Below are 72,089 nucleotides of genomic sequence, written 5' to 3' on the forward strand. Positions count from 1 at the left end.
TTCAACGCAGTTTTCCACAGCTAACTACTTTTACTTTGAAACTGGCATTAGTAAATATGCTGAGAAATCAGAGAATGTGTTTCTACATGTCACTCTGCCTTTTATGCTAGGTGAAATAAGGCCTCTCCATATGCTCTATTTTCAAATCTGTATATGTATGGAAGCCGTTCTTCAACTAGCTCGTTGGGAACCAACAATTTCTGGACTAGGGAAATAACGCTGCTTTCGTATATATGCGGACGAAATAGCACCAACTCGCATTTCCACTGCAAAATGTTTTTACTTGAAACGGATTTCAGAAACATGCTAAGAAATCAGAGTGTTTCAGTATATCACTTAACCTTCAATGGTGGAAGAAGGAACGCCTCCCAACATGCTCACTTCTGGCATCTAAACGTGAGTTGGAGCCATTCTTCACATAACTTCTTCGAAAACAAGGGTTTCTGGTCTAGGGGAACTACGCTGCTTACATATCTATGCAGAGGCTCTCGCTCCAAAGCGGTTTTCCACAGCAAACCGCTCTTCCTTAGAAACTGGCATTAGGAAACCTGCTGAGAATTCAGAGTAAGTATTTCTGTATGTCACTTAACCTTCAATGCTGGATGAAAGAACGCCTCTCCACAAGATCACTTCTGACATTTGAATTTGTGTTGGAGACGTCCTTCTAACATGTTGGAAAACCAGAGTTTCTGGAATACGGTAACTACCCAATTTACATATCAAGCGGAGGAACTCGATTCAAAGCAGTTTACCAAAGCAAAGTGATTTTTCTTTGAAACCAGCATTTTACAGTTAACATAAAAGGCAGAGTGAGATGTACAAACACGTTCTCTGATTTCTCAATATGTTTCTTAAACCCGGTTTCAAGTAAAAGCGGTTTGCAGTGAAAAACTGAGTTCGTGCTAGGACGTCTCCATATATATGAAAGCAGCAAAGTTTACCTTGGACTGAACATCTGGGTTTCCACACTCCTACATTCCTGAGAATTGAGCATGTGGAGAGACGTTCCTTCATCCAGTATAAAAGGCAGAGGGACTTCTAGACACATATTCTCTGATTTCTGAGCATGTTTCTTACGCCGGTTTCAATGTAAAAGCGGTTTGATCTGGAAAACGAAGTTGGAGCAAGTGCCCCACCTTACATATGGAAGTAGTGCAGTTCCACTATACCAGAAACTCTGGTTTTCCAACAAGTTAGGTGAAGGACGTCTCCAAAACAAATCCAGATGTCAGAAGTAAGCCTGTGGATAGGCGTTTTTTCATCCAGCATTGAAGGTTAAGTGATAAACAGAAACACTTTCTCTGAGTTGTCAGCATGTTTCTCAAAGTTGGTTTCAAATAAAAGCGGTTTGCAGTGTAAAACCGAGTCCGTGCTTGTAAGTCCCTACATATATGAAAGGAGCGTAGTTTCCACTGGACTGAAACTCTGGGTTTCCAACAAGGTAGGTGAAGGATGGCTTCAGCACTCATTCAGTTCTGAATATTGAGAATGTGGAGAGACATTCATTTGTCTAGCATAAAGGGAATGATTTGTAGTAGAAACACCTACACAGGATTCTCGGTATGCTTCCTAGTGCTGATTTGAAGTTCATGCAGTTTTCATTGTAAATCCGAGTTGGAACTAGTACCTCCACATTTATACAAATGTAGTGAATTTACCGACTCATAAGAAACTGTGTGTTCCCAACAAGCTAGCTGATTGAAGACTTTCACACACACTTAACTCTCAGAATTGTGCAAGTGGAGAGACTTTCTTTCATCTAGCATGAAGGGTATGGGTTGCAGTAGAAACGCATGCTCTGGTTTCTCAGTATGTTTTCCTAGTGCCGGTTGAAGATTCATGCAGTTCTCACAGAAAAAATGAGTTGTAGCTCATACCTCCCAAAATATATTTATTTAGCGTAGTTTCCCACACAAAAGAAACTGTGCGTTCCCAACAAGCTACATGATTGACGGCTTTCATACTCATTTAAATGTCAGAATTGGGAATGTTAAGAGACATTCGATCATCTAGCGTAAAAGAATGGGTTTGTAGAAACACATACTCGGGGTTCTCAGTAAGTTTTCTACTGTTGGTTTGAAGTTCATGCAGTCTTCACTCAACAATCGAGTTTGAGCTAGTACATCCATATATATATATGTAAGTAGTGTAGTGCCCAAGTAAAAGAAACTGTGTTACCAACAAGCTAGGAGACAGATGGCTTCACAATTAAATCTCATAAATAAGGTTGGGGAGAGACGTTCGTTCAACTAGCATAAATGGAATGGTTTCTAATAGAAAGACTTCTATTGGGTTTTCAGGAAGTTTTCCTCGTGCCAGAATGAAGTTCATGAAGTTTTCACTGTAACACCGAATTGGAGGTAGTACCTCCCATTATATATGTAAGTAGAGAAATTCCTGACTCTAAAGGAACCGTGTGATCACAAGTTAGGTGATGGAAGGTTTACCACACACTTAACTCACAGAATTGAGCAAGTGGAGAGACATTCGCTCATCTACAATAAAGAAAAGTTTTGAAATAGAAACACTTACCGGGGACTCACAGTTTGTTTCCTAGTGCCGCTTTGAAGTACATGTAGTTTTCACCGTAAAACAGAGTTGGAGTTATTACCTCCCCATATATATGTATGTAGTGTAGATACACACTGAAAACAAACTGTGTTCCCAACAAGTTAGGTTTTTGATGGCTTGCACAAACATTTATCTCTCAGAATAGAGCATATGGTGTGACGTTAGTTCATCTAGCATAAATGGAAAGGATTTACTAGAAAAAAATAATCTGGATTCTCAGTACCTATTCCTAGTGCCGGTTAGAATTCCATGAAGTTTTCCCTGTAAAGCCGAGTTGGAGCTAATAACTCCACATAAATATGTATGTAGTGAAGTTACCTACTGAAAATAAAATGTGTTTCCAACAACCTACATGACTGAACACTTCGCACACACTTAAAAATCAGTATTCAACACACAGAGACACGTACGTTCATCTACCTTAAAGGGAGTGGTTTCTAGTAGAAAGACTTATTCTGGTTTCTCAATCTGTTTCCAAGTGCCAGTTAGAAATTCGTGCACTTATCACTGAAAAACCGTGTTGAAGCTAGTACTTCCCCTTATATATGTATATAGTGGAGTTCCCATCTGATAAGGAACTTAGAATTCCCAACAAGCTAGGTGAAGTACGGATTTCAAACACACTTAAATCTCAGATCTGAGCATGTGGAGAGACGTTCGTTCATCCAGCACAAAGGGAACGGGTTGCAGGAGAAACACTTACTCTGGTTTCCCAGTCTGTTTCTTTGTGCCGGTTTAAAGTTCCTGCAATTTTCTCTGAAAAACCCCGTTGGAGTTTGCACCTCCCCATATGTATATATGTAGTGGAGTTTGCAACTGAAAAGAAACTTTGTGTTCCCAACAAGGTAGGTGAAGGACGGCTTTCACTCACACTTAACTCTCAGAAGTTAGTATGTGGAGAGACTTTTGATCATCTAGCACAAATGGAATGGGTTGCAGGAGAGACAATTACTCTGGTTTCTCAGTCTATTTCCTAGTCCCTGTTTGAAGTCCCTGCAGTTTTCACTGTAAATCCGAGTTGGAGGTTGTATCTCCCCATATATATGTATGTACTGGTGTATTCAACTGAAAAGAACTTTGTGTTCCCAACAAGCTAGGTGAAGGACGGCTTACACACACACATAGCTCTCAGAACTGAGCATGTGGTGAGACGCTTATTCGTCTAACACAACACGAACTGTTTGCAAGAGAATCACGTACTCTGGTTTCTCAGTCAATTTCCTAGTGCTGGTTTGAAGTTCCTGCCGTTTTCACTGTAAATCCGAGCTGGAGCTTGTACCTCCCCATATATATGTATGCAGTGGGGTTTCCAACTGAAAAGAAACTTTGTGTTGTCAACAAGATAAGTGAAGCTCGGCTTTCACACACACTTATCTCTCAGAAATGAGCATATGTAAAGACGTTCGTTAATCCTTCACAAATGGAATGTATAGTAGGAGAAACATTTACTCCGGTTTCTCTATTTCTTAATGCCGGTTTGAATTTCTTGCAATTTTCACTGTGAAACAAATTTGGAGTTTGTAACTGCCCATATATATGTATGTAGTTGAGTTTCCAACTGAAAAGAAACTATGTGTTCCCAACAAGCCAAATGAAGGACGGCTTTCACACTTACATTTCAGATCTGACCATGTGGTGAGACGTTCATTCATCAAGCACAGAGGGAACGGGTTGCAGGAGAAACACTTACTCTGTTATCTCAGTCTGTTTCCTATTTCCGGTGTGATATTCCAGCAGGTTTCACCGTAAAACCGAGTTGGAGCTATTACCTACCAAAATATATGTATGTATTACAGTTTCCAACTTAAAGAAACGTTGTGCTCCCAACAAGTTAAGTGAAGCACTGCTTTCACACACACTTATCTCTCTGAACAGGGCATGTGGAGAGACGTTCGTTCATCTGGCACAAAGGGAACGAGTTGCAGGAGAAACACTTTTGTTTCTCATTCTGTTTCCTAGTTCCGTTTTGAAGTTCCTGTAGTTTTTTCTGTTAAGAATATTTGGAGCAAGTACCTCCCCTAAATATGAATGTATTGTTGTTTCCCACTGAAAGGAAACTTTGTATTCCCATCAAGCTAGGTGATGGACGGCTTTAACGCACAATTATCTCTCAGAATTTAGCATTTTGAGAGACTTTCGTTCATCTAGCACAAAGGGAACTTGTTGCAGGGGAAGCACTATATCTTTTTTCTCACTCTGTTTCTTTGTTCTGGTTTGAAGTTCCTGAAATTTTAACTTTTAAACCCAGTTGGAGCTAGTAACACCCTATAAGTATTTATTTAGTGCAGTTTCCAACTGAAAAGAAATTTTTTGTTACCAACAAGCTAGGTGAAGGAAGGCTTTCACACAGATTTATCTCTCAGAATTCAAAATGTGGATAGATATTCTTTCATATAGTACAAAGGGAACTCGTTGCAGGAGAAACACGTACTCTAGTTTCTCAGTCTGTTTCCTAGTGCCGGTTAGAAGTTCCTGCAGTTTTCACTGTAAATTTACTTTGAAATAATACCTCCGCATATAATTGCATATAGTGTAGTATCCCACTGAGAAGAATTTTGTGTTCCCAACAAGCTAGGTGATTGACAGCTTTCACACACATTCAACCCTCCGAAGTGTGCGTGTGTTGAGTCATTCATTCATGTAGTATAAAGAGAATGGGTAGCAGTAGAAACATTTACTGTGATTTCTCAATATGTTTCCTAGTGCCAGGTTGCAGTTCATGCAGTTTTCACTGTAGAACCTATTTGTAGTTAGTACCACCGCATATATATTTATGATCTGTATTCCTTCACCTAAAAGAAACTGTTTTTTCCCGACAAGCTACGTGATTGACGGGTATCACACACGTTCACGTTTCTGAACTAGGAATATTCAGAAGAGTTCCTTCATCTGGCATACAGTGCATGGTTAACAGTGGAAAGAATTACTGTGATTTCTCAGTATGTTTCCTGGTGAGGGTATGAAATCATGCAGTTTTCTCTGTAAAACCGTTTGTAGCTAGTATCTCCACATATAAATGTATGTATTGTATTTTTCCACAGAAAAGAGACTGTGTGTTCCCAACAAGTTCTTCACCCCATGAAGCCTTTCTACTCACATTGGTCCACCACAGCAGGAATTGCTGTTCCTTGCATGGTGGGCTGCCATGCTGTGATGTCCTGGGCTTTTTCTGGCACCATGCGTCTATACAGGGTAGTCAAGTTTCCACATACCCACTCTGATTTGCAATATATTGTTCTCCAGAGCCAACAGAGGGGCCACTAGAAAGAGGCCACAAATAAGGTGGTGAACCCAAACTGAATACCTGTTGAAGGAATGGACACACAATATGGAGTGCTGGATGGATGGAAGGACAACATAAATTCCTTTACTCCTGTAAAGAGAGAGGCACAAATGGTGAACTAAATCCCAAAGAGATAAGACATTCATGGTAATAATAATGTTCAACAGTGAAAGAATCCAAACAAAAGGCAAATATAAAATCTCTGGGAAGAAGACTAATTATAACCTGTTTATTTCACGTGTATACTCTTATTAGGAATAACATACTTAAAAATCCTTAACCAACCATAGTTATTTGCTGATAATAAACTTGGGAATCTTGAAGCATATTATTCACTCTCAGTGTTGAAATAATACAATCTTAGATGATGATTTTTAATTCAGGATTAAAAAAAGAATATTGTGGATGTATCTAACAATTTAAATAGAAATAAGAAATGTACTTTTGGGAAAGCTATGCGTAGAGGATGTTGGAAGGAATACACTGAAAACAGGCAAGTGAGCAGGCTCCCTTGAGTCTGGGAAGGTGAGTGAAGCACATTCAGAGAGTCTATGAAGTTATTACAAGTCAAAGAAAGGTATGCAATTAAGGTGTCTTCATAAGCAAAATATCCTTCTTCTGGAATTTTTATCTTGATATTTCTATGGTCTGTGTGGTCACAGGAAGTCAAAGTTATGGTGGTGGCTTAGAATTTCTTTTCTCTCTGTAATTTACAGGGCATTGCTACAGACGGGGCAGCAGAGATCTGCAGTAAGCTGTTCCATGGGGTGGGGGAGCAGTTAGAAATGATAAGGCCAGAGATCTAAAAGACTTTTAGACCCTCCCCTCCTAACTGGCAGACCTTTAAAGTAAACTAGCAAAGGTATGTAACTAAGACATTGGATGAGAGGCAAATTTATAGTTCCTTTAGTGTTACTGCTCAGTCAAGGTGTAGGGACCACTCTGGCCAGGAATTCCAAGACCGTAGATGGGGTGGATGGGTAGGAGGAGCTGACATTTGCTTCTGACCTGAGAGGCAGGGGTGTGTTGCAGAAAAGCCAACAGTGCTGGAAAGATGCAGCAGGTCCACAGCCCAAAAGGAGCTGTCATATTCAGGGAAGTTAGAGAGCAAGAACCAAAGTTAGTGACACCACAGAGTCAGCAGCGTGGCTGCAGTGATGTCAGTATCTGTGTCCATAACCCACCTAACCCTACATGAACTCATCTGCCTACAGGGGGCAGGTAAGTAGCAGAAATGTGTGGAGTGGGTGCAGCCACTGGCAAATTGGCAAGTGGACATCCTAAGGAAACACACTGCTCACAGTCACCATATTGGAAATAGGGCCTCACACTGTCAGATCTCCTTCTTATTCAAGAGAAGCCAGAAATTAAGAGTTTATTAGCAATCAACCCAGCTCAAAACCCAGAAAAGATATTATTTATAATGACAAAAAAGGCACAGACTACCCAGAAATAAATTAGTGAAAAATATTAAGATGATTCTGATAAATGACTTAAAAAAAGAAAAATAAATGATGATTGAATGACAGTTGAATGCACCATCCTCTTCAGTGGGCAGACTCAAATTTGGGTGACATAGAACATTTTTTCTCCAAAATAAATTTAATATCTGAATGCAAATTTAGTTAATAATCCCAAATGGATTTAAGAAAAAAATCTGAAAGGTGATCCTAAATTTATTACAGAAATATACCCATATATACAAATAAAATAATGTGGAGGGATATTTGAATTTGTAGTATTAGGGACATTCTGGAAAAGATAAAATAGGACCAACTCTAGGAGGTATTAATCTATAGTCATTGAAACAGTATAGAAATAGTGCACTGAGAGTATGAATGAAATAGATTACATTTAAATAATACATGTGGATATTTATGAGATTCTTGTAATATTATAAAACTGACACTTCAAATTAGTGGATTCAAGTAGTGGAGTAATTAGCTACATCATTATAAGACCTGGTACAGTGTCCTCATTTTTAACATTAAAATAAATTCCAGATAATTTTTTAATTAAAAAATAAAACACCAGAAATAACCCAACATGATTTAATCTGTTCAGATTTTCAAGCGAGAAGAACTTTCTAAAAAGCTTCTGGAATAAAGACCAAAACAGCAGAGGCCTAGCAACTCAGCAAGGCCAGAAACGCCCACTGTAAACAAAACTAACCTTCACCCAACCCTCTCTCACGGCCCTGTGTTGCTCTCTGATACGTTCTACACTTTCTTATTCCCTTTAAATTCCAGTTTCTTGGAGAAGTACCTGCGCTGATGGCTCCTCCAGAGCTCAGATTCCTGCATCCCCCACGGCCCTCACCGCGGCACTGAGACAGGTGTTGCACTGCCGGTGGCTGCGTGTTTCAAACCAGTCGGCATTTTCAGCTCCTGTTTATTTGATTACCAGTTAGCTTTTGCCGTGGACAAATATTTTCCTCTCAGTGGAATGTTTTCTCCCCGTAATATTTGTTTTACTTAAATAAATTTAAATGCCCAGGCAGAAAAATGTGTGTGGACATGGGCACACACACAGATACACAGAGATCTGTTTTTTAAAGTCTACCTAAGTATAGTCCTCCTCCTCCTTTTCCCCAGTCTTGTCAATTTAAAGTGGGCTTTAGCCCTTGCTTTTATGCCCCACACACCCCCCTTTCTCACTATGCTCCTTTTAGTCATTGTTCAAATCCCTCTTAAGCCAGGTTACAGCCTCTCTGTGTTGCCGCAACTAGTTTCTCCCAACTGCTCTGCTATTCTTCTTTCTCTTGGTGGATTTCCCGTCTCCCATTTGCCATGTACGTGGCCCTTTTACCCAGGGCCTTGTCTTCAATCCTCCGCCTGTCAGGACTGAATCGCCCCCACGGCCTCACCCACAGCCCCTCTGAGCTCTTGACTGGTGAATCCAGCTTAACAACGGACATCACCCCTCAGATGTCCCATAGACACTTCGCACTCAAAATGCCACACACAGAACCATCTCCTCGAAACCAGCTCCTCCCCTTACACTCCCCCTGCAGATCCGTTCTCCGGATGGGTCACTGGAAAGTCACCTCAGCAGCTCTGTAGCCCGCCGCCCCAGCCCTGCTGTCCCCTCTGCAGCAGTCACCAATTCTGCCGCCCATGTCTCTCTCCCTCTGCCCAGGGCCTCTCTGCAGGCGTGTGCCACTTGTCTGGGTTACCTGGGGTGGTCCCTGAAATATCCTTTCCCCCCAAAATATGGGTCTCCCCCCAAAATATGGGTCTCCCCCCAAAAATAGTATCTTCCATTCTGCTGCCAGAATAACCAGATCTTCTTCAAGATAATCATTATGCAATTCTCTTGCTTACATATATTCCAATATATCCCTGTTTCTTTAAGGATATATTCAAGTCTAAGCACACAAGACCCATCGTGACAGAGGCCTTGTGCACCTGATATTCCCACCTATGTATCCTTTGTTCTAGCCCTACTTGTTGTTCTTCAGTCTGTCCAAGACGCTTCATGCCGTGTACTCTTATATGTCTCTACCTCTCTGCATGAAGTGTCCACTCCCTCTACAACATATTAGACAGCTAACTTCCTTTCACCTTTCAAAATTCAGTTCAAATATTTCCAGCTCTAGGAAGTCCAATTTGTGTTCACCTGCTTAGCATTCCATCAACTACTCACCAAGTCTCGCCTGGCCTAGGGAGTGCAGACACCAAGTCTTACCTGTCTTGGTCTCCCCAGCAGTTGATACAGTGTTTGGCACAGCAGGTGCTCAATGTTTTTTGGATAGATAAACGAACGAATCGGTAAAGAGATGAGAGATCTACAATCCCCCCCCCCAGTTACTCAGCTGCCATTTTGGTAAGTTCATTCTGCGGAGTTGAGGAAATGTCAGTGCAGGTGGTGGGCAGACAGAACAGAGGTGAGGGCGTGGAGCAGACTGGCCTCGTCCTGGAGAGCGCAGGAGAGGCGTGGGGGGGGGACAGCACTGGAGAGAGAGCAAATGGAGGGTGCGGGTGCAAGGAGATGTTGAAGAACAACTGATATTAACTGCAGCAAATTAAATGGAGAACGTAATATATGAAGAGAAGATCAAGCTAACACAGCAAGGGTGGAAAAGGAAGTTCCAGAGACAAGGAGCTCTCACTTCATCACTCACTGGATTTCACTTATGGCACCCGCCCTCTGGGAAGGCAGCGCCACATTCTTGAGAGACTGGTGTTTGTGCTGTGTGTGCTCTAAGTACTAAACGGTACCTTATGGCTTCCAGATTTTAAGACGGATAGATTATTTCTCTTATGTCCCATGTCTGAGTTCCCAGACAGCAGGATCTTTGGCTGGTGGGGGGAGAGCTATTGTGGTTAACAACTGAGGGTTACTCTAATAATCTCAAAGGACAGTGGGCAATTCACTGAAACAAATAAAAGAGAAATTTCACTCAGAAAAAAACATATGCCATATAGAATCTTGTGGGGGCCTTGGGGGAGATGTTACCGCCAACTCATCTAATAGTTGTATGTGAGTGTGTTGAAACTACAAGCTCAAGTCACTTAAACACGTATGAGAACCAGGGTCCAGGCTATGGTGCTCCAGACATGGACGGGAAGATGAAAAGCCTGACTACTGCCTCCGAAAGGATCAGTCCAGCCACGGAGCACAATAGTCATGGACACGGTCACGCACCATTAAGACAAGAATCAAGTGCAATTCATACCTAGAGAGGAGAGCAGAAAATCTCTAAAAAGTGGAGGGTTTCCTGCCAAGGCTTGGCAAGATTCCTTCCAGGCAGAAAAGCAGAGAAATGTACTTCAGGCGAAGGAGACTAGTGTTGGTGGCTGGGTGTGATGCCTAACGAACCACGGTTGGAGGGCTCCAGGGTCATCTGTCAGAAGTTGTTCCCCTTCAGCAGCTAAGAGGCATAACTAAAAAGGCAGGTGGGGTGTCATGAATGATCATGGGGAAAACTGGGAGGAGGAAACTGAGGTCAGGACATCACCACCAAAGGCACTTTATTTTAGAGGAACAAAAATAATTCAAAAAGCACTTGGAAATTCTATCTCCCATGAACGAAAAGAACACAAAATAAGTTTCACTCCAGCGTTGAATACAGAATAACAGACTGCTTACTCTCAGAAATGGATTGAATTTTCTAATTCGTTAGGGATTATTTAGATAATAGGAAAACGAATAAATCTGAAAAATCTCTCTAGAATAGCTGTTACTCCATCCTGTTATGTAGGGTAGAGTTAGGCTGAATTATTTAATTGATATTTTAATGAGACTATAAAGTTCTAAAAGTCCTATCAATTTCTCGCAAAAGAGTACAACTTTTCCTTTCAATGACCTTCATTTGACTTAATTAGAACAATAACTTTTTTCCAAGGCTTTTTTCATGTGTGTTAAAATACCAAATGATATGCTGCCCTCAGAATGTTGTTGTTATTATTAATGCTGATAATAGCCCCAATAAGACATATTTACAATTATGACTTATTTTGGAATAACAGGTCATTGGCTTAAATTCCTTTTGAAAATAAGCAGAATAAACGAACATAATTTCTACACCAGGGACAGCAGCTGCACCCTTAATGGAACCTGGTCACTAAACACAACACAATCAAAGATGAAACTCAAATCAGACACCAGGCCACAAAGCATAGCTGAATGAAGATGCCAAATGATGAGCTTTCACTCACCGAGGGAACCAGATGTGTTCCCATATATAATCCATATTTGTAAAACCAATTATTTTATATATAGAATGTAGTTTAGGAAAAAGAAAACTCCCTCTTTCTGGAGACTTATAAACAGGAAGCACAAAGGTGTGCCTTTGCAGACATGAACCCGCATGCATAAATGCAAATCCTATTGACCAAAATACTTTCCTGTCTCCTAAGCTTAAAAAAAAAATAAATAAAACTAATTCAAGGCAGTGGTGAGCTGAAAGGGCTCAGATACAAAACATGCACATCATCAGCCTTCTAGTAGATAAAAGTGCGCCATGCATAATAGAAAAGATGACGTTTCCTATGGAAATCTATTTTGAGATGCAACAATTTAAAGGCAACTGAGAGCTCAAAACCAAGTTCAACCAAAGAGAAACAGAGCCCAAGCAAATGTACAGAAATGGACAAAGTCATTGGAGAAGGAGGGGATCTGTGTTCTACCGATACTCCAGATCAGCAAATTCATCCTGAATTCAAGACAGTGATGTGCCATGAGGTCACTCAAGGAACCAGGCAGAAACCATCGGCCAGAAGAAATAGGAACAATGTGAAAAGCAGGTGTGAGATGTGGAAGGGTGACACTGTGAACCTTGCTGCCATGAGGCAGGATGCTCTTGCAGGCTTTCTGCACAGGCTGGCTGGCTCACATGACTGTTTAGAAGGATATCAGCCAACAGCTGTGCCACACGGGCTACAGCCTGAGCTGAGTCACATCTAGTAACGGTTCTGAGTTCATCCTTAGACGACATGACGAGAAGGATCTGAGAATCAATGGTGGAGATGTACCTGAATGAATATTCCATTTCATTCCTTGGCAGTAAATCTTCAGCTTTCTACAACATAAATATTGACAAAGATACACACAGGCACCCTATTTGAAAGCCTGACTGCATAATTGCATCTAATGGAGAAAAGCGGGCTCCGTTTCGGTATGCTAGGTCATTGTTTGGCTCGGTAACCGATGCTTCTGAGACCCAAAACATACTCTAGTATAACCAACAACACCGAAATCTCCACTGATGACTTGCTCATTTCAAGGTATTCATAAAATAACCCCAGTGTGCCCATGGGATACAGATGGTTATCCCGTTCCCATCGTGGGGTGGTCTGTTCTGCTCCCGACACTGTGGCACCATTAGATTCATGACCCAGCTGCCAAACAGATCAAATTATAAAGCAGGATATTATCAGACCAAGGTCATAAAAGTATTACTGACATTTCAAGCTGAACACATAATCATCCCAAGAATTTAATTTCTTGTTTTCAGGATAAATTTCTTTTTTGCTGCCTCCCTACCCTCAAATATTGTGAAAACTAGTCCTGACTACGTACCTTGGGTTTACCAAAATTGTAACGACTACTATTAGTTTATCTCCTACCTCCTTTTCAGGTGGGCATTTTAGCTTTTAGAAGATGCCTTCCCTCATTTGTCTTTTTTACAGTCATTTCTCTGCTATTATCCACCATGGCCTTTCCAGTCTGAAAATCGTCAGAGAAAATAAGTAAAAGAAAGAAATACAGGGTCTGTGAGTTGGTGATAAGTGCTGCGGGGAAAATAAAGGAGGGTGAGGAATGTGTGGTAGGGAGGAGTGGGGCTGGGGCAGTGACCTTTGGATAAGGCAAAGACAGAGGCAAAGGGGCGGGCAGAGGAGGGGCAGAGGGAACAGTGATCACAGGCCTGGAGGTCCCTCACGTTGGACAGACAGCATGGAGACTGGTGTGGGCCACAGTGAATAGGAAATAAGTGGTGGTTTTGGGGGTGGAGCCTTAGAGGCTGCCGTGAATCGGATGTGGGCATTTTTCCCTCTAAAGGAATTGAGGAGCCATGGAGGGTCACCGAGCAAAAAAGTGATACTCTAACGTTGGATAGAACAGGTCCAACAACCTAATTTAAGCTGAACAAATCAAGGGCCAAAGAAGTGACATGCCACCTCAAATTCAGTGCAGAGCTTGAAAGAAACACAGCCTCGACTCGTAGCCCAGGGCTCTACGCCCTCCTGGATGCTGTCCAACAGAGCTGTCTCTAAGGTTATGTTTTTTCCTCACTCAGAGGCTTGTGGGCCAACTAAATGCTTCCCCCTTTTGCAAATGGCAATTTGTCCTGAAAGGAAATCAGAGTTGGCCGTGAAACAAGGCATGGACCTGTAGCCTACGGAGCTGTTGTCCCTGAAAGCAACAGCTGGCGCGTTTACTCATGGAGTTCAGCAGAAGAGACAGAGCAACAACAGACAACTTAGCGTCTGGCTGAGCTTCGGCTGACTGCACTGCACGTTTGGATGGATTTCAAATTTGGACAGTGAGGCGGCTTCACACGAAAAGCAGGGGTATACATCATACATGCCCACACGTCTGTATGCACACACACATGGACACACACAGAGTATATGATGTGACTTGTAAAGAGCTGCCCCTGCTTTGTTTCCCATGGCCTCTAATCTCAGCGTTAACCTTTCACTGGCCATGCTCCCAGGTTTGCTACGAGATTTCTTTGCAATGGAACATGCCCTTCGCTTCACAAACTTTCCCCACCTCTTTCAATGACATAAGGGGAAGAGCAGGGAGCTCTGGGAAGTGGTGGGGATATGGACTCGAGATACTCCTGAATCAGAATCCACACTTCATGACTTATTTGTTATTTAACTTTATTTACATTCAAATTGCAATTGTTGCAGATCTCAGAAGGTGATTTACACTCACTGCTATGGCAGAATGTTGCAGTTAAAACACCCACCACTGGATCCTCTTATTCAACATGTTCTTCCAATAATTCAGATATGACTGTATCACAAATGCCCATTTCTATATTTTGATATCTGCTTTTCAGTATAATTATCTTCCTTCTTTATTCTCTAAATCTTATGATTTTAAAACTTTTTTCTGAGAAGTATTCCACAGGCACTTTACATATGATAAATTGATAAAGAAATCCTGGAGATCAAAACCACATTTAAATCCTGAGATAAACTTAACTGTGTCATATACATGGCTAGGTTTAGTCTGCTTACTTTGTTACTTTGTTTAGTAATTTTTGTTTCAAACAACAGGATCCTACTGTATAGCACAGGGAACTACATTCAATAACTTTTAATAGCCTATAGTGGAAAAGTATATGACAAGGAATATATATATATGTATGTATCAGTGAATCACTATGCTGTACACCAAGAATTAACACAATATTGTAAACCAACTATACTTTCAACAAAATAGGTTGAAATAAAATTGGGAGATGAAATTTCCATCGCCCAGGCTGCTGTCAGGATTAAACGATTCAAAGCAGGCCAAGTATTAGCAACCCCCCTGACACATCAAAACCCCATGGGGGATCTTTCTTTTGAGCAGCACAGGCTAACCGGCTGTGGTCACCTGTAAATAGGGTTGAAGTCACTTAGACCCTTGTCTTGGGAAAACCGTGGCCACAGGGGTGGAGGTCACTGCAGCACCTACGAGAATGACGGGGCAAGCCTGCTGCTGAAGCCGCTCCCCAGGCCGCAGCCCGGAGCGCTGCAGGCAGGTCTGAGGTCCGGCCGGGGCCGCGCAGCTCCACAGCCCCTCAGAGCCCTGCTGTGCGGGTGGGGCTGGGACCGCGCTCGGCCATCACCCTTCCTGGCACCCAGACTCGGGAGTCTCCTGGGGGAATTTTTATCTGCCTCATACTTCCTGTCTCAGCCTCTTGTGGAATCCGGTCCATGCCCCAGGGAAGCAAGGCTTTTACCCCCCTGGACCCAAATCCATCACGGTATGGATCCAGGATGAAACTTCTATGTTAACTCATCTGGCGCTCCCTTCTTGTGCTGAACTGCCCTCCCCCGTCGGTGGCATTAGGTCATATTAGAAGTCCCGACTTGCTTGTCTTTAGCTAAGACTCTGAGCCTCTTGCTCAGTCTTCCTGAATGGAACCACTCATCTGCGGCAGAAAAGCTTGGGCTGTCGTCTACCCATCACTGTCCTCGGGCTTTTGGGTTTTCTGTTGGTTTAAGGTTCTCGTGAAGTGATATCAATTTGCACATGAGAAGCACCTGTAGACATTTTAAAAAATACCGACACTGGATCCGCCCCCCTTTCCAGCCAAGGCTGGAAGCTTTCTCCCTCTAGCAGGGGTTACACAATCACTTGCTTGGGAATTGACCACACATTGGCGTAATCATAGTAAATTGCCCTTTACTCTGTGCTTGCCATGTGGCATTTTCTACTTCATGTTGTCTTTGTACCTTCATTATCACATTTAATCCCTGAATTATAGATTATCACCATTTCAGTTGAGGCCACTCCTACTTGCTAATCTTGAATACAAGTATCTTTGATTCTCTTAATCTATTTCATTCCTGAGTTTCCTGTTCCTGAATTTAAAGAGTGAATTATGGACACATGTATTTAAGATTCTCTTATTATATGTATCTGACTCACCCTCTAACCAAATCATATCTGGAGAAGAGAGATTTTTCTCTTTTAAAAATTTGCTTTTTCTTATTATATAGTAGTGCATACACACAGTGGAAAATGTAGAAAACATATAAAGTAAGAAAATTACAGCCATACATTCTCTAAACACCAAAGGACAATGCTATGTCATTTTGGGCATTTAATTTTTTTTCTTAATATTTTATCATAAAATTTCCATAGGGCGAGTTACTTAACCCTGGAATTGTACTAGCCTTTTGTCAATACAGAATAACTTTCCCAGAAATGACCCCATATTCAAAATAGTATGTGAGGCTGAGAAGGCCAGAGGGCACTCAGCTTATTCTCTGAGTCCTACAAAGAATGCTGTTAATTCACTGATGTTACACATTCAATGCCTGTGAGCCACTCACTCACTCAGCTGGCTCGGATTGAGACCTACTTTATACCAGGTGCCGATCCAAGTGCTGGGGAGACCCCAGAGGGAGCCTAGATTACGGCATCAATATCCTTCTTCATTTGCTCCCAGAATCCTACTCAAGAAACCCACATGGAATTGGGGGGGTGGAGGCAGGTGAGATATGGTGAAATTCATTTCATTATGTTCCTTTAGACATATTTAAATAGCATGAAAATAGTCGCTATCTTTGATAAGTTTTCTTTTCCCTTCCTGTGTATTTTTGAGGATGGGTATAGTTTTGGTGCAGCAAGTGTAATTGATAGATCTTTGGTATGTTAGGATTTTATATGAAAAATTAAGAAGGAAACTGCACCTTATACAAAGAGAAGAGGCAGTGAGGAAAACACAAGCCACCCTCGATCTTGGCTACAATTCAGAATTCCTGGTTATCAAAGAAAGGAAACATAATTCAAAATAAATTCCCTAAATATTTTAGCCCATAGTAGAAATATATGGAGGCAAAGTTCAGCTCACTGGAACCTACAAAAATTTGCTTACTTAAGTGAAGGTATAAACAGACCACAAATACTATAATGCATCCTTTACTTTAAACTAGCTCATGTGAGCAAGTTTGATTTCACATGAATTGCTCAGTAACAATTTAGGAAATATATCCTTCTCCATGATTGGTAAAAATAGCTCACTGATAACCAGATTCAACAAAATTTAGTGTTAAATAATTTACCTATTTCCTTCAGGAAATGCTTTTGAGTAATCTGAGTTAAGTATTTCCTCTATCTGATCTATTCCTTTTCACAGAGAAAAGTAGTATTATTTGCACATGAGCTACTTTTACTCGTCTGGAAATATCTGACTGTGAGCTCAGGGTAAGAGTTATCTACTGCACAGTATGGAAAAAAAAAGATTCATTTCACAGCAAAGATCAGAATCTTGTTTTTTTTTGAGGGGCGTGGTGAGCTGGGGGACAAGGGAAAAGCTTTGTTTAGAGACAGACCCCAGGAATCCATACTGAAGCTGAAAGATGAAGCCCTTGTGAAGAAATGTGGAAGGACACACTGACACGCAAAGGTGTTCACTCGGCAAAAACAGAAAGAAAGAAAGAAAAAATAATTTAAATGCCCTATAAAGAGAATGTACAAAAACTTGGTAAGAAGGGAGAGAGAAGGAAGGTTAAGGAATGGAGGAGAAACAATGAAAGGGAACTTGGATGCGGTGGGCAGAATAGCAGGTTTCTGGAGCCTACAATGAAGGATGATAAGAAAAAAAGTAAAGTTTAAAAAAGTAACAAAGTTTAAAATAGTTTAAAAATTAAAAGTGATGTTAAAAAATAAATTTTTTTATAGTGGCATGGAAGATTTTAAAATGATGGGTGTTTCTTATTTCAAAGTTCAAGTTGCTTGAGTTTCTCCTCCATGCTCCAAAAAACAGAATGGCCTGCTTGTGTAAGTGGTTTTGGGGGACACCACAGAGAGGGGTGAGCTCTGCAGTTAGGTTGGCCAGGAGTAGAATGCTGGTGTGGAAGGCAACACAGAAGAGAGATCAAGAGTTTCATGAGAACAGAAACTCAAAGCCAGAAATTATCTTAAAAACGTTATTGTGGTAGGCAGAAAAATGTTCCCACCCAATATGTCTATGTCCTTATCCCCAGAACATAGGAAAAGGTCAGATTCCCTGGCAAAGGGGGCCTATGGTTGCAGATGTGGTTAAGGTTGCTAACCAGCTGACTGTAAGAAAGACGAGCTGGATTATAGTTGTGGGCTCAGTGTAATCACCAGGGTCATTAAAGGAGGAAGAGGGAGGCAGAAGAGGGGAGAGAGGAGCAGAAGTGGGGAGAGAGGAGAGGAGATGTGACCACAGGATCAGAGTCAGAGGCACACAACCATGCTGACCTTGAGAGAGAGAAAAGAGGTCACAGGCCAAGAGATGCAGGTGGCCTCTGGAAGCCAGAAAAGTCAAAGACACAGGTTCCCCTGAGGCCTTCAGAAACAGCCCTGCCAATACTTTGACTTCAGCAGGCTTCTGCGTTCAAGAACCCTACGAGGTTAAATTTGTGTTGTTTAGTGGAGACTTTTTCTTTTTTCTTCTTACTACCATGACGTTTGGGGATACTTGTTACAACAGCAACATAAAGCGAATACAGTAAGCTCCTCGAAATGTTCAGAAATTGCAGATAACACTGGACTGTCCACTTTGATATGGGATCGGGCCTATGTGAAAATCAAAAGGACAGTGTGACCTTTGCTAACATCTGCTTTTCTCATTTTTAGGAAGAGAACAGCAAGTCAAAACCTCTGTAGTTATTATTTTAGACAAGTATCTCTTAAAACATTATGTAACCCTGTGCCTTATGAACCTAATAGAGTCTCTGTTCTTTGAAGAACATGGATTCCGTGAGATAGGGTCTTACATCTGAGTCCCACAGTGGTCTCTTATTGGCAATGAGAGCTTGGGCAAATCATTTACCCTCTTTAAGCCACAAGATCTTCATTTGCAAAAGGAAGATAAGAATAAGGATTGTTTGGGTGATTAAACTGTACACACACACACACGCACACACACACATATATGCACAAAATTTACTACAGTGACTAGCACATACTAGGCACTCAACAAATTCCTGTTATGGATTTTTAAATGCATGTATAAAAGGAGGAGAATTTTGCGGGAAGTTGTGGGAAAACTTAGTTCACGGCCCCAAAAAGGGCCATCTCTCAAAGGGCTCTGATCAGTCAGTCCCCAGTGATGGGCTAATAAGCAGAGACTATAGCACTTGAGGATTTAAGTTAAACATGAAAAGGAAGGTATTTAAACATAATTATTAAACAGCAGGTACATTTACACTGTTGGCTGGATCATCTTATCTGGAGAGCTTTAATAAGCAGAGAGTCTCTCCTGTTCTAGAGATGGGCACGCAGGAAAATGACGTGGATGGGTGGGCTGTTCTCACCCCAAGATCACATGACTGAGTACTCACGGAAGTAACACCTCTTGTATGTTATTCCAGATTGACTGTCCTCCCATGATTATTGTCAGCTGTGTCTTCAGTTCAAGGAGACAGCCACCTGGGTCACACTGGAATATTAGAAAGAAAATCTCATTTAAATTTTAGATAGCTCTAACATGAAATAAAGTCATTATTTTATGCCTAAAAAAAACCTAAGGAACAGAGAGTAAAGACACTCTTCATTGGGCAACTAAAAGAAAACATGAAAGAGGTTAGACTGTCAGAACACAAAGCAGTAGTCACAACTCTTCATTTATGTATTTTCACAGCCAATACACCAGATCTCCCGGCTAAGTCACAAATCTGCCCTTAAAGAATGTGATGTAGAAACACGATGAGTAGTAGTTGGTTGACAATCTGGAACAAGAACACCTTCATGGCTGGGTTGTTCTCATAGTCAGTCTGGTCCTTGGGAGCTCTGCAGCTAGAATAAAGAAAAGGTAAGTCTGCAAAACTGTGAACGGCTTTGAGACCCTAATCAAAGCCACGGACACATGAGTTAACACGCTAAATATATGTGTGTGTGTGTGTATATATATATATATATATATATATATACACACAATTCACACTTTTTTCATATAAGCAGTTTTGAATTTCTTAACATAGCTACTAAGTTAATTCCAACTGTACACACTGTTATAAGGGTTTCTCCCACTATGAACACACTATCACAGAAGGCAAAAAAAAAAAAGTTATCCATTCCTTAAAATTTATAAGCACAACAGTATCCAATGGGCAAGAACTGTCCTCTGTCAGCTGTAAGTTGACAGAAAGCTACTTCTATACACCCTGCTAAATGATATTTCTCTTGTCTCCCTGAATGGCAGTAAGGTAGGACTACTGAAGAAAATAAACAAAACACGGGTCAACTTGCTAGAAGTATTTGGGGAACATAAAACGGGTCATCCTCCTAGTTCAGAATTTGAATTGGTCTTGGTGTTTTCAGAAGATGACCACTGAGCAGACCACTGGGAGAACCACCCAGCCACATGCAGCATGTGGGAAGCACTTAACTTGGGCCGCTAAGCCACTAGCTGGGATATAAACCAGAGAGAAGAAACATTTATTATAGAAGCCACAGCTGATGAGAATGGAGCTACACTAACAGGAACAATATGGGGGGAAGACACATAACAGTGTGATTACTTGTCCTCTCCGTAATGCACAAGCAAATCTGCCACTGGAACCACGACCCTCTACCACTTGTTTGCAATACAGAGACTATTTACTTTCAACAATAGGGTACATGATCTAATGTAATTGAAATTACTATTAAGCACTGACCAGTTTACACAGAGCTTGGACATTCTAATGCTTCCTTTGTCCCTTTTACAAATGCAAAGTTGCAGCTAATTCACTTCTCACATAGGCTAGAGAAAATACGTTTCCACTTGAAGTTTTCTAAAGACTGTAATGTACTGGAATTGAAGTGCCTAAAAGATAGTCTCTGTTTTGACCTGGTTCTAAAACTGGTGTAGAAATGACCTCAGCTGCAGGAGGAGCTTACCAGAGTCAGTCATCATGATTGCCACTTTCTCATATATGGCGTTCAGGGTCACCATGATGATAAAACTGATGAGGGAAGCAGTGATGGGCGTGGCCCACCTGCACAGTCAGGTACTTCTGGATTGGGTCTCTTCCATTCAGGTTCTTGGGAAGTTTTGCAGAAAATACAATGAACACTGAAAGTCCATAGGCAATGATCCCAATAACTGAAGCAATGGTCAACAGGTCCTGACAAGCCCAAACCAAGCAGCATGAGACTCACTAATGATCGTATATTTACACAGAAAATTGCCCCCAACCCACGCTTAAACAGAAAGCATGCATGTGCTATAAACCTAACATAAATGTGAGAAGTGATATAAATTGCACGTAAATGCCACAAGAGACGTGACTATCAGGCATGTTAAATTTTAGGGGAGGAGGAATGAAAGATGTCAAAAAGAATGAGTGCATCCACTAATGTAACATGCTGACAGCAGGAGCAGCTGTGTGCAGGGCATAGGGAATATATGGGAACTCCACTTTTTGTGAATTTTTCTGTAAACCTAAAACTGCACTAAAGAAAGAAGCCTGTTATGTATATCTTTAAATGGCTGAAAATGGAGTAACTGGTGGCATGTTCTTTTGGAGAGAAGTCTGTGATAGCAGAACCAATGAAAGTATCCCTTCTACATCTATAGAATTACTTAGATTATGAACTAGTTGTAACCAATGAAGGGGATATGCTTCCTTTCAAGGGAGAATCTATCACTGATTCAGGGGTCAGCAGGTGCTAGCTGTCGTCTTCATTCTGAATAGGACCAGTGAGGCTGTGGGCATGCCCTGAGGGAAATAGTGGAAGTGACAGCAGGTCTCTGCTGATGAAAGCTTCACATGCTTTTCATACTCCTTGAGATCTTAAAATGGCAGGTTTTCATACTCCCTGCATTTGCACAGGTTTCATGTCCTTGATCCATTGTAGTTCTGACTGTGTGGACCCAAGGGCAACCAGGATTTCTGAAGTCTAATTTGCACGTGGCTGATAGGGTTTCAGTTCCTCACTAGGAGGTATTTTTCTGGCCACTGAAAAATGCACATTAAAGACCCCATTGTTAAACTGTTTTCCTTCCATCTACCTTCTTGGTCATAGTCCAGAAGCATGTACTCAGTGTCCCTGGCTGCTCCTGCTGGCTGCCCCAGAGAGAAAGCTACAACGAATGTGAATTTCAAGACTAAGTGAACCACATCATGTTATTTACAGTAACAGCGGGCGGCTGGCTTGCACCTGCAGGGGAGAGCAGAGGGAGTGTTTACAAGCCCCTCCTGGAGCCACACTCCTGCATCTGGATCCCAGATCTGATGCTAGCTGTCGGGCCTTGTGCAAATTTCTTAACCTCTAGGGGCTTCAATCTCCTCACCCATATAATGGGGGGGATAATAATAGCAATTTATAGGACTATTGTGATGAGTCAATTATTTACTAATTGTGAAAACATTTAGAACATTAACCACAGGCATGTGAATAACTCTACCTAAGTATTAGCTATGAATATGGTGACCAAAGTCTTAAAAAGGTGTTTTTCTTAGTTTTTAAGCCTTCAGTTTGTAGAGAAAGCATTTTATTTCCTCCTCTACACTCTTTCATCATCCTTTTCTTCACAGTTAATTCTTCATGCTTCTGAAAGGAATAACTTTTTGGTGTGTGTGTGATTAAATGTGAAAATTAGTTAAGGCTGAGAAAAAGGTATTATAGAAGTTATATTAAGTCTTCCTCTCTTGTACAGCATATAGGCCATTTAAATAGTATGCATTTTTTAAAAGTCTGCATAAATTTTTTAAATTATGTATTAAGTAATCATAATAGTTAAGATTCCTTAACTGCTTACTATTGCTTCAGCACACATCTATTTTTCTAAATCCTCACAATCACCCTGTGGGGAAGGTAACAGTATATCTCTTTTACAGATGAGGAAATAGAGCCACGTGGAGATGATGCAATTTGCCCCAAATGAAGCAACTATTAAGTGAAAGTACTGAAATACTCAAAGAGCCCAAAGACACACTAACTGTATAGCACTGTCTCCTACATGGTCTGTGAAATCAATTCTAATTCATTTCAGAACGTTTACAAACTTGACACATTTCCATTTTTCTTCCAAGCACTTAATGGGTTCAATATTTCTTAAGAAACAGGAAAGATTTCCATTCTCCGTTCTCAAGTTTCTTCTTATTTATCATCTTTTCTGATCATAAATTAAACATTTGCTCATTAAAGAAAATTTGAAAGTACTCAGTAGTGGACAGAACTACTGTCCCGGATCTGTCCCCAGTCTTAGAAGAGGACCCAGAATTTGCTTTAGGATAAATAACCTCCCTTTTGTTTATAGTCCTGTGATTGAAGCTCGATTGACCCACACTTTCTGAAGCACCAGAGGTAGATCTCAGTTAGTTTAAGACAAATAATACCCCTCATTGTATTGGCATTGCACATGATTGGAGAATTGGCAAATAACCCAGGAAGAGCCACTATTATGTGAGGAGATACGTGCTGGTGCCCATGTGAATCATAAGCTTCCTCTATCAAGAGAGGAAGCTGCCAAAAGAGACCTCCCTTTGTTTGGATGGATGTGTGATCTGGGATACTGAGTGCCTAGAAGCAGCATGCTGAGACATCCTTGGACACAGAATGAAGACAGGACAAAAGCTGCCCTTGACATCATCTGGGCTAAAGTATCTCTCCTTGACTGAAGCCAGACTTCAGACATTAGGTTTTCATTTACAGGAATCAATAAATCCCATGCATCCCCATTTTTTGGTTGTTGTTTAAACACATTGGAGACTGATTGTGTCACCTACAATCAAAAGAATCCAACTCTGAAAATGAATAAAAAATAAAATAAGAAAAATGCTTCTACCTATAGACATAATTCCTTCAGAATGGTGAATTGTTTGTATATTACAAATCATTTTATATATTAATTTTATTCTCAAGCCTATCTTAAGCATAACACTTTGACATGTCATAAAATATTTTCATGGACACACTTTTCATGGCTGCATATTATTTTACTTTGTGAAGGGTTGGAAGAATATTTTGGCTGAGATTTTATATATATATACACATATAAAAGTATGTCTCTGACTTGCACCCATACTGAATTTTCCCTGCCATTTTGAAATAATTCCTGATTAAAAGTTTTTCAAAGCTGAATTAGTGGATTAAAGCATATGAATATTTTTGACTCTTGATATCAACTGCCAGACTGCTTTCTAAGAAGGCTTGAGGAGTACACCAGAAATTAACATAGCATTGTAAATCAACCATACTTCACAAAAAGTATCCAGTAACCTAGGCAAGGGATTGGTGATCACTGGCATTTCATCCTCATAAACAGAGCTGTGTCACTTGAGAGGTTGAAAACTATTTCATTTTGATGTGCACTGAGTGAGTTACCATTGGAGTGTGACATCTATTTTTTCCTTTGTGAATGTGTGTTCATTTTCTCTGCCTTCTACGCTCCCGAGATTTTTTGATGTTACCTTTGAAGTGATCTGAACTCTCTATGTATTGAAGGAATTAGCCCCTTGTCGGATTTGTAAACAAATAACATCCTCTGGTGTTTTGTTCAAAATTAGGATGCTTCTGACGCATGGAAATCTTTGTATACTTTCCTCTGAAATTTACTGTTCATCTAGAGGTTGTATACTCATCCATATTTATTTTTAGTTTTTTTCTAATTGTGTTACTTTTTAAATGTTTCTGGAATTTATCACAATATATGGTTCACTGTATGATTTCAAAGTTTTCTTTTCCCTCAAGCAGCTAACAAGTGTTCCATTCACTGAATAACCTTTATTTATCTTCCTGATTTGTAATGCCTTCCATCTCATATTAAATTATTATTGATATCAGAGCACATATCTGGACTTCCTGTCCTATTTTTTAATCTGGCTATTCTTGAACTAGTAAAACTCTCATTATCTTATTAATTATTATATTACTAATATAATTTTTTTCACAAACCCCAAATGAATTTTATAACTTCTGATATTTTGGAGATATGATCTTTCAATCTAGAATCATGTGATTAAAGCATCTTTTATATCTTTCAGTAGTTTTTACTTTTATTTTTTGATAGTTCCTGCTATCCTTCTGTTAGGCTATTCTTAGGCATTTTACCTAGGTTGTTACTCTTGGAAAATTTTAGAAATCTTAATGCCTCCATCTGGTCTCTTAATCAGACCCTGGAGAATCCTAAACCACTGATCTGATTTGAACAAATGAGGTGAAAAGAATTGGGGGAAGCACTGTGAGCAGAAGAGACTGTGGAACCTCCAGAGTGGCGGCATGCGTTGGCTCAGATGTTCTCTGGAAAAAGTTTTCTCTATGAGACTACATAGTTCCCCGCTTGACTTTCAGTTTTCTCAGCATTTCACATTAGATTTTTAAAAGTCTGTGTCAGGTTCTTCCCCAGAAAAAGAGCACTTGCACAAAGGGTTATATGTATACAATTTCCCCAGGTGGTAAATGGAACACGCTCTTCTTCCTAATTAAAAAAACAAGTTTAGTCAATCAAGGGATTACACCAATGAAATGATTTTTCTCCTAACTGGTCACTAAATCCTAAACATAATTTAAAGAAATAATAATTTTCAGACATAGCCTCCTTATTTGTAAATGCATGGGTTTTTTTCTTTTTTTTTTCTTTTCTTTTCTGTTAACAATGTCAAACACACAACAAAATACGTACAGTTTTCATTTTAATACTATTTTTTGAAAATGCACATGTGAACAGTAAACAGTTTCCCTGCCATGGTCTGAGCACCTGACGAGGCCAAACTTTAAAGCTCTATTCCTTAGGTTGCCTTTGATTTCAGAAGTGACGGTAGTGGCAGCTTAGAGTCTATGCAGGACAGAAAGTATCACAGGGGTCTGCAGCTAACTGGTCTCCACTGTTTCTTGGTTGAGCTTTATGTGTTAATTATATACAACTATGAAGTTTTAGAGTTTCCATTTTAGAGTTTATATCTAGAATTTTTTAAGGGATGAAATCAGTAAAACTCAAGATTTACCTGGATTATAAAACCAGATATAGTATAAAAATAGCTGTAACTAAGTACATGGCCCTTCCTCTGTGCCAGGAAGCCTTCCAAGTAGATTCTGTACATTACTTCGACCCGTCCTTACCACAGTCATGAAGAAGCAACTCTCTTATTCTTATTTTATAGGAAACCATGGCACAGAGAAGTTAAGTTGTCCAAGATCACTCAGGAAGTAAGCTGCTGTGTTCAAATATGAATTTAGGCAAATTCATTCCCAAGATCTCACTCCCACAACGCTGGCCACTCTAAACAATGGAGCATGTTTTCGCAAGTAAAGTAAAATGCTTCAATTAAAAAAAAAAGTAGCCAATTTTTTAAATAACGAACAACGATCAAGTGAAATGAGTCTTTATCTTCAATTTTTTAACAAGCATGTTCCAATGAAAATTTAAACTTATTAGCTGGCAATTTTAAATTTAAACTTGGCAGTTTAAATGACCAAAAAACTTTTCTTCAGTATTTTTTGTATGCTGCCAATATGATAAGTTTTCATTTTTCAGGACTCAAAAGCATTATGAACATCTAATTTTGTCTAAGTTTCAGCTTTCATCTCTGAATGTACAGTCTTTCACCAACATACGCTTTGACCCACATCTTCAGTTGTAAACAATGGGAACTATTCATAATGGGGACTATTAGAAGCTTATTACATTGTAAAAGACAAATGTCACTTTCTACTGGTAGCTGAACCTCATTTTTTTCCATTTATAAAAAGAGGAGTTTGACCTGCTCCCTCCATACGTTTTCAGTGCCAACATTCTATAGATCTGTGATTCAATTTATTAAATCTATATTTGGAGACATTTTCAGATACTCCTAATAAAAGCATTTTCTTTCCAAGAGTTATTCATGCTCACAACCCACTGTCCTGCTGCTGCTGCTGACTGCAATCACCATCAGCTCTAAATTATCTCAGCTGATGGAAAGAAGCAATATTACAAATGACTCAAAAAATCATCTTTTCATAGCTCTGGAATGTTGATACAAAGATATACAGTTTTATTTTTTTAATTTTGCAGCAGGAGTGGCAGCAATAAATTTACATTTCCAATTATGTAAAATGCCTAGTTCAAACACTGCTCAAACACTGATGGCATCTCAACAAATGTTTCCCTGCTTCTTCTACCCTTTCTCTGACTTTAGGATGAGAGTCATGCTGCTTTGTGCACATCCCAACCGTAAGGGGGAGCAGTGACCGGGACTTAGTTCAAGACAAAGTGGCACCTAGTCTACGATGAAAAGGAGGCCGCAATAATGAAGGCACATGTGAAAAAATGGGAGTCAACTATAAAAACGAATGTGTCTTTCCTTCTACATCTATGTCATAGCAGCTAATTTATATTTTGCATTTATTTTTTGGTGTTATGAAAGGATACAAATCAATGCCTCTTATACACTTATACCAGTATTTTTCTTTTCCCATTTTTACTGTTATTATGAAGGAAGGACCACACTTCTCTTCTGTGTCCACCATTCCAGGCAGTGCTCCTTCACCTTGGTTGCACATTAGAATAACCAGAGGAGCTTTATAAACTTCCCTATGCCAGAATGCACCCCAGGCCACTAAATACCATCAGAGTTTGCATTGATGGAATCCAGGGACCAACATTTTTTAAGGTCCCCTAGTGATTCCAACATGCAGCCAAGGCTGACATGTCCAGAAGTAAACAGACTAAACTGCATCTAAACAGCGCCCGCTTTTCCTGGGTAATCTCACCTATCTCCACGTGGGGACACCGAGCCTCCTATTTTGCCCGGACATGTTCTTCCTGCTCAGCCGTGTCCCAATTGTACTCAAGTTCTGCCTGGGGCCGCTTCCAGAACTCCAGAAGTAAGGTGACTAACAGAGAGGGAGAACAGCAGAATGTGGATCTTCAGTGATGACTGATGCTTCAGAAATCTGTACTTAATATTTATTACCCTTAACACTTTGGTAAATAGTTAATAAAATCACATTTTATTTATAGGAGATACTAAAGAGAAAAGTGAGTTAATACCTTTTTTTTAAGAAAAAAGAAAATGTAGATAATTTATTGAACTTTTGGAAACAGACTAGCTCTCTAGCTCAGGGGAAAGGTATTAACGTGATGGTCAGAGGCAGGTGACTGTGTCTGATGCTGAAGTACCAGCTACCAGCACATTATGCCCACTAAAAACTCAAATATTGGGGGGAAGGGTGGGTATAGCTCAGTGGTAGAGCACGTGCTAAGCATGTACAAGGTCCTGGGTTCAAGCCCCATTACCTCCATTAAAAAAGAAAGTAAAAAAAAGCACAAGTAACTGTCACAATTTTAAAGCACTGCACAGTCCACCCTCCAAGTCTTCCCCTCACATCCCTCTGTCTCTTCTGTCCAAAGGACTTGAGGGTGGGGAAGGGGATGAGAATGCTTTAGTAATCCCTGCATTTCTATTTTCCACCACCCCAGTCACACAAAATTAAAATAATATTCTTAAATATGGAAAACTGCCATTTTCCTCAATCTTCAGTAAACTAATTTTTAGAAATCGTCATTCTGTTTTAAGACTCGTAACTTCAAATTGTAGAGAAAAACAACATGAAATGTTAATTGAAAATGTGGCTTCAGGGTAAATCCCCTAAGCCCTTCTTCCAACGAGACTGTTACCCCTAGGCCCCAACTCTAGAGAAACTGCAGAATAACCACTGTTCCCTCCACCATTTACCTGAGTCCCTACCATGCTCTGAGAATAAAGAGAAAAAAGACACAGTCCCTGCTTCCGGGAGCTCCTAGGTGCACAGGAGACATCGTGAAATGTTGGCTGAGGAGGCGTGTTAAGAGGGCTTGGATAACAGTTAGCAGAGGGTGCTCAGGACAGAGAGCCGGAACTGTAGCCAAGGCTCTCCCAGAGGAGGGAACCACTGTGGTGAGTTCTGACATGCCCTAGAAGTGATTAGGTGAAGGCATAATGTTAAGGCCATTTCTCCCTGGGGAGTGGCACATGCAAAGGAGGGAGGCCAAAGAGAGCCAGGTCCCTTCCAGGAACTGCAAATACTCTAGAAGTGAGCACAGGGTGTGGGAGGCAGGTGAGGCAACCAGGTGGAGAGATCACAGGGGCATATTACGAAGGACTCTGTGTGCCTCCAACGAAGAGGTAACATGCAAAGTGATCTAGAAAGAGATAAGATAGAGGAAGGGAGACCTATTGGTTGGTTCATGTGAAGGCCTGCTGAGACCCCGCAAGGAGGAGAGAGAAGAAAACATTTCATCAGGTGGACAGATTGGCCACAGGTGTGATGGAAGAGCAGGAAGAGGTGAAAGATGTCAGCCAGCTTTCTGGCTTTGGCAGTCTCTTAAATTATAGTGCCATTCCCAGAAATAAGAAGGGCAGGAAGAGGAGCAAGTCATGAGAGGAGACAACTGATTCAGTTCTGGCTGGGTGCCTGTGGGCTACAGGAGAGATGTCCAGTAGGCAAATAAAAGTCTAGAAATCGGGAGAAAGTTCTAGGCTGAGCCAAGTAGTTTTCCTGTTTCAAGAGGCTAAAGGGTGTGAGTGGACAAGCTCACGAGAAGAGGTGTATAGGGGTAGCTCTCACCCTTCTGCACATGGGAAGCATCTGGGAGCCTTTAAAACATAGTGCGTCCCAGCCTGGAGTGGGGCCTTTGTACTGTTAATTGTTTTTTAAATACTTCTTTCCTTTTTGTGGGGGATAGTTAGCTTTATTTATTTTAATGCAGGTACTGGGAATTGAACCCAGGACGTCTTGCATGCTAAGTACGTGCTCTACCACTGAGCCATAACGGCCCCACCTTTTTTTGTTTTTAGATATTAGCTCTACTGAGCAGTCAGGGTTGAGAATCAACCTGCAGAGAGAAGAGAGCCTTGGGGTAGAGATCAAGGAGAAGCTGCCCAGAGCCCTGCAGACCCCACCAGGGGCAGCCGGAGACGCAGGGAGCCTGGGAAGTTCTGTGAGGAACGTGAACTCAACACTCCCCAATGGCCAAGACGAAAAACATGTTTCAAGCTCCCACTTCCCAACAGTGTTTGTTCTGGCTTTACTAGTTTTCCAGTGATACTGAGTGAGAATAGAAATTATCTGGACACAGGGATCATATTCAAATGCTGGTTCTGACCCTTCTTGGCTGTGTGATTACTGACTCAAAGGTTACCCGTCTGCCACGTGTAAAATGGGGGACCTAGAACTGTCCTCGTGGGCTGCTGAGAGCATAATGAAATGACATCTATAAAGGCCCTCCTGACTCTCAGAGGTAATTGCTACTATTGTCCCCATTTGGGACACCAAGAAACAGAGGCACAGAAAGCTTCAAACATTTGCCCAAGATGAGGGTTGGGGTCAGGAATCAAGTGAATGACTTTGTGGATCCAGAGACCAGGATTTTCTTATGAACAACACAGCATTGCCCAGGTTCCCTGCTCCAAAACCTTCCTCCCTTTGGCTCAGCTCCATGGCGCCTGCGCTGCACAGATGCCCTCACTGCCTGCCTGCCCGCCCGGTGTCTGACCCCGGCACTCCTCCCTCTGTCCCACACAGCGCTTCCTTGGGCACACCAACCCTCACGAGGCCATTGCTGTGGCTACTCGGATGTTTACACGGAAACGCAGGGGCAGCCCAGCTTTCTGCTATAGATGCTACTGTCAGTGGAGGCAAGGAGCTCACAGTTGGTCAGGGAGGCAACTTCTGGTTTCCTCCTTGGCTGGAGAGCTGCTTGGAATCCAGTTTCCCTCTGCAACTTAGACATCCAGCATGAGAGATATGTAAGGCCATCTGGCCTCTCAGCGTAGAAATGATGCCCCCACAGTCGTACTTATCATTGTAACCTCCTGGCCCCACCAGGGAGCAGAGGCCATGGCCTGTTGTCCACCAGGTTTTGTTTCCTTGCACGACAGCTACAATGGGGTGAGTTAACACCGGACCAGAAAATCTACAAAGCCCTCGTGTACTATTTCCTGACACTTGCAGGTCACCCAAATACCCAGAACCTCCAAGTAAACAACTAGTAAGAGGAACTGAGCTGGCTCGTCAGTCAGACCCCTGATGGCAGGACTGATTTGGCCTCTCCTGCTCTCAGTATGATCCGTTCTCCTTCTGTGTGCCCTTCCCCGAGTGGAAGAGAGTGTTCTTTGTTTATGGGCTAAGGAGTATTTGTGGCTCTCTGATCGGAACCTTCAAAAGTAGAGCTCTTGGTGAGAATGGAAGCATGGAACCCACATCTCATGAGCTCAGCTACCCAACAGCCTCAACTAGCAAAGACTGTGGCCAACACCAGGGGTCAATGCTGTTGAGTGTTGGGTCTGGACAGCAATGCCTCCACCACTGAGAAGCTGCCCCACACCTTGTGCCCTTGTCCCCATCCAGAGGGAGATGACGCATCCATGGAATGAAAGCCTTGAGGGCACTAGGTGACTGTGGACCAAGCTGAGACTGGCGGAACCTACTCCCCATGTGACCCATGTTAGCCTCACATACAGAAAATCCCCAAAGAGACCCCTGCTTGAGTGAATGGGTCACCTATAAGCCAACTGTCCTCGGGCCGCCTAAGAAGCAACACAGTATACACAGTGAGCCACCCACTCACTGATGTCCCCAAGGCTCACAGCTCCCTAATGTGACACCAGGTACCCCCAGCAAACAGAAGACCCTTACTTTACAATTGACTTGAGAATTCTACTGCCAACACTGCCTTCCACCTTCCACTTATGAAGTTCTTTCCACTATGTCCCCTGCTCTGCAATTGTGCAATCAGTCCAGAGCTCCTTCATGAGACAGGAGGGAAGGGCACAGCCATTAAAAGAATGGCACAGCCATTAGCACAAAGACGGTGGAAAAGTCAACTCCCAGTAGATCTTGAGCTTCTATACACACTCACAGAAATACAGCAGGATGCTAGATGGCACGCCTGCAGGTGCCAGGACAGGTTCAAGGCTGACCATAAAAGGTCAAAGGGTGAGTGGTGACCCAATTTCTGGGAATCTCAACACCTTCCCCAAAGCGGTTGGAATATTCCTCCCACTTATTAGCATATGAAGATACTGAGTTCATAAAAACTAACCCCACACCTCGTGGCTGCTCTCTCTGCTGAGGGAGACAGTCCACACTCTGTCTGTGGAGTGTGCATCTACTTTTACTTTAAACTGGAGCACCCAAACCCCACATCTCATGGCCTTTCTCTTGCCTTCTGAAACAGCCCACTCTGTCTATGGAGTATATATCTCTCTGAATAAATCTACCTTTACTGAAATGTGGCTCTCTCTTGGATTAGTTCCTGTACAAACCAAGGACCCACATTTGGCAAGGTGCATCCCAGGGACCTAAATAAGACCTGGGATACGGCCATCCTCTCCCCCACATTTTCCTGTATCATACATTCCTTCCCAAAGGATCCCACCTTGTGCACTCCAAAATAGACAGCACTCATGTGTCCTGACCTGGATCTGCTTCTGCATGTATCATTTCTCATGTCCACTAGAACATCACCTTCATGAGGACAGGGATTTGGTTCTGTTCACAATGGAAGCACCAGCACATCATAGGTGCTGGAGAAGTGTTAGCTGAATGAATGAGCTGTGGGAAGTCCTGGGAATTCCACCTGGAACTCTTAACCACTTGGGCCCCAGCTGAATCCAGGTGCTCCCTGCTACTCATGGTTGACCTCTTGCCACCACTCTCTGCTCTGCCATCACCTGAGCCGTGATGAGCTGAGATGAGCACACACCCCGGAGAGCATGGCGGATGGTTTATGAGGTTGCAACACACTTGCCCTCTGACTGCCAGGGGTTACTTAGGATGGACAAACTGAAGGCAGAACCATGTGCACCACCATACCCCACAACTCACTTGAAGCACCAGGACTGCACACAGGGGAAACGCTGGCCCTTTGCAACCTAAGGAGAAGGACAATGGGTGAGAAGAGGGTCTCTGTCAACTAACAGTCTTTTTACAAGCCCAGTCTTAGAAAAGCTCTTTAAAGACACTTTTGGTGTCTTCCTTGTGTTTCTGTAATCCCTCTAGATTTTTTTATTTTAATCTACACATCAGAAATACAGATGCTCTTGAAATCTCTATTGACTTTCAATGAAGAAAATCCTCAATTACCTTCTCTGCTAAGAAAATTACTGCACTTTATATAAAAACAGTCAGCTTCCTTTCATGAGTTTCTATCTTCAAACACCTAATTTCACAAGAATCAGTGAAGCAGGACATGAACATCATGCTGTGCTTTATCACCTACAGGTGGGCAGGGATGAAATGAATGAGTACTGATCTCATGAGACGGGAAGGCTGGGGCTGTCTTATTCCTGCTACAGATGGAAGGGTCCTTATCTGTGAGGGGGAGGAAGGACCAAGGATGAGAAACCAACATTTTCTAACCCATTTCTCTTTTTCAGAGTCCCAGACAAAACAGTGTGATTGTATCAACAAAACAAGAACATCTGCACCCTTTTGAAAGCACGCTACAACTTTACTACTACACACGGCACTCTGTCACTGACCTAAAGGCTGATGACAGCCAAGAAATTTGCAGGGATCTTATTCTGTGCTCATCCCTTTTTGTCTTTGGAACCTCAGGAAATTTGTCTCCTCCCCCTGAGTGTCATTTTCCTCATCCTTCAAATGGGAGTGTAACAGTCATTCATTTGCTCAGTGTCTATTCGACAACAGGAGACGGCTTATGAAAACAACAACAAAAAAAAGCAAAACAGCAATTCTGATCTGTGCTGTCTTCCTCCTCCTCCCTGAACATGAACGTACAGGGTAAAATGGCATCTTTCACTAAATCCCGAACTTAAGGAGCAGTTCTGATAATGAAATGACAGTTCTGCCGAGAAATGACCTGGTGAAAAAGAATGAGTTGCCAGCAAATCCTCAAAACCCGTAAGGGTACAAACCCTGGGAGCTACAGGCATGGGTGGGAGTTCCTTAGTTCCCCATTTCACAACGCCGAGAACTTTGCAGGGTCCATGAAAGACACAGATAGCCCAGTACAACCACACCATGTTTTGGAGTACACCGAGGCCACATCGCTGCTGACCTGCACTTCTGTGTGTCCCAGAGCAAGAGCCCTGGGCGGGGGTGACTGTGTTTGAGGCTGAACAAGAACTTCCTGTTCTGTCTCTTTTGCTCTCTCTCTTCCTGCAATAAAACAACTGGTAGGACTCTGGTGGGGAGCACTGCACCCACATTCTCTGGCAAACCACACACCAGGCAGCTCTAGCTGATCTGAGAAAGGACTCTTCAATGAACATATATACACCAAAGTCAGGCAGAAGGCTGCCTGTGACCTTGGGAATCCAAACCAGCATGTCCTGTTAATCAGGATATTACACATCTAAAGAAAGTGTGCACCAGATGAAGACGATGACTTAGACAGCGTTGGTGGTAATGTCCAGTAGTGTCAAAGGACAAGTCATGCTCTGGTAGATGGGAGTATTTTGGTTGCTTTCAGAGTTTGCTACTGAAGGGCTGGGACATTTCATTGGGCCTTGAATCTCCAGACCCATTTACTCACATAGGCAGACAAATTAGGTGAGCCAGCTCAGCCTTCATTCCAACTTCCTAACCAAAAGGCTGTGAGGTTGAAAATATATTTCTCAGACTCTTCTGCAGCAAGGGTTCCAGATGTGGCTTTAAAAATGCCCATCAGAGGTTGAGATTTGCAAATATTAACTACTATATATAAAAATAGCTAAAAAAATAAATTTCTTCTGTATAGCACAGGGAACTATATTTAATATCTTGTAATAACCTTTAATGAAAAATAATATGAAAAGGTATTCATACATAAATACGTGTATTTGAATGACTGGAACATTTGTGCTGTACATCAGAAATTGACACATTGTAACTGACTATACTTCAATTAAAATATATATATATATATATGTAATGACCATCAGCAGCATCTGAGTGTCACTGAAAGCAGAAACACAGATGAATGGAGGCAGAGGTGGGTGGAGGAGCTACTTTATTTTGCTGGAGTGGATGCAGGCTGCATGGCAGAGATCTAGAAGGAACGCTCACAACAGCCACTCACTGATCTGCAAGTGAGATAGGGTAACAGATTCTGAAATCCTCCCCGCCCCTCCTGATGAGCCAGGTGTCTGGCGTTTCTCTGGAAATCACTAGGCGCAGCCTGGAACTCAAAGGTAAAAATTAAAAACTGCAGTCAGGCAGCGAAGAGACTGGCAGGATGCGTTGGACAAAAGTAGGTCAGAATCAACAAGGAATGGGGAGGGGATAGAACGTGTGCTGGGGACCCTGACTTCAGCGGCAGATTGTGTTGTGGACTCTGAGTCAGTATGAGTAGATGGATTGCTGTGGACTAAAATATTGGCCATTGTTCAGATAAGTGTGTGATTTGGACTATATTTATTAGACGAGGGGTTTTTTTTCCCTTCAACATTGATCATTTCTAGGGAGCAGAAAAATACTCTGCCACACAACATCTAAGTGCAAAAGAGATACTAGGGGATGATGGTGGTATGAAAAATTTCAGTTCTGCAGTTCCAAGATTTCCTTAATAAGGTTCACAGCAGTAGGTACTCAAAACAAATTAAGGTACTTAAAATAAAGATATCATCATATGTACATATCCTTAAATATACACATATGGTTCTATAAGTGGGCCTGAAATGTGTTCTGCATTCTAAAATACGATGAAATAAAATCAGTAGCTCCATATGCCTGTCGGCTCTATAAACATGATGTAGCTAATGATCACAGAAAGCAAGGTCAGCTAGGAAATTTGAGATTTGTCTTTTCCAGTGTCAAAGTTAATATTTTTTGCTTTATTTAAAAAGCATTTTCTTAATTAGTGCTGTCAGCATCCATTGGTATACGGGGTTCAGTAGATGTGTTCAGATGTTCTAGACAGTGAGTCAGAGCAAAGACTGAGGTTTAGACAGTAGTTAAATGCCTCACCCGTGTGATCAGCATCCACAAACTGCTATACTGAAAATTCTTAAAAGTGACAACTTCATTAAAGCAACAAAAAGTGAAGGGAAAACATAGCCACAGACTAGTGGAAGTTTTGTAACGTGTAAATATGACAAAGGGCTATTCATGAGCAGATTTTTAAAAACCCCTACATTTTAATAAGAAAAACAACAAACTGACAACACGTTGCACACTGCTCCCTTTAGGAGAAGCCATGCAGATGGACTCTTATGTGAATGGGGCTGGAGCTGTAGAATTAGTTAGTCTTGCAAGTAACTCAGTTAAAAACAAATGAAAATGGGATACACTTCTAGAATATCTGAGTAAAAATCTTGGAAAACTTACTCCTCTATGAAGCAATGACAATGGCAAAATTTGTCAAAATTAACCTCTGTAGAACTCTGGAAATTAAATCAAGGCTTCCATCAATCCGGAGAATGTTTATTTGAGAAAAAAAACAGTTAAATCTCCATAAAGATAGTGAGTTTTGTGGCATTGTAACTTGATCTACCCCATCCCTGTATCCTCACCTAAATGGTGGCCTTTAAAAGCAATAGTCTCACAATCAAGGTAGGGGTAGAAGTTATTTAAAGTTACCCAAAAAATCCACCCCCAGAGAGCTGTCACTATTTGACCTATCTCAAACTCATGCTGTGCAAACAGTCTGTCCCCAGAGTGTGTGTGGAAAACAATCAGCAGTGAGTATTTAACATTACAACTGGCTGAGGCAGTGGTACCAGTAGAGGCTAACTAGATGCTGACTAGGAAACTTAGAAGGAAAAATTGAGTAATGAGATATTCTAGGGGTGAAGGTAGGGTTAAAAAGCTCCAAAAAATTCTGAGAATTGTAGAAGGCCGTACACATGTGTGGCACATGGCAAGGAAAGATCTGAGAAAATCTTAAGCCTTCAACTTTGACTGAACTTGAGGTTCTGCCTAAGCAAGAACTAAAGGCTACGGAAGAGCTGCAGACTGCCTGCCGGTGCTGAGGGCCTCCCTCAGCACGCGGACACACGGCCACCTGGCAACAGCTCAAACGATTGGCTCCAGGCATTGAAAGAAATCACTATCCAATCATTATTACAGTGATGACAACTAGGCTTTCTACACACACACTGATCTCATGGCCATGCATGATAAAGAATACAGACTTTATAGAATTTGTTCTGGAAAGTAAATAAATAGCTGCAGCAGCAACGACAATGGAAGCAATGATAAACCCTGGAGATGAGGAAAATCTGGCTTTCAGATCTGCCACATTGTAATATTTTAAATGTCCAGTTTTCAACAGAAAATTACAAGGTGTACAAAGAAACAGAAAAGTTTGGCCATAACAGATGGGGAAAAAGTAGTCAATAGAAACTCCCTGAGGAAGCCCAGACACTGGACTTACTAGACAAAGACATAAATAAGCAATTACACATATGTTCAAAAAACTAACAGAAACCATGCCTAAAGAATTAAATTATGTGAACATCTAATTGTACAGAGAATATCAATAAATTAAATTTATATTAAAAACCAACTAGAAATTCTAGAGATACAAATATAATGGCTAAATTGAAAACTTCAATAAGAGGTTTCTCTGTAGATATGAACTTGTTGAAGAAAAAGTCAGTTAACTTAAAACTACTGAGATTATCCAGTCTGTGGAACAGAAAGAAAAAGGAATGAAAAAAAAATGAACACTGTGTCAGAGATAGGTGGGACACCATCAACAATACGAATACACACATAATGGGAGCGCCAGAAAGAAGGAGAGAAAAAAAGGGGCAGAAAGAATATATAAAGAAATAATGGCTGAAAACTTCCCAAATTTGATGAACACATTAATTAGTACATCCCAGCAGCTCAACAAACTCCACAGTATAAACTTAGAGACATCTAAAATAGGCACATCAGACTCAGTGTGTCAAAAGACAAGAACAAAGGATCTTGACAGCAGAAAGAGAAAAGTGGCCCAACATATAGAAAGGCTCCTCAGTAAGACAGTTGATTTCTCATCAAAAACCATGGAGACCAGAAGGCATTGGGATGGTGTCATCAAAATGATAAAAGGAAAAGACTATCACCAAGTATTTTATAGCCAGCAAAATGATCCTTCAAAAAACTTAAAGGAGAAATTAAGACACCCTTACAAGAACAAAATCTGAAAGAATCCATTGCTAGCAGGCCTGCCCTACAAGAAATACAAAGGATAGTCCAGCAGGTGTAAATGAAAGGACACTCGCCTGAAAAATAAAAAGCACTACTACATGAGTAAAAAAATAAAACAGTATAAATAGAGTATTACATGTAAATGATTTGTTCTATTTGATGTAAAGGACAACTGCATAAAACAATACTTATGAAATTGTGTAGGTGTGCTTATAAATGCATAAAGGTGTAATTTGTATGACAGTGACAGCATAAGGAGGGGGAGGGAAAAGATTGATACCAAAGCAAAGTTTTGGTGTACTATTGAAATTAAGCTGGCATTCATGTGAACTAGATTGCTTTAAAACAAGATGTTAATTACAACCTTCAGGGCAATGGAGGAGAAGTAAGGAGGAGGAAGAGGAGGAGAAAAAATAAAATAAACAACAAATTAAAATGGCATACTTGAAAACGCCTAGTTTGTACAAAAAAGTGTAGTAATAGAGGAATGGGGAAAAAAAAAGACATAGAACGCAGATAGCAGATGTAACTTCAACCTGAGAAGAAATTACATTAATGTAAATAAATTAAACATTCTAATCAAAATAATAAATGCAGAAATAAACGGAATAGAGAATAGATGAACAACAGAGAAAAATCAACAAAAAGAAAAGCTGGTTCTTTGAAAAGATCAACAAAATTATTTTTTAGCTAGTATTAAAAAAAGAGAGAGAAGATTCAAATTACTAAAATGAGAAATGAAAGGAAAGATGTCACTACTGCCCTTACAAAAATAACAAGGAATATAAGGAACACCATGGATAATTATATAGCCAATAAGTGAGATAATCTAGATGAAATGGATAAATACCTAGAAGGACATAAATGACTGAAGCCAATTCAAGGAGAAATAGAAAACTCAAATAATCCTACAGTAAGTAGTGACGGAAATAGTAATCCAAAACATTCCCACAAGGAAATGCTAGGCCCGTATGGCTTTGCCGGTGAATTCCATTAACCACTTAAAGAAAAATGAAAAACAGAAACAAACAAAAAAAGAAAACAATGCTTCACAAACTCGTCTAAAAATAAAGAGGTGGGAACACTTCCCAATTCATTCAATGAGACTAGTATCACACTGATACCAAAACCAGACAAAGGCATCACAAGAAAATTAAGACTACCTCTTATGAATATAAATGCAAAAATCCTTAACAGAATACAAGCAAATCCAATCCAGAAACATATAAAATAGACCACAATTGAGTGGGATGTGTCCAGGTATGCAAAGGCAGTTCAACATACAAAAGTCAATTCATGTAATACACCATATTAATAGAAAAATGGATAAATACTAGGAATAGAAGAGAACTTCCTCAACTTGACAGAGAACATCTATGAAAAACCTGGAGCAAAGATCATATATAATGTTGAAAGACTGAATTATTTCCTCCCACAATCAACATTGTACTAGAGGCTCTAGTTAAAGCAACCAGACAAAGAAAATAAAGCCTCTAGATTAGAAAGAAAGAAATAAAACTGCTTTGATTCCAGATGACATGATATTATATATTGAAATCACAAGGAATCAACAAAGGAAACAAAAGAGAGAAATGAAAAAAAAACCTATTAAAATTAATAACCCAGTCTGACCAAAATTGTAAGACACAAATCAATATATAAAAAAGTAATTATATTTCTATACAACAGCAGTGAATAATCTAAAAATAAAATGAAGGAATCATTTTCATTTATAATAGCATCAAAAAGAATAAAATACTTAGTAATATTAACAAAAATATGTGGAATACTGAGAAAAATGTCTGAAACTTGCATATAGAAAACTAAAATACTACTGATAGAAGTTAAAAATGACCTAAAATAAATGGAAAGCTCTTCTGTTTTCATGGATCAGAAGCCTTATTTTTGTTAGGATGGCAATTGTCCTCAAAATGACCTATAGATGCAATGCAATTCTGGCTTTTTGGCAGAAGTGAACAAGCTGATCCTAAAACTAATACGGAAATGCAAGATACCCAGAATAGTCAAAACAATCTTGAAAAAGAACAAAGTTTTGAAGTTTCCAAATTCAAAACTCACTAACAAAACTGTGATCCATACAGTGTGGTACTTGCATAAAGGACAGGCAAATAGATTGAGAGAAAAGAACTGAGAGTCCATAAACAAACTCTTACATGTAGCCAGTTAATTTTTGACAAAGGTGCCATGACAATCCAATGGAGAAAAAATAATCTTTACAAAAATGATGCTGGGACACCTGAACATACACCTGGAAAGAAAGAAAACTGAACTTTAATCTTAACACCATTTATGAAAATTAATTCAAGATAAATCACAGACCTGAAACTATAAACCTTTTAGAAAATGAACGATGAAAAAATCTTCAGGATTTTGGTTTACAAATACTTCTAAGTTATGACAGTAAAAGCACAAACAACAAAAGAAAAAAATCAAGCAAACTGGACTTCAGTAAAATTAAAAACTTCTGTGCTTCAAAGGACTTCATCAAGAAAGTAAGAAGACAATCCACAGAATGGGTGAAAATATTTCCAATATTTTCCCTGATAAGGGACTTTTATCCAGAATAGACAAAGAAGACTTAAAACATGACAATACAAAGACAAATACAATTAAAATGGGCAAAGAATTTGAATAGATGTTTCCCCAAAGAAGACATACGAATAGGAAATAAGCACATAAAAAGGTGTTCAACATCAGTAGGCATTGGGGAAACAGAAATCTAAAGCACAATGACATGCCACTTCATACCAACTAGGATGACAAATATATATGATATATGAAATATAAATATGTATCTATAAACCTGGTAATAAAAAGTGTTGATGAGGATGTGGAGAAACTGGACTCCTCATACATTACTACTGGAAATATAAAATGGTGCAGTCACTTCAAGAACTACTTTAGCAATTCCTCAAAATGTTAAAAGTAGAATACATCCCAGCAATTCCATTTTTGATATATCCTCAAGAGAACTGAAAATATGAGTTCATACAAAAACTTGCCCATGATCATTTACAGCAGAATTATTCATCATCAACTGATGGATGGATAAGCAATGTGGTGTACTTATACCGATGGCATATTATTTGAACACAAAAAGGAATTTGGGTACTGATATATGCTACACCATTGATGAGCCTTGACAACGTCACACTAAATGAAAGACGACAATCAAAAAAGGCAGAATACTGTATGGTTCTAATTATATGAAATGCCCAGAACAGGCAAATCCGTAGAGGCAGAAAGTAGAGTGGTGGCTGCTAGGGGCTAAAGGAAAGGAAGGTTAGGGAGTGACTTACTAAAGGGTACTGGTTCCTTTTGGGAGTGATCGCTACACAACCCTGAAATGTACTTAAAACCCTAATGCACACTTTCAAAGGCTGCATTTTATGGTATGTGAATTATATCTCCATAAACCTGTTATTCTTGAAGCTGAGCCCACCTATGGAGCAACTGGCACAGCACTGACTGCGGCATCCAGAGTGGGAGAGACCCACCCGCCCACCGTGAAGGAGAGCAGCACCTGACCCAGTGTTGGAGGGGCATGATCTTCTTGCCGACAGACACTGTGAGCAGCACAGATGAGGGGGCCAACAGAGCAAGCTGAGTTCATGAAACAGGGCGAAGACACAAAGACCTCTCAATAAAACCATTAAGAGTGCACAGTCTCTAGGAGAAACCATCTTTGTTTTTTAAATCTTTTTATGTCTGTTTTGTTTTCTATTACCTTTCCAATCTTTACTTTTTAAACAGTTCTATATGTTTACAGTTCTCATTTCATTTTTAATACTCTTGGTTTTGATCTGTTATTGATTATTCACAGATTTCAAATATTGTGTTTTGATTTTTTTCTTCTTTTTATCAAGGTTTTTAAAAGACATCTCAACTCAATTCCTAATCTGCTTCAATTTGCTCTTCTATTATTGATTATACACTGTTTTCAAACCTTCTTTTCCTCCATTCTTTTAAAATTCTCTCTCTCTCATTTTAAAGTTTTACTCCCACATAGGCTTCAGATAGATAAATAAACTCCTTTAAGGACCACAATAGATAACTGATACTCCTTAAGCCACAGTGCCAGAGAAATATGAGCAGTATGAAGAAACAGAAGCAGTACTCCCAATTAAAAGAGCAAGAGAAATCCCCTGAAAGAACCATCAATGAAATAGATATTGATGGCATGCTAGATCAAGATTTCAAAAAAGAAGTGATCAAATTACTGAAGGAACTAAAAGAGATAGTGTTTAGAGACATAAAATATGTCAAAAACAAAATAGAACCTATAAAGAAGAACCAAGTAGAATTCATAAATTCATTGGCTGAAATGAGATCTGACCTAAAGGCTGTACAAAGCAGGCTAGATAATACAGAGGAATGAATAAGTGACCTAGAATACAGGACAACAGAAAGCACCCAATCAGAACAGTTGAGAGAAAAACAAATAAAAAACAATGAAAACAATATAAGGAACCTATGGGATAATATAAAGCATGCCAATCTATGTATAATAGGGGTTCCAGAAGGGGAAGAAAGAACAAAGGGGATGGAAAAGGTATTTAAAGAAATCATGACTGAAAACTTCCCAAACCTAAAGGAGGAATCAGACACCCAAGTACAGGAGGCTCAGAGGTTCCCAAACCGGAAGAGCCCAAAAAGACCTACACCAAGACATAACATAATCAAGATGGCCAGACTGAGGGATAAAGAAATGATCCTAAAAGCAGGAAGAGAAAAACAAAGAGTGATTTACAAGAGAAGGCTCTCAGCTGATTTCTCTACAGAAACACTACAGGCCAGAAGGGAGTGGCAAGATATATTCAAAGTCCTGTATGAAAAAAAAAGATGCAGCCTAGGATACTTTCTCCAGCAAGGCTATTCTTTAGAATAGAAGGAGAGATAAAGAATTTCACAGAGAAGCAAAAACTAAAAGACTTTAGCAACACTAAACCCATGCTAAAAGAAATATTGAAAGGTCTATTCTAAATAGAAAAGAAGCACGATGCTACAGAAATGAGAACTCATAACTGGAAAGGTGATAACTACCATGAATTACAAATAGAATAAAAATGAAATTGTAAAAGAAGACATCTAAATCATTGAGTGGGGGAGGGAAGCAAGAAAATAAAGAGTATTATTTTGTTTCTTCTTTTTTTAAAATTTTTTGTTCTCGGTAGGATGGGTTTGAGATTATATTACTATCTGTTTAGTACACACAGTTACAGTAATTGGTTAACAGACTTACAAAAAAGTGTAACTACAAGCCAAAAACTTACAAGTGAGTCACAGAAACTAAATACAATCCAAGATAATAGAAAGGAAAATTACCATACCACAAAAGGAAGAAGAAATGAACAAAGAAGAAATACCAAATCAACTGCAAAAATAAGTTCAAAATAACAATAAACACTCATCTATCATTAACTACTCTAAATGTTAATGGACTAACTGCTCCAGTGAAAAGACAGAGTGGCAGATTGGATAATAAAGCAAGAACCTTCAATACACTGCATACAAGAGACACACTTTAGGGAGAAGGACACATATAGATTGAGAGTGAATGGACGGAAAAGGATATTCCATGAAAATGGAAATGCCAAAAAAGCAGGTGTAGCAGTTCTGATTTCAGACAAAATAGACTTTAAAACAAGGGCCACAAAGAAAGATAAATAAAGACATTTTATAATAATTAAAGGAGCAATACAAGATGAGAATATTACAATCATTAATATATATGCATCCAACATGAACACCTAAGTACATAAAACAACTACTAACAGAGATAAAGGGGGAGATTGATGGGAATACAATCATTGTCAGAAATTTAAACACCACATTAACATCACTAGACAGGTCTTCCAGACAGAAAATAAAGAAGGCAACAGAGAAATTAAATGATACAAGAGAAAAATTAGATTTAGTGGATATTTTCAGAGCATTACAACCCCCCAAAATAGGATATACATTCTTTTCAAGTGCACATGGAACATTTTCTAGGATTGACCATGTACTTGGTCACAAAAGAACCCTCAACAATTTTAAGAAGGTAGAAATTATCTCAAGCATTTTTACTGACCACAATGCCATTGAAACTAGAAATCAACTACAGAAAAACAAAGGAGAAAAAAAAGGAAAGCATAGAGATTAAACAACATGATATTAAAAAGCCAATGGGTCAATGATGAATTCAAAGTTGAAATTAAATACCTTGAGACAAATGAAAATGAAAACGCAACCACACAAAAATTATGGGAGGCAGCAAAAGCAGTGCTAAGAGGAAAGTTTAGGGTGATACAGGCTTTCCTCAAAAAAGAAGAACAATATCAAATAAACAATCTAACCCACCAGCTAAAGGAACTAGAAATAGAAGAGCAAAAACACCCAAAGTCAGCAGAAGGAAGAAAATAAAAAAGATCAAGGAGGACATAAATAAAATAGAGACAAAAAAATAAAGAAAATAATCAATGAAACCAAAAGCTAGATTTTTGAAAGAATAAATAAAATCGACAAACCTCTGGCCAAACTCACAAAGAAAAAAGAGAGAGCACAAATTTGCAAAATAAGAAGGAGAAATTACAGCAAATAACATAGAAATACAGAATATCTTATGAGGATATCATGAAAAACTACATGAAAAAACATGGATAACCTAGAGAAGACGGACAAGTTTCTGGAAACATACAGTCCACCAAGACTAAATCAAGAAGAAACTGACCACTTGAACAAACTGATCACTAGGATTGAAATTGAATTAACAATATAAAAAACCTCCCTAGAAATAAAAGTCCAGGATTGGACAGCTTCACCAGGGAATTCTACCACACATACAAAGAAGAATACATACCAGTCCTTCTCAAACTCTTCCAGAATTGAAAAGAAGGAATATTCCCAAACTCATTCTATGAAGCCACCATCACCCTGATACCCAAACCAGGCAAAGACACCACCAAAAAAGAGAATTACAGACCAATATCACTGATGAACACAGATGCAAAAAGTCCTTACCAAAATACTAGCAAATAGAATCCAACAGCACATAAAAAAGATTATACATCATGCTCAAATGGGGTTCATCTCAGAGACACAAGGGTGGTTCACCATATGCAAATCAATCAATGTAATACTTCACGTCAACAAGAGAAAGGACAAAAACCACATGATCATCTCAATAGATGCATAAAAGCTTTTGATAAAATTCAACACCCATTTATGATAAAAATTCTCACCAAAGTGGGTATTGAGGGAACATAACTCAACATCATGAAAGCTATATATGACAAACCTACAGCCAGCATAGCACTAAACGGTGAAAAACTCAAAAGCTTCCCACTAAAATCTGGGACAAGACAAGGATGCCCACTATCACCACTCCTATTCCTCATATACATGGAAGTCCTGTCCACAACAATCAGGCAAGTAAGAGAAGTAAAAGGGGTCTAAATTGGAAAAGAAGAGGTAAAAGTGTCACTATATGCAGATGACACGATACTATATATAGAAAACCCTAAAAGGACCACACAAAAACTACTAAAGCTGATTGAAGAATTTAGCAAAGTAGCAGGTTACAAGATTAATCTTCAAAAATCAGTTGCATTTCTTTACACTAATGATGAATCAACAGAAAAAGAAAGTAAAGAAACAATCCACTTTAAAATAGCACCCAAAGTAATAAAATATCTAGGAATAAATCTAACCACAGAGGTGAGAGAATTATACACAGAAAACTATAAACCATTGGTGAAGGAAATTAAAGATTTTAAGAAATGGAAAGGTATCCCATGCTCTTGGATTGCAAGAATCAATATTCTTAAAATGGTCACACTGCCCAAGGCAATCTAAAGATTTAATGCAATCCCTATCAAATTACCCAGGACATATTTCATAGAACTAGAACAAATCACAATAAAATTTATATGGAACCATCAGAGACATAGAATTTCCAGGGTATTACTGAAGAAAAAAAGAAAGAGGCTGGAGGAATAACTCTCCCAGACTTGAGACAATACTATAGAGTTACGGTCATCAAGACAGCATGGTATTGGTACAAAAACAGACATATAGACCAATGGAACAGATTAGAGAGCCCAGAAATGAACCCACAAACTTTTGGTCAACTAATCTTCAACAAAGGAGGCAAGAATATACAATGGAATAAAGACAGTCTCTTCAGCAAGATAAACATAAAACAAGATACAATTAACCTCCTAGAAGAAAATACAGCCAAAATATCTGACATACATGTCAGAAATGCTCCCCTAGGGCAGTCTACCCAAGCAATAGAAATAAAAGCAAGAATAAACAAATGGGACCTAATGAAACTTACAAGCTTCTGCACAGCAAAGGACACCATAAGTAAAACAAAAAGACAACCTAGAGTATGGGAGAACATTTTTGCTAATGAAACTGACAAAGGCTTGATCTCCAGAATATATAAGCAGCTCAAATGACTTAATAAGAAACAACCAAATAACCCATTCCCAAAATGGGCAGAAGACCTAAACAAGCAATTCTCCAAGGAAGACATACAAATGATCAATGGGCACATGAAAAAATGCTCAGTATCACTAATTATCAGAGAAATGCAAATCAAAACTACAATGAGGTATCACCTCAAACCAGTCAGAATGGCCATCATTCAAAAATTCACAAATGACAAACGCTGGAGAGGCTGTGGAGAAAGGGGAAACTCCTACACTTCTGGTGGGAATGAAGTTTGGTTCAGCCACTGTGGAAAACAGTATTGAGTTTCCTCAAAAGGACTAGGAATTGACTTGCCATATGACCCAGGAATCCCACTCCTGGGTATATATCCTGAAGGAACCCTACTTCAGGATGACACCTGGACCCCAATGTTCATAGCAGCACTATTTACAATAGCCAAGATATGGAGACAGCCTAAATGTCCATCAATGGATGACTGGCTAAAGAAGTGGTATATTAATACAATGGAATACTACTAGGCTATAAATACTGACAATATAGGGCCATTTGCAGCAACATGGATGTTCCTGGAGAATGTCATTCTAAGTTAAGTAAGCTCAGTAACAAGGAATAAAGAGAAGTTACCTCCAGGTACAGTTATTTTGATTAAAATATCCATACAGAAAGCAAGTCACCCGCACGACTGCTGCCAGGAGGAGCATCTGAGTGTAATAGCCCAGCCAAGCAAAGAAGATTCTGACCTTCTCTCCGTAGAATTTCCTGCAGAAAGACAGAAGGTAGTTTCAGAAGACACACATAATCACTCTGTAGCTTCATCCTCATGTTAATTTCTTTTTTCTTTGTTTTTTAGGGGGCATAATTAGGCTTATATATTTGTTTTTTAAATGGAGGCATTGGGGATTGAACCCAGGACTTCATGCATGCTAGGCACGCACTCTACCACTGAGCTATACCCTCCCTCCATCATATTAATTTCTGATTCTAAATCAAGGGTGTTTTAAGCTTAAACCTCTGACTCAATTCACACTTAAAACATATGCGTTTCCATAGCAGGCCCCAAATTCTACCGTGAAATAAGAAGTATTTTACGTATCATAGAAGTAGAGATCACTGGTTCACCTGCTGAAGAGAGATAAATGAGAACAGAGAAAAGGAGGGGACGAGGCCAACTCTGGAGCAGATGCAGGGGATCATCACCACTCACTGAACAGTCTGGCACATTCAACAAATCCCCCCAAAAATCATTCTTAACAGGCTTGACACAAGTGGACATCAACAACTGGCTCAGTCATTTGCTCCTGCCTTACCTCGGGAACTTCCCTGGAGCAAATGCATCATAAACCACAGATAATAAGGAAATGGCTGATAATGATAACCACTGGGAGTGCAATGTCTCTCTGGCAAAATATTTATAAAACTCATTGTGCGAATGGGAGAGGTTAGGAGGGATGTGACTGAGGAAGGTACTGCCCTGTATTCTTTGTATCAAGCACGTCTGTTCCTAGGATTTAAAAACTCTTCAGTGTTTCTCAGTTAATCTGGAGTAGATGGAATAGGCCAGGGAGGCAAGATTAGAAGAAAGGAGGCAGGGCATGATGTGGTGCCAGGCTGGTCCTGAAAGAGCGACAGACACCGACAGGCAGACACAGAGGATTTAGAGATGAGGCGGAACAATGAGACAGCGGCTCAGGTGTGTCTTGCTGTTGCTGATACTTCCCTCAACTGGCTCACTGCTGACTCGAGAGTGCTGGGTAAAACCTGTGGATTTCCTCAGCTCTGAGTTCCCTCTGAGGCTTCCGGCTTGGTCTAGAGCTGAGATGAGCTCCGTGGGTTTAGCCTAGGGGGGACTCAGCTCTGAGAACAGCCTGCAGTCCTGGGAAATTTCACGCAGGTACCCCTTTGGGCTGGACAAGCGCTCACAGGGCTGCTGTGGGACCAGCTCCATCGTCAGAGACCTGGGCGTGGACCATTCCATGGGGAAAAGGGCTGAGCCCGATGCCAAATCAGATAGGAGGGACAAAGTGTGTTCATTCTCATGTGATTGGGCTTTGTGGCCTGGCTCATGGATGGCAGGCTCAAGATGGTGTCTGGCAGAGAAAACCCTGGCAATAGGTTTGAGATGTCTTGGACTCTTTCTTGTTAAGCTTTCTGTAATACATTCTTATCAACTATCCGTCCTGAAAATGCCACATTCAAAACTTAAAGAATGTTAGATGTTGCCTGCTCCAACTGGCCAATGGTAAACACAACCTGCTACAGTTAGAGACCTGGGCAGGCAGCCTCTGCCTGCATATTTACAGTGACGGGGAGTTCATTACTTCCAAAGGTTACATGTCGGCAAGAAGGTCAGAAAGAATTTTTGAACCTTAAACAGATGTCTGCCTCCTAGTCCTTGCTGAAAGGCTAGGAATAATGAGGATCCCTTCAAATGTAGTTTTGTCTGATTGTTATCTCTGTCAAAAACACCCCAATTCTTAACATCAATTTTTCAAAATTCAGCTTTGATTTCTTTTTATCAAAGTTATACCATACATTCATTAAAGAGACAAACAGTTCTCGAACACCAATTGTAAAAAGGAGCAGTTCCCAGCCACCGCCCCATTTCCTGGCCAGAAGCAACCACGTTCAGCTCCTACTGCTGACTCGTGGAATAATTACTCCCTTTCTCTGAGTAAAATCCTTGTAACGCAGCCTACTGACTTTTTCAGCTTTATGTATCACCTATTTAACTATCTATTTTGGAAAATGAGGATTAAGCTCTCTTTCAAACCCCATCTCATCTACACACCCAAACCTTCATTCTTCCAACCTTTTGATACAATTTCATTATAATTTTGATCAGATCAGTAGCCTTGCTTTACATTATTAGGACCCTGTACAGACTGTTCACAGCTGTAGCAAGTTGTCTGCTAGGCTTACTTTTTTCTTCCCTACTTTGTGTTTCCTGGAGTTAAAAATTGTCCTGGTGGTTCATAGCTTAGATTTCTGTGCACTTAACAATTCAACCTCAGACCTTCTCCTAATGAATAACTTTCTCAACACTTTCCAATACATTGTCTACAAATTTCATCTCCTTGAATAAATCTCTTCAGATCTCCTTCAACCTGGATTAACGACATGCTAGTCTTGTCACAGAGCTCAAGGGGCCACTAGTGGGAAGCAACAAAGGGAACACATGTACCAGGGGCAGGGAACAGATCAACATATTTTCCTTAGCAAAACATACTTAAAATAGTGGGAAAATTGTTTTCTTTACAAACACAAACACACACACACAAACCCGAAAAGCCCATAAAGAATGATTAAAGAGCTGTCAAACTCATTGCCCTGCCATCAAATACTGTATAACATAAAACAAAAATAACAGAAGGAAAATATAGTATAAATATGAATATCAAGGGGGATGGGGTACACTCAGTGCAGAGTGTGTGCTCAGCATGCATAATGTCCTAGATTCAATCTTTAGTACCTCCATTAGAAAAAAAAATTAAAAAGAAAAGAAAAATGTATCAACTTTAAATATTTACATATGTACAAGCATCCTCTTTTAAAACTGTGTTCTACAGGATAACCCGGGTTAATGAGAAAGTGCCTCTTCATGACTGTGATCCTGCTGATAATTGAGGAAAGAAATTAGAGTATGACCACATGAAATAAAATCCCTTATGAAATAATGATCTCGGGTGACAGTCATTATTGACTGCTGTCATCACAAAAAAGAGAGTCAACTGGACATTATGTACCTTATGACAGGAGTACAAAACTTCACACAAATATTCTTGCACACAGTTGAACCTCAATCAGATCAAGGTTTTATGGGAGGATCAAATCAATTAGCTAAAGCAAATACATAGGATGGAGAAACAAGTCTAACTCCACAGGGGAGAATGAAATCAGCCAAACAGGAAATTGAGAAACCCCTCAGCAATTTCAAGGAAAATGAGAAACAGGAAAATTATAGATTAGAACCCACTTGAGGGATATGCTGGCTGCAATGTCTGAACCTAGTCTGGATCCTGATTTCAACCCCAAAACTACTTAAAAGTGTATTTTTGTGACAATCAGGGAATTATTTTCTAACCCTAAAAAAAAAAAGGAATATTCCAATTGTATTTGAAAGAGACCTTGTCATTTCACTGATGAAAGGTTAAGCTATGTAGGATCGTCTTCAAAATGATCCCGTAGTAGGGGAGGGGAGGAGGTGGAGATGAAAGATGCAACAACAGTGACTCTGAGTTTATTATCTTGGAGCTGGGTGGCTGATACAAGCAGGCTGGCTGTGCTGTTCTCTCTACTTCTGTACATGTTTGAATCTTTCCATAAAATGTGAAACAAAAAAACTTCCGTGTTTTAAAACCCTCAATTTGAAGGTTAAGAAGTTTGCCCAATTAGGTGGGCACCTGCATGGGGCACTGAGATTAGAAAGAACAGGCACCTGGCTCCAGGCCGACGTGGGGCTACCTTGACCCTCCTCTTCTCCTCACCATCCACAGACAGCCCATAACTGCATCCTGTCAGCTCCACTCCCCAAACGCATTCTTCCCTGGCTCCAACCATCTCTCATCTGGCCCAATCCAAGAGCCTTCGACCAGGCCTCCCTGCTTCCTGGGTCCCTGCAATTCATTCTCCACATTATCTTTGCAAAATATAAGTGAGAGAAAATTACTTTAGTGTTTAAACTATCATGACTGCTTCTCACTGCACTTAGATCCTACACTCCTTTCCATGCTCCTGATGCCCTTCTAAACCTCGCGTCTCATCACTCTCACCAACGCTGGCTCCAGTATCTCCTCAAACCTGCTAAGCACATTTGTGCCTTGGGGCCAATGGACAAGCTGCCTCTATTCCTGGGGTGACTTTTCCCAGAGCCTCAAAGTCCAGCCTCCTTATCACCATCTCAGCTCACATGTAACCTACTCAAAGACAGCTTTCTTGACTCACTTTCACCCAAGTCTCCCATCTCAACACTGTGTTATTTCCTTCATTTCAATCTGACATTGTTTCCTTATTCTCCCGATCATTTTTGTTTGCTAGGTTGTCCTTGGCCTCCCTCCCCCCAGCAGCCTTGCCCAAACAGCATAAGTTCGTGGGGAGCAGCCGGCACTGGTGCTCTGAGAAGACACATGCTGAGCGCGACATTACAGTCACGTGGTGTAGTGAAACGGTGTCGAACTGCAGATACAGCAAAGCAGTGAGAATTTCTCTCTATTTTATAATTTAAGTGAAACCTAACATTTCCTCCTGTTTAATGTAGAATTTGGTAGGTCTTTGGTCCCAGTTCCTGGACGGCAACCACTAAAGCCTTGAAATTTCCCAAGATAGGAATGTCTTTGCTATTCATGGTGGACCCTTGGTTGGCTTGAGTTCATGGGATAACTCAGGATGGGGACTGGACAGCCAGAGACACCAACCATGTGATTAGAGGAGTGGGGCTTTGAGCTTTGTGACAAGTGAGTGACCACCAGGAGAGGAAGGGGCTCAGCGGTTAGGGCTAAGGGAAGGTTTGACTTACAGTTAGGGTTTGGGTTAGCCATGTCGGTAGTGACCCAATAAATCATGTCTTTGTTATAAAGCCTCCAGTAAAAACTTGGGGCAACAAAGCTCAGAGCTCCTGTGAGCTTCCTGGTTGGTAACACTCTTGGAGGACTGTCACCGTCAGATGCCATGAGGGCAACCCTGAGCCCTTCCCACTGAAGTGCTCTCCACAACAGCTCACCTGATGAGATCTAAGGGCTGCTTTTCGTCTATGCTTTGAGGAGGAGCCCATTCCCTGTACAGAAGGCCCTGTTCGCTGGGGCAGCTGAGGTCCTCTGACTGAGGCTGAAGTTGCACTGGGAAGCAGAAGCAAACAGGTGAGCATCACTGTCACCACGTGATCACATGTTCTGTTGATAAAATGTGGTGCTAACACTTCGTGGTCATTTGTAAATAAGGGGCCCTCACTTGCAAGAAGGGATGGAGGTACTATATAATTTTTCATAATTCTCACCCAGGATTAATACTAACCCCTTGAGGGTCATTTGCAAACGTGGGTGGAAAGTAATGCTTGGATTTTACAGTCCTGGGACCACCGTGGGTACCTGGTGAGAGCCTTGCAGATGCTTAATATCCTACAACCGGGCCAGTCTTCCACAGAAAAAACACTAGGCCACCCAAGTGCCCAAACTGCTGCAGTGGAGGGACACCTGACGGTCCAGCCCCCTCCTTGGACACCCAGAGGAAACTGGACTCTGGCTGGTTAGGGGTAGGGTCAATTCTGAAACCCAGGCTTTTTTGCTCCCACAATTCAGTAGTTATTCGGTGACAGCACATGGAATATAAACAACAAAGAAACTTGACATGATGTTATATATTTAGCTTACTCAAGAAACAAAATTTAAATCCAGTCATTCTCCTTCCCACCTGACCTACTTTCCTTTCTCCTGTACTAGAACCAGATTATCGCCCACCAAGCCTTAACATGGGTCCTGACTCCACTTACCTCCCTCCCAAACACCACATGAGATGATTCCTCAGCCTGGATCTGGGACCAGCAATTACAACAGGCGTTAGTGGAAAAGCACTGGTTGTGCACAGATGCCAACTAAACACTGTAGAATTCTGGTGTCCCACATTAGTAATCATGACAGCTGTTTGCCAGCATCCCCAAAGTTCATTTCAGACTCTCACTGCTAATTTTGCTGGGACATAAATATAAAACAGGTGGACTGCTGGGCTGGACTGCTATGCTGGGTCTCTGATCCAGGAAGCTCAGTGTCTGCTCCCTGCACCCAGCTCCCTGTTCTGTTCATGCATTTGCATCAAGCAGCTGTTTAGTGTCCATTTTAATATCTTAAACAGTGCATTTCAGTATTGTCTTCATCTACAAATACGTGTACCTCATAGTACTAATGATCAATCTCAGTCTTTGCTTTCTTTGGTCTTAGAGAGTAAGATAAATGGATAGCAAAGATAACAAAGTCATAGAGCGCTATAATATAGTATTTCCTTTATTTCAATGACAGGATTTATTTAAAGAGCTTAGATATAACATCCTCGCATTTATGGAATCATTAAGCGTCTGAAGCTCTTATATTTTAAAAACTTCATTTCATGAGAGATGTTATCAGTTAGAGAAGTGCTCCTGAATTTAAGGGGTTACTGTCATCTCAGATGGAGTCCCTAAAAATTGTCAACACTCTGCAGTATTGCCATCATGACAAGAACCCGGACAGATGAACTTTGGAAAGCCCTGTGGCTTTCAAGTGCACAGACACAAAATGGTATTTCAGAGGGAAAAAGCCTGAATTACAGAAAATGATAAATGAAATGGTCTAATATGTATTACTCTTACAAAGAACTAATACTTCTTTGGTTGATAATAACATCTGTCAGTAATTATGAAAAGAGCTGACAGATGCATAGTACTTAATATTAGCCAGGGCTGTTCTAACATTGACACAGATTCATTAATCCCCATAGCAACTCTATGAGGTGGGTATTATTATTATCCCTATTTTATTGATGAGGAACTTGATAAACACAGAGGCTAAAAGACTTTTACAAGGTCGACAGCGAAAAACCAGCAGAGGTGTTCCAGCCTGCGTCTACGCTCTTGGCCGCTTCTCTTTTTTATTGTTTGTTTGGTTTTTTTTTTTTTTTTGGTGGCGGGGAGATAATAAGGTAATTCTGGTGGGGGGTGGGGAGGTAATTAGGATAATTTGTCTATTTTAGAGGAGGTGCTGGGGGCTGAACCCAGGACCCTGTGCGGGCTAAGTATGCGCTCCATCACTTGAGCTCTACCCTCCCCTCTCGAGTCTATGTTTTTAGCTGCTAATCCGCACTGCCCCACACGGTAACTCTGGGGGAACTACAGTTCATTCATTCACTCACTCATCTAAACTCAGCCTTCCCGGTGCCTGAGATTCAGCAGTGAACAACATGGTTCCTGCCCTAAATGAGCTCGTAGCCTCCTGACATATTATCTTCATTTTACCCAGGAAGAAATAAGGTCAAGAAGATTAGCCCTTTCCTGTTAACACAGGAGGAGACATGAGGTGCTTTATTTCATCTTTGCCATTTGACTTACACCATGGGGAGGGAGAGCTGCCTTGCAGATCCCGGAGCTCACAAGCCTGTTAACCCCGAATTTTTTAACGTTGTGCCTTACCTGATACTTGATCTGAGAAAGGATGAAGTAAACCTAAAAAGATTCTAAAAGAGAGTGTGTGGTTTATACAGGGTAACTAACCAGCCACTGTATAAACCACACGCTCTCTTTTAGAATTCTCTTTTAGAATCCTAACAGGAATCTGAAGGCATATTTCTTTTCTTTCTCTTTTTTCCCTTTTATGGGCAGCTTTAAAAAACCAAACCAAACCAACCAAACCAAATCACTGATAATTCAACAGCAGGTTCTAAATCACCCCCAAGACAGCAGCTAAACTCGGTTTAGACTTACAACGTGGCTTCCGGTGGCTAGGTTGAAGAACATATCTCTATCTTGAATATAAAAGTCATTCACGCAGCTCTTCTCAAATAAAGCAGTGAAAAACTCTTGCTCTGGCTTGATGAGACTTTCATTCACTTGGAAGACTTTCATAAAATAGCTGAAATTATCGAAGGCTGAGGGCCGGGTTTTCAGATCATTGGGCTTCAGAGGCAATTTGATGTGCAATATCTCAGCGTATGTACAGAGCAATTCCCACAGGGTGTGTACTTTTGCAAATACAAGCTTGTCATCCAAAACCTACACTGGGAGAATGAAAACACAAACCAGGTAACTATTTTCACATTTTTAGTACACAGATTTTTCTTATGTTGCTGGTAGTTAAAGCATGTGTGCAAACACACACACATATGACACTGGTAAAAGTGAAGATATAATAAAGACAGTTTTGCAAACCATCATATATTTTGCCTTAAAGATAATTTCTTTGTTGAAATTACTGAAAAGTTATTTAAAATCCTTACAGTTCATTCATAAAATTACCAATGTTTTAGATGAAGAAATGCACACTTGTTAATTTTTAGTCCAAATTAGTGACTAAAAATAAAAACACTAAAATATTCTTTGAAGTGGTATTGTAATGACAGATTTTTAAATTTCTCAAACCTAGGACTATTTACATATCTGTTCAATATAGTGTTAAATAGCCATTAAAAAAGATTTGAAAGAATTATATTTATTGATATGGAATATATAATAAAAGGAAAAAGCAAAAAATGTGAAATAATAATTTTCCTTTTTGGAAGGGAAAATGCCTACATTTGAGAAAAAAATGTTTAGAAGGATTTTAAGATTATTTATGACTTTTAATTCCACTATTCTTACATTTAAATTTTGGGGGGTAAATGTTTATAATAAAAAATCTTTAAAAATGTTCTTGCATAAACACATTAATAGACGTATTTATGGCTACATTCTCTGGCTATTAAAAAAGATCTCCTAGTTTTGAATCTGGAACATACATTCCATAATGCAGATTCTGACTGACTCGCCTCCCAGCCCACAGCGAACGCGTGGCTGGGGTGACATGTTTCACATGCCATTCCAGCATTCCGGGTAAAATGCAGGCTCCCAGCCAATGGCTGCAAAGGGACTGACCCTGATCTGATTGCTTTCAGCTGCAGACCATCACAGATGAGGTTAGATTCATAGGCTCATGTTTTTCTATGTCAAAAGAAATCAGAAAATGTTAGGTTTTTACTTTCACCAAGGGAACAAGAAGTTGTTTCATTTTTTTCTATGCAAAAATATAACAACAACCCAATTTGAACCTGAGGAAAAGACATTTGCTCAAAACAGCACAGTAGCAGTGAAGGTGCTCTGGCAGACAGGGACTTGTTGGATTACTGTGGGTGCTGGACTCCTCATATGGATTTCCCTTGGCACTCCAGAAGGCCTGTGGTTGTCCCCATGGGTTTGTGGCCATTTGTGGTGCACAAAAGTCTCTGGCTCTGCCACAATTTCAAAGCCTTTTTGGCTTATGAAAGGTTTTGCACTCAAATGGAGCTTTCATGAGTCCCATTCACTGATGTCATTTACCAGACTTATAGTCCAGATCTGACATTCTAGACTTTTAAATTCTTGCAGACATTCAAATGGTTCAAGTTTGGATGTGTATTCACCTCTGCAGGCCTGGAACAAATTCGATAGCACTAACCAGACAAGTTCAGTAAAATGCAAAGAAATTTTTCTCTCTGCAAGACTGAAATGTCTGTGAAGTTATAAAAACTTCTACATCTACAAAAATAGGGAACAAACTCATCAGTAACTTATCTGTCCATATTGCATGGCCATTTAAAAAATACTGTATTTACTGCTATTAAATTCTATCTGGCTTTTGCCAAGTACTGTCCTAAACTGTAAGGAAAGTATATGAAGGTAGAGACTATTTGATCTTTTCAGAGAAAAAGGAACCCTCCTACACGGTTGGTGGGAATGTAAATTGGTGCAACTATGGAGGACAGTATAGAGGTTCCTTAAAAAACTAAAATTAGACTTCCGTCTGATCCAGCAATCCGATTCATGGGCATATGTCTGGAGAAAAATATAATTCAAAAAGACACATGCACCCCAATATTCACAGAAGCACTATTTACTATAGCCAAGAAATGGAAACAACCCAAATGTTCACTGACAGATGACTGGATAAAGAAGGTGTGGTATATTTTTTATATATATACACACACATACATATACACACATGCACACACATAAAATGGAATACTGCTTAGCCATAAAAAATAAAATAATGCCATTTGCAATAACATTGGTGGACCTACAAGGTATTATGCTAAGTGAAGTAAGTCAGAGAAAGAAAAACAAATACTCTATGTATTAACTTATATGTATATCTAAAAAAATAAAACAAATTAATGACTATAATAAAACAAAAATAGACTCACAGGTGCACAGAACAGACTGGTGGTTGCCAGCTGGGAGAAGGAGGAGAGGGGAGGCAGGATGGGGGTAGGGGATTGAGAGGTACAAAGCACTAAGTATAAAATAGATAGGTTACAGGGATGTATCATACAGCACAAGGAAATATAGTCATTATTTTATGGTGACTTTAAATGGAATATAATCTATAAAAATTTTGAGCCTGTGTGTTGTACACCTGAAACTAACATGATGTGAATCAACTACTCGATTACAAAATTTTAATCCAAGTTTTCTTTTCATATTATTTGAAATAAGTTAGAAGCCAGCACTGTCCAACAGAAACACAATGCAAGTCACAATTTTCCAGAAATCCCATTTAGAAAATAAAAAGGAACAAGTGAAATTAATTTCAGTAATAATTAGATTTATCACAAAATATCCAATATACTATCATTTCAAAAATGTGATTAACATTTTTAAAATTTATTAATAAATATTTTACATTATTTTTGTTGTACTAAGTCTTGAAAATCTAGTATGTATTTTCCACTTATAGAACATCTCAACTCACAATAGCCACATATGGCTGGTGGCTACCATACTAGACAGAGCAGATTACACCATTCACACTTCTGATAAATTAACTTCTCTCTTACTTATTTAAAAAATCTGCAGAGAAGGATTTAGATATTCCCTATATCCAACAAAGCAATCTTGAAGGGTGGGGAATATCTTCATTATAAAGTAAAAAAAAAAAGGTAAGAGAGCCACAGTTACATGTATGTTAATGTAACAATACCTTATTAATTCATTCAGGAAGTTACAATCTTTCCTCATACGCCAAGGATTCACTGTCACTGGGAAGTATTTTTCATTATTATCATCTTTGGAATTGAGAGGCTTCTGATGACCCTGCTTTGTGAATCTGTACATAAGAGAAAATAACAAAACAAAGAAAAATACTTTATTAAAAATAATTTAGGGGGTAGGGCATAGTTCAAGTGAAAGAGCATATTCTTAGAATGCACAAGGGCCTGGGTTCAATCCCCACTAATTCTTCTAAAAATAAAATAAATAAATAAAAACCTAATTACCACCCCTCTGCAAAAAATTAATTAATTACTTTAATTAAAAGTTAAAAAAAAGATAATTTAGTGCAGGCTTATCAGGCTACAAGAGCTACAATGAATGTCCCACCCACCCATTCATTTAGAGGAAGTCTCACAGTATTTCCCAACATAAAGGTTAAAATATAACTCAGAACACTTTCTGATGGTCAGCATGACTTTAACAAAAAAGTAGGTAATTACCTCCCTGGTGTCAAAGCTCTGTCAGAGATGAGCACAGATAATTTAGTAAAAATGGTTTTGCAACTGCCTTCAAAAGAAATGTTGAGAAATGACTTTCTCTGTTGAAAATTAGCCTGCTTTTACACTCTGCAGTAGGCATACATGTTTACAAACCAGGCAGGAACTGGATCATATTTTACACATACTTTAGAAACTTAGAAACTGATTTGAATTTTGCTTTCTACCTGCAAGACTATTTTTCAGGTAATAACATAAGCTGGCCACGATAATAAATTTTGTTTCCCTGTTTGCTTAATCTTCACAACAACTCTGTAAGCTGGTATTATTACCCCCACATAGCAGATAAAGAGCTTGAGGCAGAAAAGAATTTGGGTAACTTGGTAAATGGTAGAGCTGGGTAAGACGGCAGCCAGTCTGACACTCAAGTCCATTCTTCTCACTGATGTCTAATACTGCTAGTTACATTCAGCAACGACAGTTGATTTCATATTTAAGTGTGTCATTTTTAAAGTGCAAAGCTATATTAGTACTGCTGTGTAAATTCTTTTGAGATGTGGTTGCCAAAAAAACCTCAAAACAAATAAAATCAGGGTGCCACCGGGGTGAGGGATAACTGCATATGGACGGACACAAGGGGACTTTTGAGGACACAGTTGTGCAACTCTAGAAATAGCTAAAATGACTGACTTGTACAATTACAATGTGTGAATTTTATGGCCTGTAAATTATACCTTAATATAGCTATTAAATTAAGAAACTGGGATACCAAATTAAGCCTAAAACTCATATATATATCACACAAAGAACAACAGGCAAATATCATTATTTACGACACCATTTTCCTTCATGCAGCTTCCTTTCCTCACCAGTTTCTGAAAGGATGATTCATTTTTAAAATAGTCTTTTAATTTATTCAGCAAATAAATTTTGACTGCCTACTATGTATCCAGGACTAGTCTAGGCACTTGGAATAGATCAATAAACAAAACAAAAGCCCTGTGCTCACAGAGCTTGGTTGGAGTCTAGCTGGGGTGGGGGGTGGAGATGAAAATTCACACAACAGAGCAGCAGAGGAGGTGGCATGTGAAGAAAGAGGAACCATGGAAAAAAGAAAAAAGGGCAAGGTAAAGAGAGTTGAGAGTATGGGATGAGGGTGATGTTGTATTAAATACCAGAGCAGGCCACAATGAGGACTGAGGTTAGAACTAGGACTAGGAGGTGAGAAGGCCCAGGGGGACAGAATAACCATCACCAAGGCCAGCACGTACCTCGCATGTTCCAGAATGGGGGCACGGCTGGAGCTGCGGAGAAGGGTCAGTGCAGATCCTGTACGGCCTTGGAGGACGTTGTAAGGACTGTGGCTTTTACCCGGAGTGAAATGGGGAGGCACTGCAGAAGGACGACACAATCCAACTTAGTTTTTCAAGGCTCACTTGACTGCCTGGTGAGAATAGTCAAAACGGGTGAGAGATGAAAGGAGGGAAGCCACTGAGAAGGGCTGTGCAGGAGGAGAGGACAGTGGCTCAGGGCAGGGAAGCAGCAGTGGAGGCAGGAGCCATGGTGAGAAGTGGCTGGGCTCTGAATATGTTTTAAAGGCAGTGTTAAACCAGATCTATTGACAGAATTCACGTGGTATGTCAGTGAAAGTCAGAATAACTCCAAGTTTTTTGACCCAAGCAGCTGGAAGGATTAAGTTTCCACTAACTGAATGGGGGAGGCTGCAGAAAGGACCAGTTTGGGGGGTAGGAGGACCAAGAGCTCAGTTTTTGCACATGTTGGTTTTAAGATATCAGAGTTCCAAGTGAAGATGTCAAATCAGCAGAAGATTGAAAAGGTCCAGAGTTGGAGGAAAGAAGCCTAGCGGGAGACAGAAATGTGGGAATCATGGGTCACACAGGCACTACAGGACGCTATGAAACCCAGGTACTCAAACATTAAGATAACCTGGCATTAACCATAGAAGTTAACCTTGCTCATGTCCCCAGGCCTAGAATCAACAATAATTGAGAGACACCTGATCCCCTGAGGGCCTGCCTACTAGGTGTGGATATCAGTCTTGTTTCCCAACCACTCGAGTTTTTAAAGGGAACTTACAAATGAATTCGTGCAAGACACTGCCTCCAGTGGGTGGGTCCAGAGCTGGAGTGGGAGAATGGGATGGTGCACGCTACTCCCTACGGCCGAGTGAGTGTGTGTGTGTGTGTGTGTGTGTGTGTGTGTGTGTGCATTCATGTGTGTGTGCGCAGGGGGATGAGTTACATCTGGCTTAAGAAAAAGAGCTAGTTAAGTCTAGAAGCCGAAAGATGAAAGAACATCCAGATCTGGTAGAGGGAACAGGGGAAACACTGTGTACTGTAAGACATATCCCCATAATGCCATTTCCCACCATCCTTTCATCAGGAACACAACTGGAAAGGGTGTAATTATGTAGATACATGCAACGTACACAATCTTTCTAACCATTTAACACTGAACATCTTCATATGTAACAAGTAAATGATATTTATATCTGCTTCAAGTTTAATAACAAGTTCACAACAGAGGGAAAATAAAATATTGAGGACTAGTAGAAGTATCAAAGAAGGCCTTTCAATGCTCAGAATGGAAGCAAAAGCAGCTCTGCCCTACAAAGAATGTCATTAAGAGTCAAGAATGTTTATATTTGTTTAAGAAATTGAGAGTTACAACTTTCTGCTTTAAAGAATTAACTTTAGGACAGATACCGTACAATAAGCAACGTCTATACTGGTGCTTTCTTAAAGCTATTTTTAGTTTCTATTTTTCTGATATACTCCAGAAACTCTGCAAAGAAAAGCTTCTATTCAAATGCTTAAACGAATAAAGAAGAAATAACACTGCACTCTTTTAAGTGTTCTCTGTACTGAGAGTCAATTGCAAATGCAGCACCCTGCCACAGGTCTACATTTTTAACAATAAAGTCCTTTGTACAATTTTTCAATCGTTATGTGACTTTATGTCAGTCTGTCACTCAGAAGCAGAATGGAGTACCAGAAAATGACACATCATGTATAAAACTACAGATGTGGAAGATGAATGTACACCAGGAAACAGCCAAGTGGGAGGGTAAGGTTTATCTTTTAAGTTATCATAAGTGAAGTTACACATTCTCCCTGTTTCTTTTGTGAAGAGTTAGTCTTATGCAGAAAAGCTCTCATTCTGAGAACTGTCTTCATTAAAATATTTGGAGATTCTTTTTTAATATTTTTTTTATTTATTATTGTATTACTTAATCATTTTTATTTTGGCAGGGCATAGGTAATTAAGTTTATTTATTTTTGGAAGATGTAAGGTACTGGGGCTAGAACCCAGGACCTTGTGCATGCTAAGCTTGAGCTCTACCACTTGAACTATAACCTCCCCAGATTCTTTTTTAAGGTTCTTTTACTTTTAAGTCTTTCTCAACTCTACATCCCATAACCAGTATTAAAATTATCCAGTAGCCTATTGTTACAGGACATACTCTACAAGAGCTCAGGTTTCCCAGGGTTGGGATCCCAGAACTCTGATACCAGATAATCCTAAAGCCTTCCTTCCATAACTGACTCTTCTGCCAATTCACAGCTGCGGGCAAGGTCGGCTTCTCAGGCCACGTAACTTTCTAACTCTGCCTACAAACACTCTACTGCCAGGAAAGGAACTCTCAGACAGGAAGCACACAAAGCCCCTAATGAGGGCTGCCTCCTTCAATCAAGATGCCATCTCCAAGCAGATTTAAACCTACTGCAAAACTTCTGAAGACATCTTAGAAATAACATAGTTTCTATAGCAACATACTGTTTGCTCTGGAATAGTGATTTCCAATGAAGGGAACAAAAGACAACATGACCCAAGCAATTTTTTAAAACTACACGTAACGATCCTTCTTCACGTGAGGATTCAGGCAAGCCCGTCTTACAGGTCTAGTGTAACAGAATGACAGCACCTCTAGGAGTAGGGTGAAAAGCAGCGAGGTAGACTTTTAGTGAAAGGGGGTGATGTAATAGGCCCCATCGCCCACGTACCTCCCACCACAGGACAATCATCTCAGATCGAGAATAAATACTTTAGGAAACAGAGGTTATGTTTTTATGGTTTTCTGGTGGAAATAATGCCCTGAGTCATGTGAAGTTGTGGCTGCAAAATTGAACAGGGGACCAGACATTTTCACATTCAGAACACAAATACTCAGCCCCCGGGAGGCCACCACATCTGCTCTCCCATTTTCCTGTTCACCCCAAAAGCTGCAGGGCTCCCCTGCTTGCAGTGAGTCACCCACCACTTCTCACAAATTCCTGCCAAGTTCATGTCAGCAGCTAGTGCTGTCAAAGTCACCATTTGTACTGCTATGAAGCCCCTCCATTACTTTATTTCCCTTCTATTTTCTCTGTTGTCTTCCTAGCTACACTTCCATTCAGAAGCTGGTTACCGCACTAACATTGCCTCTGTAATGAGTCCGGGATATAGGAAGTAGAGATTTAACTGTAACCAGTCCCAGAATACTTGTCATGCCACTCTATTTTCCCAACAAAATACTCTGCATCCCTCATCTCTTCCAAAGAACCACCGCATTACTTAGAGGTTGTAAAAGTACAGGGCTTTCTCTCCTGGGAAACACTGTGGCTTGTGGTAGAGTTGTGCTTTCAGTTTCTGCAACTAGTTACAGGCAAAAAGACATGTTCCGCAAATTTTCTTCAAGTGTTTGGAATTTAAACTTTAATTAGATACAGTGCCAGCAGACTAACTGTAATCTATGAACATATGGTCATATTATCAAATAATGTTCATGTCTGCTCTACAGACATGTAAGAACTTGAATTACACCTGCAGTCTTTAGGCTTTTAGAATTGGATGTGAAGCATCCTGTGAGATAAAAAAATCTATCCAGTCACATAACGCCTTACAGACAACATCACATTAATGCTACTGCATACATTAGTATAGTCCATGCATGGATAATTACACTTCCAATTTCTCAGAGCTGGAAAGGAGATGTCTATAAAAGCTGGAAATGCCCAATTAGCAAAATGGCTCAACAGTTAAAGCAGACTCCTGCACCTCCCAGAGCAGAGGGTGGAGGGGGCATTGCCCACCACCCTGTCCTCCCCCAGGACGTGGCATGTGGGGAAGCAAGCAGGAGGGGGTGGCTGGGACTCGGAGGTGGAGAGGTGATGAAAGCAGAAGTGGAACTGCTCTGGTCCCAGAACAACAGAGCTGTAAAAAGCTCGGCTTCAGTTCAGCCCGCTCTCTCTCCCACTTTCCCTCCCACCTACGTGACAAAGAACACAGTCAGGCACTTTATGTCCCTGACGGTGACTACTAGCCGGAAAGAGACCAGGATAAAAGCGTGTCCTATAAAAAAGCAGTCTGATTTTAAAGACTATGTCATAAACAATGAACAGCACGGTCAGAGTGGGACACTTGTGAGGCGCTTAAACAGGGAGGAGGAGGCTGAGGATCCATTTCCAGCACTTCCATGTCTTTTATCACTCCTATTTCTGACCTTTCCTTTGCCACTTTTCGTAGCACTGCCATCACTGGCAGGTAAGGGGGCAGCAAAATGACTTGGCCAAGTGGCTGATGGGGCTACATTTCCCAGCACTGGCATGAAAAGGTACTGGAAGAGGAGCAGCTGGAAGATGTGAACCGTGGTCCTGGCCTGTGCCAAACACTAACCCGGTGACCCTGGTTTAGGCTTTTAGTCTCTCTGGGCTTCCAGCTGTGTACTTATAAAAGAAGGTTTTGTCATTCCACAAATATGTCCAATATGAAATGTAACGTGAATGTCAAACATAATGACATCTCACCTGCTTGCATCAGGGAACTGTACAAGCACTGAACACTATGTGAATGTAAAAACAGAGTTAAGAAAACTGTTGAGGTAAAGCGCTAAACTGAACATGGAGATAAAGTTTTATGGATTTTCTTACCTTCCTTTTTTAATTGCAACACTGAATTAGAAGTTATTAGCTATAATCCACACCACCACCCCTGTGAATAAATAAAGTAGGTAAGCACTGCCTGGATGCCTGCTATTGCCCGATGCTAAGCAGGGTGAGGGGTATAAAGGAGGCTGAACAAGGGAGTCTTCCCCAGTTACCAGCTAAGCGAGGAGGCACATTGGAAACCACCCGGGAATTGTACCAAGTCAGTATTCAAAGCCAAGATTACGGGCTACCGATCATAAACAGTGCAGAAATACAAAGGGGAGCTAGAAGTAGTTCAGATAAATAGGTAAGACTCTATGAAGGGGATGGGGCTCTAACTAGTTTTCAGGGCAATTCTAATCTGTTTTAACTGAGGACTGGATAGGAAAAGGCTGGAGACTCCTGGCTTTTGATATAGCACAGGTTACACTAGGAGGCTAAGACACATAAAGATTGGAACACATGAGGTAAGGCCAAAATGATGGAGGGCCGAGACTACCTCGCTGAGAGATCTGCTCGTGGTAAGTTTTTGACTTGACTCTACATGGTGGAGGGTCAAAACTGTAGGTGGATTGAAAGGTGGAGAGAGAATAACCAAGAGCTCAACAGAAGGAAACATTCAAGTGTCAGGGATGAAAGCTTTTCATCAGAATATCAGCAATCAGAATAGACACTTGAAACCAAAATCATATAGTTCCAGAAGCTGACAAAATGTGGAGGGTGGAGAGAGGAAGATAAATTAAAGACCATTTCAAGCCTTTGGGTATTCAAGACCGGAAGAATGATTATCCCACTGAATAAGTGGAGACGCTGCAAGAAAAAATTATGAAACCAGCTTTAGACATGTTGAATCTGACATATGAGCTAAGAGCTGGTGTTCTCTAAGAAGCTCAAATTTCAAAACTGAAGCACAGATCTAGAGTACAGGCTTAAGATATACATGGACAAGACACAATAAATCTCCTAAAAGGAAACATAGGCAAAACATTCTCTGACATAAATCTTACCAATGTTCTCCTAGGGCAATATACCCAGGCTATGGGAATGAGAGCAAAAATAAACAAATGGGACATAATTAAACTCATATTTTTCTGCATAGCAAAGGCAACCATAAGTAAAACAAAACAACAACCTACAAATGGGAGAAAATATTTGCAAATTATACGACTAACACAGGCTTAATTTCCAGAATATAGAAACAGCTCATACAACTTAATAATAAAAAACCCAAACAACTCAATCCAAAAATGGCAGAAGACCTAATCAAACATTTCTCCAATGAAAACATACAAATGGCCAATAGACGCATGAAAAAATGCTCAATATCACTAATTAACAGAGAAATGGAAATCAAAACTACAGTGAGGTATCAGCTCACACCAGTCCGAATGGCCATCACTCAGAAGTTCATAAATGATAAATGCTGGAGAGGCTGTGGAGAAAAGGGAACCCTCTTATACTGCAGGTGGGAATGCAGTTTGGTTTAGTCATTATGGAAAACATGGAAATCCCTCAAAAAACTAAAAGTAGACTTACCCTATGACCCAGAAATCCCACTTCTGGGTATATAACTGGAAGGAACTCCAATGTGAAGAGATACCGGCACCCCAGTATTCATAGCACCATTGTATACAATAGCCGAGATATGGAGGCAAGCTAAATGTAGCAACAGATGACTGGATAAAGAAGTTGTGGTATGTTCATACACTGGAATAGTACTCTACCATGAAAAGGACAAAATAACACCATTTCCAGCAACATGGATGGACCTAGAGAACGTCATTCTAAATGAAGGGAGCCAGAAACAAAAAAATACCAAATGATATCACTCATATGTGCAACCTAAAAAAAGAAAGAAAAAGACACTGTGAACTCATCTACAAAACAGAAACAGACTTGCAGACTTAGTAAACAATCTTAAGGTTACCAGGGAAATGGGGTGGTAAGGGATAAATTTGGGAGTTTGAGATTTACAAATGTTAGCCACTATATATAAAAAGAGATTTTAAATAATGTTTCTTCTATATAGCACAGAAACCTATGTTCATTATCCAGCAATAACCTATAATGAAAAAGCCGATACAGCCACCAACTGAGGAAGCAAGAGAAGAAAGGAGAGTTAGTTATGCTGGGCTAGAGCCCACTTCTAAAGTCCTTGTCATCCACTGAGTCTGCCCCGAGCACACTGAGCCCTCCTCCCAGGAACAGGCTGACATGACAAGCATCCTGTGAACTTGGGGCAACAGAGGCCATCACCAGGACTGGCCCTGGGGGAGATGGGAGCAAGTCCACCTGCTCCCCCTGGAGCAGCAACCCTCCCCGCAGCCCCCGCCTCCTGACCGCACCGCGCCTGCCTCCCAGGAACCCACTGACTTGAAAACAAGTGATCCCGCGAACCTGCGGTAGGGGCGGAGAGATGGGCAGTGACCTGGCAAGCTGGTAGATTTGCCCCCATCTCCCCCAGGGCCTGTCCAGGGCTCGGCCTCTGCTGCCCCAGGCACAATCCCCAGGTCAGCCTGCTCCCGGGAGGAGGGCGCGGTGTGGTCAAAGGCAGTGGCGGGTTATGGTGTCTGCCCATGGGAGCCTGTGGATTTGCTTCAAACTCCCCAGCGCATGGTCTGGGCTTGACCTCTGCTGCACCAGCTTTGTGGGACTCAGGTCACAGGTCAGCCTGCTCCTGGAAGGCGGGCTCTGTGCTGTCAGCAGAATGGCGGTGGCTGCGATGGCGGGATTGGGGCTTCCTTGTGAGAGCGCGGGGGTTTGCTACCATTTCCCGCTGTTGCTGCAGCCATCCCAGCACACTGATCGCACTGCACCCACCTCCCAGGAGCAGCCTGACCTGTAACCTGAGTCACAAGAACCTGGGGCTTTTGAGGCCGCCCCCAAGGTCAGGCCATGGGGAAGATGGAAGCAAATCCAGGGACTCACACGGGGCAGCCCGCATCCCATCCAAGGCCCCGCGACCGCACCTCACCGGCCTCCCGGGAGCAGGCCATGGTCTGAGGGCCAGTCGGAGATGCTCCGGAGCCATCCGGGCCTGTTCGGCGCCGTCCAGCACCCTCCCAACTCCTGGGGCTGTACCTGCTCTCCTAAACCCGGGTATAAGCGGCGGCAAAATCGCGGGGTTCAGGAACTATTAATGGGGGAACACCACAAACCACTGCAGCAGCTGGGACCCGCCTCAGGGTCCTAACGGGACAAGTGGACTGGACCTCACCTCCGCACCCCTCCCTGGGCGCCTCCCCAGCCGCACAGCCCAGGCGTCACCCGCCGGCTCCAGGAGCAGCGCGCCCCCACCAGCACCCCCTTGATTGCCCGGCAGCGTCAGCAGAGTCGAGGGTAAGCGGCGTCCGAGACCCCAGTTCGTGTTCCTCTTCCAGGAGCTGGTCCAGGAGCAACCGGCTCCCGCCGGCTTCCACGCGTTCTGGGCGGGTTCCGGTGTCCGCGCTTCTGTCCATCTGTGCGTGCGCGCCCCTCCTCCTCCCGCCCGCAGCGCAAACTGCTCGGGTGGGTCTCCTGCTTTACCGGCCCTGGCCACTGGGGCCGGGAGGAGCCAGGTGGGGCCCCTCCTGCTCGTCCCGATGGGTCTCCATCCCCAGAGCCTTCACCCAGCCACCGACTGTGTCCTGGCACTGAACTAGCACCACGACTTCCCTGGGCCAGGCCACACCCCGCCATCCCCACTTCCCCTGCTCCCCTTCCCCTCCCTGTTACTACCCTCCCACCCCTGGCCAGGCCCAGTCTCCCACCAGACCTTGAAGACAGGGCTCCTTCTCCTCACACCGAGGTCCCTGCCCTGACACTCCATACTGCTAGGTCCTAACCTATGGCCCTTACACCCACAAGCTTACCCCTCATGCCTCAGCACAGGACACCCAACATCCTGAAATTGTCCCCCTCACCTCTCAGCCAGGTCAGTTCCACTCTGAGTGGGCCCCACCCCTCTCAACCTGTACCCCCTCACCATGGGATACCTTCACTCTGAGTGCATCCCTACCCTGAGCTCACTCCCTCACCCCTCACCCTGTGGTTGGGGTGGGGAAATCCGGGCTCCAGTAATGATGACTACTGCCACCAGTGGGGGATCCAGCCTAGTGTGCACCTTCATAGTTAATGTCTGAGGCTACAGGGCGAGGCAGGCTGGGTTGAAGGCGGTTCCAATTCCCGCCCTGGCACCCTGATCCCCGCACCCTGTGCCTCAACTGATCCGATGGGTCAGGGTGATCCCAGGATGCCGCCACTGGCCTGTGGGCCTTGGGTGGTTGATGGTCCTGATGGTGATCTGGACCCCTAGGGCGGAGGCATTGGGCACACGGACCTTTGGGGTCGGGGAGATCAGAGGGTGCACTTGAGCCCAGTAGACAGCAGATGGTGGGCTGTGTGCATGGGACTGTGTGTGTGGCCTGGGCTCAGCCCAGGTGGGTTCAGTGAACTTGTTCATTCACACCAGGCCAGAAGGAAGAGGGACGGGAGCTTTGAAAGTGTCAACGTCAGAAAGCCAATGCTGGAGAGCAAAGTAGGCAGGTACTGGCCAGGCCACCTTGGAGCCCGCCGCGACGCTGGTCCCTTGTATCAGGGGAGACTGGTAGTTGACTGGCCAATGAGACATTCCCTGACGTGGTTTACTTTACAGGCAATTGAAGGGAATTTGACAGGTAATTTTAATCCAATAATTGTCACTTTCTCTGCGGGAGATCATGTCCAAAGTCATGGTGAATCTGGCAGGGCTTCAGCCTGAACTCCAGCCTGGGACAGTGGGGACCCACCTAGGAATCATCCTCTTAGCTCTCACCAAAAGGCACTCTAATAGAAAAGAACAAATCTGACTCCGTATTAGATTTGTTCCTTTTCCTTTGACACTCTGCCCTGGTTTCTAGGCTTAGTCTTGCTATCTCTGCACCTTTTGTAAAACAATGTTGCCTTTAGCCTGAAATAAACAGAAGAGCCTATTCTCAAAGCTCTGACCTTTAAGGATATTAACACTTTTGTACTCCTATAAAGATAACAAGTTGTAGAATAGAAATAGTTTGTTTTGTTGCAGGTTTTACAGGAATACCATGATCTGACCCACGTGGACAGCTGCAAAGGATTCCAAGAACAAAGAAATCCTACACCAAGAAGTTTGCAACAACCAACCACAGCCCCTCCCCTTTTTAGTAGAAAAGGAGCCTGAAGTCTGACTTGGGCAAGATGGTTCTCCAAGATATTAGTCTGCCATTATCTTGGTCTGCAGCTGTCTATGTGGATCAGGTCATAGTGCCCCTGTAAAACCTCTAACAAAAGTTATTTTCTATTCTGCAACTTGTTGTCTTTATATAAGGGCAAGAGTGTTAATATCCTTTAAAGATCAGAGCTTTGAAAATAGGCTCTCCTGTATAGTTCAGGCTAAAGGCAACATTGTTTTACAAAAGGCACAGAGCTAGTAAGACTAAGCCTAGAAAAGAGGGCACTGGGTTAAAGCCAAAACAGATCTTATATGGAGTCAGATTTTTTCTTTTCTATTATAGTATATTCTATTTTTATGTTTTAAGTTTATAAAAATAAACGTTAGCCTTTTCCCATTTTAAATTGTGCAATTTTAAGGAGAATTAAGTGCATTCACAATGCTGTGAGACCAACACCACTGGTTTCAGACTATTTCCTTCCTCAAAATAAAACCTTGTATCCAATGCGCACCCCACGTCCTCCCTCCCCCAGCCCATGACAAGCCCTAATCCCCTTTCTCTCTCTATGTCTTTACCTATCCTGGAGGTTCCCTATCAATGAAATTATATAAAAGGTGGCTTTTCTTTTTTTTTTTCTTTTTTTGTCTACCCACATATCTTAACCAGAGACAGGTGAATTGTTTTGTTTGTTTTACGTGAATTAGCATTTTTGTATTTTGAGAGGAAAATCTAGATGGATTAAAGGTGAGACGTACCAAATGAAGCCCTTTTACTAACTATGCGCATAATCTCGGGGTAGGCACAGCTGTTCTAAGTGTGAAACCAAAGCCAGAAGGAAGATGCTTAGCTCTTTCTGTGGCAAAATGAAACCAAGCAAAACCAGAAAACAAAGGCCAAGAAAGACAGCTGGAAAGACAAACCACAACCTGGAAAAAGCGTTCCTCATGGCCCAAGGTCAGACAAAGACTTCACATCCCTGTGGCCCAAAAACCTCTTGAAACCCAGTATTCTGAAAAGAAACAAAACACCCACAGACAGTTCCAATAAGAGGTAGTGCAGGTGGCCAGTGTGTGTCAGGTGAGGACACAGACGGACACACTGTGGAGACAGCATTGGCCACCATCACACTGGCAGGTCTTTAGCCTGGTGACAATGTGAGGAGGCAGAGGACCCAGCAGACTGCCTGGAAGGAAGAGCAAATGGACTCTCCTCTCTGGGAGAACAGGGTACAGGACACATACAAGTGCCACAGGTGCATCCCTTCCCCATTAGTGCTGATCCTTAGGGCTGATCCCACCAAAGTTCTTGCACAACTTTCAAAGATGATTTTTCTTCAGTAACATGAATTCAAAGTAATAAATATGTCATCAAGGCATTTTCAGAAGTGACATTCCCTGGGCCCTAACAATACACACACATAAATACACACATATACCCATAAATATATACACACATAGACACATAAATATATACACACATACATCCAGGAAAAGAGACAGACAGACTGAAACACAGAGAGGCAGAGGGAGAGACAGGAACAGAGAGAGAGAGAGACAAGACAGAGAGAGAGGCACTGAGAGACAGACAGAGAAAATGAACACTGGAGCTGGGAAGGAGTGGAACTCACACACATCTTCACAAGTCAGTCCACATGTCAGAAGCTGGTCCCAATGTCCATCCACCGTGCAGGGGAGGGTGTGGGGATCACACAAGGACTTATGACCAGAAGGAAAAAACAGGAAGCCATTGTGGGGCAGCCCACCACAGAGGCCGAGATGGGACACTGGGCCTGTATGTCAACATGACACAATGACCTAGGAGGTTGTATGCCAGAGCGGACGATGTCAGAGTTGTATTTAATTTCAGTCGCACGACTGGGAGCTGGGAAGCAAGCAGCAAGGAAAGTGACTTTCTCCAGACCCCAGGGCAGACCCCGGCCTGTGTGGCATGTGCTCTGCGCTCCGCCAGCCCTCTGTGGGGTCCTTCCTTTGCTGAGTCTGTGCACGAGCTCCCTGTGATGCCAGCCCGTGGGGGTGACAGGTGCAGTAGGTGTTTCTTGGTCTAGAGACAGGATGGTTTCTCTAGGAATCAGGGGCTAGAATGATCCCCACTGGGCCGATGGGGGACTGGGGAGACCATGAGAGGCACGTGGCTTGTACAGGGTGACAGCACTGCTGAGTAGGGGGAGCCAAGTCTGAACCCAGCTGTGTCTTCAGAGCTGCGGCACTGGCTGCATCCTGGCCTCCCCAGGGCTATGGGGGGCGACTGAATTGGTGTCACTGTGTGAGGACATGGCATGGGGTGGAAAGTGAGCCATTGGCAGCCCAGAAA

At 41.3% G+C, this 72,089-nt stretch overlaps 1 long non-coding RNA gene across 1 annotated transcript; it reads right to left on the reverse strand.

Moving 5' to 3' along the window:
• Nucleotides 1-15,326: 15,326 nt before the first annotated feature.
• Nucleotides 15,327-55,179, reverse strand: LOC102543713 (uncharacterized). The gene is made up of 4 exons (XR_012070225.1): nucleotides 54,933-55,179; nucleotides 47,117-47,251; nucleotides 19,342-19,439; nucleotides 15,327-15,564 (listed from the first exon to the last, which is right to left on the reverse strand). It is a non-coding gene; the product is annotated as an uncharacterized lncRNA (long non-coding RNA).
• Between the last annotated feature and the right edge of the window lie 16,910 nt (nucleotides 55,180-72,089).

Source organism: Vicugna pacos, unplaced genomic scaffold (genome assembly GCF_048564905.1).
Source record: "Vicugna pacos unplaced genomic scaffold, VicPac4 scaffold_77, whole genome shotgun sequence".
NCBI lineage: Eukaryota > Metazoa > Chordata > Mammalia > Artiodactyla > Camelidae > Vicugna > Vicugna pacos.